We start from the raw sequence: 72,089 nt of genomic DNA, 5'->3' as shown, positions 1-72,089 counted from the left end.
GAAGGAAACTATACATATGATTAAGGTAATTGAAAATCCTATCTTAATACTCTTAATATGTACAAATCATCAGCATTTTCTCATTCAGACAATTTATCAAACACTTAGGCTACGCCTCACCAAATATATAAACTAGGTTAGTTATAACATATATTTTAGCAAATCCTTATACAAAGAGGTCAGCATGCATATGACAACAATGAATCCTAGATTAGTAGGCATAGTAAATGCAAATCATGTTTACATGTTCATTCAAACATTTCAACAAACACATGGGATGCATCTTTTATTTAACATAGTTCATACATGTATAATACATCGAAATCGATGTATCTAAGATGATATGGTAACAATCAAGTCAGATATAAATCATTAGCTGCATTGAAAGCATTGAAAACTATAACCTAAATGTTTATAGTCCACACCTTTCGTCAGAATACTCATTTCGGACTCGGTTCGAATCCTACGTTTCCAAAAATGGGATGATGGGTACCTAAATCACGAAATCCGTTAACTAGGTTGACAAACGACTATTCTAGATCTTAACTACGGCGTTAGGGTTTGGATTTCTTACACAAATCGTAGTTAAAATGGATCGTGTAGTGAAGTGGGTAGGCGAATCAGTGCGTGGAGTTGTGGGAGAGAATCCCAACGAAGATCTCCAAGAATCCTTCTTCCTTCCTCTTTTCTCCCCTTTTCTTTCTCTCTCCCTTAGGGTTTTTAGAAAATTCGTATGGAATGGGAATGGGGTGGTTTAAGGGCTTTATATAGGCCTAGAACTGATGCAAATGGCCCCAGGGCCATGGTATACTTAAGTTATAACCAAAGGGTGCCTGTTTCGGGCAAACGGGGCTCATCTGGAGGTCCACTACTCACTTACGTTGTGGGGTAAGTTTCTCGACAATGGATTTATGCCAGGATGTGATTTTAGGGCGATTGGATAGGTCGATCGACCGTGAAGGACCTGCGTCAGATCAACGGTCATACTTACTCGATTGGGGCCACAGTTATACGAATATGTGCAATGAAATTTTCTTTTATCATGGGTGAAGTTTGGTCAAAAATTGACCGTTCGAAATTCTCAATTTCATGCATGAGCGAATGGCCCAATTCACTTAAGTTTCAATACATTTTATGTAAGACTCGTATCTTAGTCTATACTGTTCCGTCGACTCCCGCGATCCTTCCCGTTGAATTCTGATAACCTGCGACCTATAATTGACATTTACGCGTGACCCTAAGTTGTATTCCGTAGATTTGAGTTGGCTTAATCCGAGACTTGTACCATTGCGATCGCACCATTGCCGGGGTTCCAACATCGCATCTTGCATACTGATCCGATACCCTGGCCAGGAGATGTGGGCCCCATTCCGTTCGATAAAACACCGCGCGTTTGCATTCCCAAGAGAATCTCTACAACATGTCCCATCAATTAATCAATCAATCACCTCATGTCAAGTACAAGAGCAACCCATACATTCTTTCTTCACAAGTCAAGCAACCTACCAAGTCAACCCTCACCTCACATCCATCACTCACCTCACATACATCTCCCATCACTCTCTCTCCTTACAACCCTTCTCTCTCTTTCTCAACACATTTTCCAAGCAAGGAAAAGTGGTGGACGTCCAAGCTTTCCCAAGAGAGAAAAATGTTCTGTGTGGCCTACTTCCTCTCCTTAGATCCATCATCCTAGCCCTTCATTTCTCATCTCCTTCTATCAAAGAGGGACACAAGGAGATCGGCGTTCCATTAGACCAAGAAGATCGAACGGTGGGTGCCTCTATAGGCTTAGATTCCATTCTTTTGATGATGGGCCAAGTGGGGCCTACCAATTAATGGTATGTGTAAGCCCCGTATCCTAGACCGTACCGTTCCATAGGCTTCCGCGGTCTTTCCGGTCGAATTTCGGCAACCTTCGACCCTTAACCGGTATTTGCGCGCGACCTGAATTCTCGTGCCGTCAACCCGAGTCGACTCAACCCAGGGCTTGTACCTTAGCGACCGCGTCGTCGCCGCGGTTCCGATGCCGCGACTCGCGCACTGATGCGATGCTCCGGTTGGGAGTTGTGGGCCAGCGTTCGGTGCGAGGAAAACAAGCGCGTGCGAATCCCGAGAGAATCTCTACGAGGTGTCACATCAATCAATCAATCCCATCAATCCCATCATGTCAAGTACACATCACCTTTCACCCTTTCCCAAGCAAGCCCCAAAAGTCAAAAAGTTTCTTACAACCCATAACTCCTCTTACACCTTTTGCCAAAAAAGTCCAAAAAGCCTCTTACACACCCATCCCTCTCTCCCATCCATCACTCCATCACCCATCACTCCCCCTCTCTCTCCCTTACAAGTCTCTCTCTCATTTTCAACTTTTCCAAGCAACAAAAATCCCCTACGTATGAACCTCTCCAAGCCCTCCCATGGTGAGAAAAATGCTCATGTGTGGCCCACCTTTCCATCCCTAGATCTCTCATCTCAACCATCCATTTCTCATCTTCCTCCATCAAAAGGAAGCACAAGGAGCTAAGGAAGCCAAGGGAGCAAGAAGATCAAGTGGTGAGTGCCTTGATAGGGTAGATTTTGATATTTTTAAGATAGGCCAAGTGAGGCCAACCGATCAATGGTTTGGATCTCACTTTGGACCCTAAGATGTGGCCGATGGCCCACTTGGATTATCATGCTCATTCCATGATGGGGCCATTCTCCATGGACCCCATCATGATGTTTATTTTCTTGCATACTTAGGGTCATCTAGACCGTCTAATTTAGTGGAGAAGGGATCTCCACCGTTGGATTTAATTTTGATGGGCCCACATGTAATGGGACTCACTTGATGTATGATTTAGTGCAAGGGAGGGCCCATAGTGCCGGGGTCCCTCCATCACACGGCCTCACTCTCTATCTCTCTCCCTTTTTATTTTATTTTATTTTATTTATTTTATTTTATTTTATTTTATTTTGTTGTTATGATGATGAGGTTGTGTGGCCCACTTGAATGGACCCCACCACAGGGTATGTATTCCACCCAAATCACCTACAAGTGGGGCCCACTTTGTGTGTAGTATCCACACCATTTTCCATGAGGTGGCCCACCTAAGCAGGGCCCACCTCTAATGTATTTACAAGGGTCCAGCGTCTTTGTTGGAAAATGCAAATATTAACTTAGTTTCAAGTGAAAGGGGGTGGTCCACTTGTGTAGGCTCCATCTTGATGCATGTCTTCAATCCACGCCGCCCATTCCGTTCCCATCCTTCTTTTAGGCGTTGAACCAAAAGATGGTGTCAACCCGAGGTCTTGGCGGGCCATACCATACCAAATGGCAGTTTTCACCATTGAAACCTCCTCTGATTTCCTATACGCCAAAATATGTCCGATATTGGACTTATTTTGCTCGTGTTGGGCCATGGGATGCCACTGGACGGTGTGGATTGTCAAAATATGGACCCCACCTGTAAAATCCTCAAAAAAACAGAAATCAAAAAAATAAAAAATAAAAGATAACACAGCACGCAACAGGCAGCGCCTGCGCACGGCGTCCGGACGGACCGGCTGTAGCCGTGGGCCCCACCTTGATGTTTATATGTCATCTAACCTGTTCATCGGGTGGGCCACTCTCTGAAGTGGGCCCACCCCAAAAATCAGCATGATCTAAAGCTCAGGTGGCCCACACCGTATGAAACAGTGGGATTGAACATTTACCTTTGAAACCCTTTTTGGGTCCACAGAAGTCTTGGATCAACGTGAAATTTGTTTTCACCCTTCATCTAGGTCTGCTTGACCTTATCAACGGTTTGGATGAAGCATAAATATTATGGTGGGCCCCACATGGAGCCCACAGTGATGTAAGTATTTTATATCCACCGTCCGCCTGGACGGTGGAGCCCACTGTGATGTGTGTGCATGTGTGGGTGGGTGCGTGCGTGTGTGTGTGCATGCGTGCGTGTGTGGTGTGTGCGTGTATGTATATATATATATATAATATTATATTATATATAGTATCATATGTATTATATATATATTATATGTATTATATCATGTTTAATATAATATTGGTGGGAGGCCCACCTCAGTTTGCTTGTGGCTTATGATTGAGGCCCACCTTGATATAGATGTAAGGCCCATGGGTCGAGGCCCATAGATGTATTAGGGGCACATGGGTTATGGCCCATTAAAAATGTTTTGGGGCCTATGGGTTTAGGCCCATTTGATGTACATATGGGGCCCAATTGGCGAGGCCCATTTGATACACATACGGCCCATAAGATTAGGCCCATTTGATGTATTCTAAGGCCCACAGTTTATAGCCCATTGCGATGTACATAAGGCCCATTGGTGCGGCCCATTGATGTGGCCCACTTAATGAATATAAGGCCCATGTGATTTGACCCATTTGATGTATTTACGGCCCAATGGGATGTACCTAAGGTCCATTGCAATGTGTGATCCCAACATTGGTTATGTAATGATATTTACGTCGGGCTATGCCTTGAGAGCAATGGTGGTTTGACGTCCACATTGCAAGTATAGTGTTGGTTAAATGTCCTCATTATGACTCACCCTAAGGCTCATTATAGGCCGTACGTGTTATGTGTAGGACGTCTAGGCTCATCTTCATTATGAATATCACATATCCCATATAACATGTTTAATTCCATGATTCATGATCATATGCATCATACGTATGCTTGATATGAGAAATGACTGATCATAGCATATGCCTTCGGGCAGATGGTTTAAGGGCTCCCGTACAGGGGGTGTTGCCCTATATGAGCGCACGATACGCGCAGGATTGCTGCATGACTGGATAGTGTGATTCATGCATTCGCATTGTATGATATGGTTACTGTACGCCCTAGCGACATCAGGGCCGTAGCCTCCACAGACGTATCGTGGTTGGCAGGATTGGATACCGAAAATACTGTTCTATATGGGGTGCGATAGATATCCCTAGGTGAAAGTCCCTAAACCCTTATGGTACCAGGAGGTTGCTCCAACGTCTAGACCGAGTGGGTGCATGAGCGCCAAGTGCCGATTACCAGACGGTTGCCCTTTCCACTGTATCGTGGTCGGTTGGGAGGGGGTACGGCCTTACCCGCCCGAGAGTAGGGGGCAATGCTAGGCTAAGTCTGACCAGCTCTAGGAATGGGTCCGCTATTGACGAGCCGAGCCCGATATTGGCAGGCGGATAGTGAGGTCTTTTTCACTCACCTTATTGCGCGCGATGGGGCGGCAATCTGGCTTGGAGTGTACTAGACCCCGGTGATATTCCAGATTTTGAGTTGTATTGACATGTGGACTTAAATGAGGATTTGTATGCTTGAGTTGCATTTCGTATTGCATGACCTTGGTATGGCCGACATCATTCTTTGCACCGCATGGCCTTGGTACGGCTAATGGGATTCTTGACATTCATCAGCATGTTCCGCATTACTCTGATACTGCATAATTATATTACCACCTTGAGCATACACTTTCACCACCCTCTAAGCTTTCTATAAGCTTATGTACGACCGTTGCGTGCAGGTGACGTTGGATCGCAGCAACGCTGAGGCTTAGGCGCGTAGCTGATCTTTTGTGGAGCTTTTGGTCAATCATCATTGTATTTCCCTTATACTCATTGTACTCGTAAAGTTTTTTATTATAGTGGAAATGTGATGAAGTTTTTGGTTGTTGTTTGTAGGTTATGCCTTTGGTTATGCTTATTACGAATTAAACTGATGTTGAAAATCCTCCTTGTAGCATCCCAGGATCGGAACCTGGCGAATGGGCGTTGGGAGCCGAGAATGGGGTTCTATGGAGGCTGTCGGCGTCGGATTCGGCGATCGGGAATTTTGTGAGCCCAGTTTCTGAGTTTGGGGCGTGACAGTATGCATCTCACTTTGGACCCTAAACGTGGCCGATGGCTTACCTTGATTCTCATGATCATTCCATGATGGGGCCATTCTCCATGGACCCCATCATGATGTTTACTTTCTAGTTTGAAAAGAGAGCATCTAGACCTTCAATTTTAATGGAGAAGGAATCTCCACCATTGATGTTGATTGGTGGGCCCACATGTAATGGGACCCACTTGATGTATGTCGTAAACCATGCAAAGGAGGGCTCATAGTGCCAGGGTCCCTCCATCACACGTATGTCTCTCTCTCTCCTTCTCTCTTTCTTTTTTTCCTATTGTATGTGATGATGTGGCCATGTGGCCCACCCGGATGGACCCCACCATGAAGCATGTATTTTATCCAAGCCATCTGAAGGTGGGGCCCACTTTCTATATGTGTTGTATCCACACCATCCATCATTTGGTGGCCCACCTGAGCAGGGCCCACCTTATATGCGTGGTAAGCTCAAACTGTCCAGCGTCCAGGGACGCTGGACGTCAACTGAAAACCCAAATATTAGCTTTGGTTCAAGCTTTTGGGAAGGGCCACTCATGCAGGCCCTACCTTAATGTATGTATTCAATCCAAGCCGTCTATTCCATTCCTCAGCCCATTTTAAGCGTTGAGCCAAAAAATGAAGTCAATCTAGTTTTCTAGCGGACCATAGCATAGAAAACCGTATTGTTACCATTGAAAACCCACCTTGATGTTTTACTCACCTAAACATGCTGCATATTGGGCTCATTTAGATGGTCTTGAGCTATGAAATCCAATGGGTGGAGTGGATCCACCTGATGTGGGCCCCACCTGGGAAAAACCGTAAGAAATTAGTTTTTTTTAAAAAAATAATAAAATAAAAATCATGCAGTAGCTGCTGCTGCAACGTTAGCAGCGCAGGACACTACTGCTGGCGTCACCGTGGATGGGCGGGTAGGACAGGGGTCCCATATGTGGGCCCCATCGTGATGTGTGTTGAGCATCCACGCCGTGCATTGGTGAGCCCCTTAGGGCAGTGGGCCCCCTTCCCAAAAATCAGCCATATACATAGCTTAGGTGGCCCACATCATAGGAAACAGTGGTGATTGAACGACTACCATTGAACCCTTTTTAGGTATTATAGAAGTTTTGGGTTAATATGAAATTTATTTTTCCTCTACCTCCAGGTCTGCATGACCTTAGCAGCAGATTAGATGGAAAATTTACGTTATGGTGGGCCCCACGTGCGACCCACCAATGATGTATGTGTTTTATTCACACCGTCCACACCATTGGATGGTGGGACCCACCACGGTGTATGTGTTTTACCACACCGTCCACTCCATTGGCTAGATGGTTAGTGGACCCCACCATGATGCATGTGTTGCATCCAAACCATCTAACCATTTTGAAAGCTCATTTTATGGCATGAGCTAGAGAATGAGACAGATCTAGGATCAAGTGGACCACCCGGCAAAAAGGCAGTGGGGATTGAGCTTCTGCCATTGAAACTCTTTAGTTGTCACAAAAGTTTGGATCATTAGGAAATTTGTTTTCCTCTTAATCTAGGTCTGTGTGACCTTATGACTAGATTGGATAGAAAATAAATGTTATGGTGGGCCTTGAGAATTTAATGGTGGAAATCATTATCACCACTATTACTTGGTGTGCGGTCCGAATAATCTTTTAATATGTTTTATTTTTTTTGTTTTGTGAAATACTTTTAAATGATCTTTAACATATAGTTGAATAGCGTAGATGGTGAGGCCCAAGCAGTGCGGCCCACTTGTTGTATACGAGCCCACATATGAGGCCCATAGGTGATGCATTTAAGGCCCATGTGATTAGGCCCACCTTGATGTATTTGTGGCCCGTTGTTGAGGCCCACCTTGGTATATATATGAGGCCCATGTGATTAGGCCCATCTTGATGTATTTGTGGCCCGTTGTTGAGGCCCACCTGATATATATAAGGCCCATGTTATGTGGCCCATTTGATGTATCTAAGGCCCATGGGTCGAGGCCCAATGGGATGTACATAAGGCCCATTTCAATGTGTGATTCCATCATGGTTTATGTAATGATGTTTATAGCAGGCTATGCCTTGGGAGCAATGATGGTTTGACGCCCACATTATAAGTATAACGTTGGTTAAATGTCCGCATTTTAACTCTCCTTAGGGCCCATTGATAGGCCCATACTTATTGTGTGTAGGTTGTTTAAGCCCATCTGCGTTATAAGGATAGTTTATTACTTTATAACATGCTTAGTATAATTCTATGACTCATATCATACGCATAATATGTATGCTTGATATGAGCAGTAATTGATCATAGCATATGTCATTGGGCAGATTACTTATGGGACTCACTAATAGGAGTTACTCACATGAGCGCGTGGTATGTGCAGGATTGTTACATGACTGGACAGTGTGACTCATGCATCTCACATATGTGTGACATGATCATTGTACGCCCTAGTGACATCAGAGCCGTGGCCTTCACAGACACATCGTGGATGGCTAGATGGGACACCGAAAATGCTTGGTTTTAGTACTGTGGGCACGTTGGATGTCCTTTGGTGAAAGTCTCAAAACCTCCTTGGTACTAAGAGATGCTCTAACGTTTAGACCGAGTGGAATATGAGCGTCGGTGCCTATACCATGAGGCCATGTCTCCCACTGTGTCATGGTCGGTTGGAAGGGAGTGTGGCCTTATCCGCCCGAGTGAGGGGGCTATAAGCTAGGCTGAGTTTGACCAGTTCACAAATGGTCCACTATCGACAAGCCGGGTAGGTATTGGCAGACTACCGGTCAGGCAGATAGTGTGGTATCTTTCACTCGCTGGGTTGTGTGGCTAGGGAGGCGCCAGTCAGTGTGGAGTGTAATAGACCTCGATGATATCCCAAAGAGAAACTGTACTGATATGTAGACTTGATATGAGGACTGACATGATATTATGACACCCTGTCACTATTGCACATGTGGGCGGGCACACGTGGGCGGACGCTGATGTGGGCGGGTGTGATGTGGGCGGGACTGAGGCTTGGGCAAGCTACCACACTGGGCGAGCTACCAGTGGTTGACAGGCTACTGTGCTAGTAGGCTACTATGCAGGAGTTGCGTACTCAGCACTTGACTTATTTAGTCATTCATCCACTATCCACTCGAGCTGGTGGTGCGCAACTATTTGTTACGTATACCTTTGCAATGGCCAGGATTTCGGTTGGGGCACGTGACTAACCTGAGATAAGGAATTTACCACATTGTGTTTGACTATCCAAATTTAGGTATAGGACTGGTTTGGATAGAATTCTCTTGTGATGGACCTCGTAGCCTGTGATACTACGTACTATCATCCCAACTTCACTCCAGCTTGGTCATTGCATTTGTATCGCATATTGCATTTCATCCACGGCATATGATATTTTGGATTACTACGTTCCTGCACTTATATGGCTTAGACAAACTTGGCAGAATCTGCATATTGCATTGCATCCGCAGTATATGATATTTGACTTATTATGATCTGCATTGCGTACTCTGATATTATATGACCCATGGACTTACTAGCATATTTCCGCTTACTCTGATATCGTATGATTCATGATCTTGTCAATATTTCCACTTATTCTGATGATGTATGATTTATGAGCTTTATTGTATACTTAGTACTTACCTTACACACACTTGCACCACCCTCTAAGCTTTCTAGAAGCTTATGCACGATAGATGCGTGCAGGTGGCATTAGGTTGCAGCAACGTTGAACATGGAGCATGCAGCGGTCTTCTGGAGCTTTGATTTTCGATATATATATTTCCCTTTCAACATTGTATTCAAATGGTTATATTAGTGGATATGTGATGATGACGTTGCCTTTGTGATTTGGGTAAACTTGTGGTTATGCTAATTATGAGACAAAAGTATATTGGAAAATCCTCCTTGTAGGATCCCAAGGTTGCAATCTGGCGTATAGACGTTGGGAGCCGAGAATGGGGTACTACAGAGGCTGTCAGCACTGGATTCGGCGATCGGAAATTTTGTGAGCCCGGTTTTCGAGTTTAGGGCGTGACATTTTCTAAAGATATTCGCGTTTCTCACACACTTCACTTAGGGCTCAAGTTGTGCGTTTTTTTATATTACCTAAGCTCGATTCCTGAGATGGTTGTCAAGCCCAGTAGGATGGACATAATCCTATAGTTTCGCAGTCATCAGACTTTCGGTGTGCGGTCCAGGTCCGATATGGAGTTTCAATGTGCTCTCGAGAGCAACAAGCTTTTGGAATTTTTCCTAGGTTTTTAAGTAGTGTTGAGTTAGCGATTTTGAAGGGTTTGGGTCTTGCCATTTGTGTAAATGGTGGTTCGAGCTAAATCCACTGATTAATTTACTTTAGTACTTAATTAATTTCGCCTAAATTTCTGCGGGATACGATCCTTACGTATTTCTGCCTGAGGTGGTACTCGGGCCTTTATACGGATTTTTTTCGAGGCGTTACATAAAGTGTTTTAGAGAACGCACAAATATAAGTCCTTGTGGATTCGATCTCGATCTCACCGAGTTAAAACTACATCGTAGCCCTATACTTGTGGTTGTCGTCCTTTTAGATCAATCAAGTTTTTGACGTGTTTGACGAGGACTTTGGTTGCATTTTTTTGAAATACCTCAGGGTTAGAATTTGTGTAAGATTGGGATTAGTTTTCCTCGCGTTTATATATTAGGGTTTTCTTTGAATTTCATCTACTAACATTGTCTGTTTGTTTTGAAGAATCTAACCTAGAATCGTCAATCGGTTTATATCCTTTCAACCCTCTTGCTTTAGTTTATTTTAGATTATTATTTCATTGTAGAAGTCTTTTATTTAGAAGTAGGTTAATGTTTGGAATTATGTTTTGAGTTGTTCATGCCCAAGTGGGTTCATGACAAAACTCTTCGTCTCTTAAGTCAAAGAGGACTAGTTGAAAGATTGCTTATCCATCATCGTGTTAGATAATACCTAAGATCCTCTAAATTGGCAGAGAGTATGACTAAGAATCAACCCCATCGGCATGTTGAAGAACAACAAGATGAGAATGATGTGCATAATGGCCCTGCAGCTAAAACCCTACGTGATTATCTACAAGCAGTTAGGATGAGCACCCCTTCTTGCATGATTTTTTTAGATAATGTAAGAAACGTGAACTTTTAAACCGAGAGTGATCCAACTACTTTCAAAATTCCATGGACTAGATTCTAACAATCCATATCCACATCTCAAGGAGTTTGATGAGATTGTAGCCACCTTACAGTTTAACAATATGTCGGATGACACCCATGCATCAATTTGTAGAGATGATGTGCAATCGAGAACTCATGAACAAGGATCCCGATGACACCTGGGACTACTTTAACATGTTAGTTAAAAATGCACAATCCTAAGATACTTTAGCTAAGTCGACCCATCCCAAGTCGACTCAGTCCTAAGAAAATGGGGAAATTTATGTCTTAAGGGAAGAAGATGGTGTCAATGCTAGGGTAGCGAGCATCGCAAGAAAATTCAAGGACTTAGAATTGAAGAAGGTGAAAACGGTCAAACTTGAGGAGATCCTTGAAATTGTTTGCAATATTTGCGATATTTGCGCAAGTAACATATACTTGACGCAGGATTGTCTTACAATTCTTGCATTCCAAGAGTTGTTACATGAGAAATCCAATGTAATAAACAATTATTAAAGGCCTTTTAGTGCTCCAATTTCAAACACGTATAATTCCGGTTGGCAAAACCACTCGAATCTCGGTTGGAGAAATGGTCAAATAGCTAATACTGATAAAAATCCTCAAGAGTCTCTTCCTTCAATTCTTATTCCGTTATTAATGTAGAAATGGACCTAAGAGGATCCAAACCGAAGGTGAAAAGATTAAGAGCAATTCTATTAGAATGTTATGCAAGTATTCTAGGATATTAAAACATCCTTAGAAATGTTTGCATCGTCCATTAAAATATTAGAGTCACAACTATCTGTTAGGGAGAAGGGGACTCTTCCAACCCAACCTTTACCAAACTCGAAGCATCTTCCTCTTCTCGATCTCTCTCACACCTCCCTTTCTCTATCCCCGCCTCTCTCTTTCTTGTGGCCAAGAACAACGGTCTAGCCAAACGAACACCGTGATCAAGTGAGGTGCTATTGCGTGGGCAGGTTAAAACCCTCTTGTGAAAAGTTGAGGAAGAGGTAGAGCTTTTGATACTCTCTTTTGATTTGTGCCATTTTCCTCATTTTCAAGGACCTAGCTAGAGAAAATCCACGCCCCTTCCCACCAAAGCCATTGTTCCATTTCTGGTACACAAAACACTTCTCCTTCTTCCAATTTCCCTTTTCTTTTTCCTATTTTTCCCTTGGAAATTTTCGGTAATTAAAAAAATCCTAATTGCTTGTATCCTTATTTCTTCATTTGAATATTCACATTTCCCTCTTTTTTCATTTTTTTTCAAGCTCCTCTTTTCAGAAATTTCATCTTTTTTGTTTTGTCGGGATTTTATGATCTGTGCACAATCTTAATCTATGTCTGTAGAAGGTCTGTTGTTGATGAGATTTATAGTGTCATCTAAATAGTATAGTTGGTGGGGGTATGGACCATCAAAGGGGATGGGCCGTCAAACAGGCGGTCTGAATGGATGATTATGCTAGCGAGGCAATGCACGAGGTGGGAGGAGTGCTCGCTCTATGACCTAGATATGGAGGCATTGATGGATTTTGGGAATGATGCGGATGAACGAGTAAAGTATGCTGGAGTTCGTGCTCTTGAGGTAGAGGAGAAGTCGAGGAGGCTTGCAGAAGAGAAAGTACTGCAAACATGAATGGGAGATGCTCATGGTAATTTTCTTTACATATTTCTTTTCTTTTCTATAATTTAGTTGTTGTGGTTTTGTGTGATCTAATGTCTTTGTTCTATTTGATAATAGATCCATGAAGTGAGGGTGACAGAGGAGTTAGTTACATTTAGGCAGCAAGTTGATGAACTTAAACTAGAAAGGTATGATTGGCACCAAATTCAATTGCAATGTATTTTTTCAAGATGGAATATGTGGGAGGTTTAGAGTGCCACTGACGCCTCACTTGGCGATGTGTGAGATCCAGGCTATCATTAGGTGGACCCCTTCATGTGTGTGTTGTGGCATGTGTAGAAAGTAACAGTCCATTAGATGGTTCATATATATATATGTGTGTGTGTGCGCGCGCGCGCGCGCGCGTGTGTCTATATATATATATATATATATATATATATATAGAGAGAGAGAGAGAGAGAGAGAGAGAGAGAGAGAGAGATACTCACCTACACATGTGCGCACCTTTGCACACATGTCAAAGAATGATATTAATACAGTATTTTCCTTCCTATCTACATTATGAATCATGAAGATAGGAATCTCGCCATTTTGTATTTCCATCTTATTTAAATACAATATCTTCACACATTATGTGCATCTTTAGCTTTTCTTTAGTATTTTAGTGGAAACCATATTAAACCTGAACTTTTTCTCCTATTTTTTAGCATTTCCATTTCTTTGACCAAAGTTTTGACTCTCTTTAATGATTGAAACTGAATTAATTGTAAAGATTTCTATGCTTTATTTTGTCGAATGACATTTTGCCCTATGATTATAAAGATGGGAAGCATAATCGTGATAAAAATGATGAGCTATGCACTTTAGTCTCTCAAATTTCAAGCTAATAAGGACGTTTAGATTCCATAACAGGTTGGAGTTTTGGTCTAATTGGGATTTCTTCTCTTAAGGAAAGGTGCTCCTCATGAGTGTGTTAAATGACAGATACCATATGCCCCGAAGCTTTGGACTTATGGGAGTTTGTACTTTTTGTATGCTGAAAGGAATTTGTCATGAGTGTGTTCCTTGCCTTGGATGGATGATGCTACACAAATCACTTGTCGGATGATCCTAGCTGCCAGATTGCTCTTCTACAAATGGATGCTTAATGATTGAAGGTAATGTGTAGCCAAAGGTCCATTAGTGATTGGATGGCTGGATTTTTGGAGGGGATCTCAGCGTGGTTTTAATTATTGTTTGATAAAACTCAATATTGTCCAAGTTGTATTTATTTTGGCCTGCAATGAAATAAGTCACCTAACTAGTACAAGATTGAAATTGACCATGCAGGATTGCAATGGAAGAGTCAGGGCTACTAGTACTGGTTATGGTTTGCAAGTGAGTTTCACTCCCAGCTCCATTCAAAGTACGGATTATGAGATGAATAGGGCTCATGACGTAAATGGTCTAGATCTAAAAGTTGGGGCTCGCCTATTTGTAACACTGCCTAAATGAAAAGCCCATTAATTTGCACCTAGCACTGTGTACATAGTCTTTAAACTTGAAAACTTGACCTTATAAGAAAGTTTGTTGAGTGGAGTAACTTAAGGTTTTTTGCATTTTGCATTCTATTGCTCTCAGTAATATTTAATATTTAAAAATGACAAGTAATGTATATTTTGGAGAGTCAAATTGAGTTTTGGCAACCTTACTTCTTAATTTTTTTTCTGAGTTTTGTCCAGCTTTTGCGAGTTCTTTTCTTTCTTTTTTCTGAGTTTTGTTTAGTCAACTAAGGCTTGACCAATTCGAGTTTTTTCCAAGTCGAGTTTATTTTTCTTCTTTAGACCAATTTGAGTTTTTCCCGAGTTGAGTTTTTTTTTTTTCCTTCAGTTTTCAAATAGAGATATGCAACCACTACTAAGGTCCTCATCACCATATCTAACATCCAAGAGGATTAATAAGGTCCTCATCAGGAAACACATGGCTTGTCGACATGCATGATTCCATACATTTGGGACCATGGTTTGTGAAACAAACCTTTGATTCAATGGACCATACTTTGGATTAAGCATCTCAAATTTTCAAGATTGGAAAATCTAACCCTTCAATCAATTGTCTATTGGCAGATGATTATGGAGAAAGTTAAGCAATTATTAACATTCAACAGAGAATATGTTAGGACCTTATCTAGGATATTTTAGATGCCCCAGTTTGATTATTGCTTGAATGTGTGCACTCTCGGATTTGAATCTCTTTTGGAAGCTTTGGGTCACTATACTCTTCCATCCTTGAGTCCAATATACTTTTTTCCTCCTTTTATTCCTGTGTAGGTGGACCCCTTCCAGAACCACCAAGTATATCATTTGCAAGAAACAAGTCCACCAAGATGCTCAATATTATCATACTCGTGCTTACACAAAAGGGTAGGCGGTGAAGACACTACGACAAAAAAGGCCTCTAACGGCATCAAAAGTGTCGGCAAAGGCCAAAAAAAGCACCGGTAATACCTTTGCCGGCACTCAGCAATCGCCGACAAAGGAGTGCGTTGGTAAATGCTTTATCGGCTCTAATCACCCTTTCCTTGTGCTTTTTGGTCGCCGTAATTCAATAGCTTTTTACCGGTACCAATCCTGCATTTTACCGGCGCATTCTGCTGGCCACCGTTAATAACTGGAAAAGTGCGGTAAAAGTCTGTCCAAGCGCTGGTAAAAGTATTTCAAAACATGGTTTTTAGCGACATTTAATCATGGAAAAACACCGATTAAAATCTATGCAAGCATTGAAAAAAGTCTTCGGAGGGGCTACAAAGATTTGACAAGCATAGGTTCAAAGACGTGCAATCTGCAATGTAGGCCAGTAAATTTTTTATTATTATTCAATTGAAACCTGTATTTTAAAAAAAAATATATTTGAAACCTAAAAATGTTGCAATAAAATTAAAACTAAATATTGAACAAAAAATATATTACTTCACAATTATATATATATATATATATATATATATTTACAACAATTAGTTAAAATGGTCTTAAATACATTTAAAAAAATCCTCCATGTGGTCCACTCCTAGCTAACGTCAAAATATTTCTATGCTTGTGGGCCTGAATTTAGGCGCAATTGATCAAATCCTACACACATAAGGAGAGAAGGTCAAAAAGTAGCATTACATGAAGATAGAATAAATGAATTTAAAAAATAAGTCATTAATTGCAAGGTTGAAACAATACCATGTGTGAGGCAGTGGGAGAGACAAAATGGGTGAACAAGATAATGCCCTCTTAAGTAAAAGAAATGAAGATGATGAAGACATGCTGCCTTGGAAGAAATAGATGAAAACCACCCATGTCTACTCATAGATGAGAGAGGCCTTGCCTTCGTTGAGTTTAGGACCCATCACCCTTGGCTCAACCATGATGGGACCACATGCCTACATGGCCCACATAGTGGGTCCTGCTACTGCAGATGGGCAATGTTGACTATCCTAGACACTAGATTTCCCTATTAAACATATGACCATCCACCATTTCCATTTTTAACCTTATATTTGGAGGCCAACCAATCGAATAATTCCAATCGATGTGATATTTTGTACCACTGCCCATCTATTGTAGGTCCCACTATTTGGATGGTGTTTCATGAACCCATTTGCTCATAGCCCAACATCTCATTTCCATATCCAGTTCAACATTTCCTTCCCTTGACAGATCTTACAAGACAACTCTTAATCACATGACCAACACTGATTGTCCATGTTTATGACATTTTGCCGTATCCACTGTAACTGATTTAGCAAAAATGAATTTAAGAGGTTAAGACAATGATCACATACCCGTTGGTTTTGCATGTTTGATAGACATGGTGTATATGGATCTTACAGTTCTGGTCAGGACAAAACATCATACATTCCACCTGAACAAAGTATAACTTCTCCAAGAAAGAGAATATGAGTTAGCAAAGGTATAATCCAAAAGAGGCAGCAGTTGTATGTAAAGGAAAAAAGAAAAAGCCATTGAAACAAAGGGAAATGTCTCTAATTTCACTAACTTATTTTATTTGGACTGATGATCAAACCCTCCATGGTATATAAAACCACAAACCCACGAAAGGACGATTCACTTACAAAATGCACTCATTTGTATAAGAAATTATATGTGCCATCAACCATAAATCAAGCTGACTTGTTTTTTCACAATTGGAATACGACTTGAGGCGGATTAGACATGACATATAGCAATGTCAGCATACTTAGCTACTCAAGTTAGGATATGCACACTATACGCAGGTTTTCAATTCGGACAAGCGGCACCATGGTTCAGCAGTCTAGGCCATTGGTCCTTGCATGCCGCCGTGGATGGACCACTCCTTGAATATGACCGATGACCGACACAGAAAAATCCTTAGTTTTCAAACTGTTGCTTGGAAATAAATGGCTGATAAGAGAAATGCAGCAATGATCCACATTCAACTGAAAAAGGGTCAAAGATTGGTTATTATAGTTCTAATAAACGGTGGCATAAATAACACCAAAATTTTGCATTAATCTCTGAAAAGGCTGAGCTATATGTCCTAGAGGGGGGGGGGGTGAATAGGACTATTACAAATAAAAATTAATAAACAGAATATAGACAACAAATAGCCAAAAAGAATGCAAATAACTGTAACACCTCGAAAATCGGGGGTCGAGCAAAGCTCAACTCCCAAGTTCCAACGCATCACTTATGCAACATAGATAATGATGTTTAAATGTTGTCCATATAAGTGCATTAAACATTGGGATTATACTAAATCAGCATATCATACTTCAGAGTTAATATAATTAAGCAAGCGGAAGACTGAGATAGATATATAAAGTACACACGTGTTTCTCAACCTCCAGAGTATGAATGTGTTATCAGGTTGAACATATACCTAATTTGTTTCAAAATTTATAAAATGACAAAATGTGAATGTATGACTAATCCATATAATCCCTGAAATCCTGGCAACGCAGCTCTAGGTCTACATAGACCCGCTTGAAAATTGCACGTAGGAGAACTCCTCCTTCTCGTCTAAGAAATCCAACTCTGTCGCATAAGCCACATCGTCATCTGCAACTAAAATAGGGTCTGGTTGGTGTTTTAAAACACCATCCCAGAGTGGGAGTGAGTGATCAACTCAATGGTATTATAAGGCAAAGGTTAACATGTTATCAATTCAGTCAAGCAGTAATGATAAAGCAGTACATCAATAACTTCTTAATTACTTCTTGTTAATGCAGGAATGATATGCATTAATGATGCATGCCTTCGCCTGCACTCCCTCAGTGACTTCATCTCATGATCGTGCATGGCAAACTCCCTAAACATGCGCTTCCTCGCCAAAGCACATGCAATGCGGTGCATGGTCGAGTTAGCTAAGTATTTAATTAGGCTTATTCATGCAACAGATTTGGGAAGCTAAGGTAACTCCCTTTATATCATTAACCCAAACGGAAGATCCATCTAGGGTCGTCAATCCTAGTAAATCACATACGATAGGCAAGTTATAGGGCATCACTCCTAATAAAAAATAGTGGATATGCAAGTTCAAGAGTTTACACTAGAGTTCACTGTGGAGAAGTTTGTCATCTCAGCGTAAGCCTAGTTTATACTCGAGGTCACTATGGAAAGGCTCGTCACCTCAGCGTAGGCCGACAGCTCGAATGCAGTGTCCCATACCACCGTATTCGGTTCACGAGTTTGGGTTGCTCACTGGTCACTATGGGGAGGCTCGTCACCCCAACTTAGGATGACAACTCAACCACACTATCCCATACCACCATGCCCGGCTCATGAGTCTTAGCAGATCGTGGTACCATAGTTGGAATGGATTTTACTTTGGTAAGTGGTACCTTAGATTTAAATAGTAGTGTCCATACATGGTAAACACACAATATATGCCAATCGGGTTATTTGACTAGTTCGATTGGTACGAGCACACACTGAATTAATCAACATGGAGCATGTAAGCACTCTAGTGGCCTAACCACTGTCGATAATCACCGTACAGCTCGAATTCATCGAATATATCCAATGTGGCGAAACTAGTTCGACCACTCAATCGGGAACCATTACCGATTGCCTGGACTACGTAGTAGTCCCAATCATACTCAGATGCAATAGGTAGTCACATATGTTAATCATAACAGCATTTAACCAAAAATTCAAACATCATTCTCATTTGAGCATTTTATTAAACACATTGAACATGTTGTGATACATACGCATTTCATCCATAAATTACATGGTAGCAATTTACATTACATGAAGGAAACTATAAATATAGATAAGGTAGTTGAGAATCCTATCTCAGCACCCTTATTAAAATCGATTCATTAAGCAATTTCTCATTCAGACATTTTATCAACCACTTAGACTACGCACTACTAAAGATGTGAACTAAAGTTGTTATAGCATATATTATGGCAAATCCTTTCACAAAGGAGTTGTCATACGTAGGTAAGCATAAATCATAATTTCAATTTCATTTAAACATAAGGAATGCATTATATATTCACATAGTTCACACACATGTATAATTTATCAAATACATCATAACTAAGATCATATGGTAGTAATCAAGTTAAACATAAATCATTACTGACATTGAAAGCCTTGAAAACCATAACCTAAACGTTTATAGTCTGCACCTTTCGCCAGTTAACTCGTTTCGAACTCGGTTCGAATCCTGTGCACGCGGATACAGAACAACAGTACCTAAACATCAAAATAGGTTAGCTATTTCGCTAATTCCTCTATTTAAATTCCTAAAACAAGATTAGGGTTAGGATTCCTTACCCAAATCGTAGCTAGAATCGATGGTGTATGGTGGGGAGGCGAAGCGGTGTGTGGAGTCGTGGGAAAGGATCTCAGCAATGATCTCCCTATCTCACTCTCTTCTCCTCACTCCTTTCTCCTCTTCTCTCTTCTCTCTCCTAGGGTTAGAGAAATTCATATGTAATGAGAGAGGGGTGGTTTAAGGTCCTTATATAGGCTCAAAACTGATGTCAATGGCCTCAGGGCCATTGTATACTTAGGTTATAGCCAAAGGGTGCCTGTCTTTGACTAACAGGGCCCTTAGGAAGGTTCATTTCTCACCTAAGTCATGGAGCAAGTCCCCTGACAATGGATCTATACCAGGACTGTGTTTATGGTGTGATCTGACAACCGGATCGGCTGTGAAGGACCTGTATCAGATCAACGGTCGTCAATCCTCGATCAGGGCCCCAAGTATGCCAATTGGTGCAGGAAAATTTTCTTGATCCATGGGTGTATTTGGGTTAGAATCTGATGGTCTGAAGTCTTCAATTTTGCCCGCAAGCGAACGGTCCAATTCACTTAAGTTTGGGTTTATTTTCTAAAGATATCGCGTTTCTCACACACTTCGCTCAGAGCTCAAGTTATACGTTTCTGGATACTATTTAGGCTTGATTCCCGCGATGGTTATCAAGCCCAGTAAGACGGTCGTAACCCTATAGTTTCACAGTCATCAGACTTTCGACGGGCAGTCCAGGTTCGATACGGAGTTTCAATGTGCTCTCGAGAGCAACTGGGTTTTGGAATTTTTTCGAGGTTTTCAAGTAATGTTGAGCAAACAATTTTAATGATTTTGGGTCTTGCAGTTTGTATAGATAGTGGTTCAAGCTAATCCACTAATTAATTCAGTTTAATACTTAATTAATTTTTATTTAATTTCCAAAGTATACGGTCCTTAGGGATTTCTGCCTGAGGTGGTACTCGAGTCTTTGTATAGATTTTTCTGAGACGTTACAATCTACCCCTCTTAAAGAAAAATTTTATCCCCGAAATTAGTACCTTTTTGTACTCCTCGAGGATCTAAGGGTAGTTCTTATGGACTTCGGCTTCTATTTCCCAATTAGCCTCTTCCTCAGTGTGGTGAGTCCACAATACTTTCACAAGTGGAATAACTTTGCTGCGTAGCACTTGTTCCTTCTTATCCAGAATACATGTTGGTCGCAGGATATAGGTAGCATCTTCACTAGTTGCACCTGCTCCCACTTAATAATATAGGAAGGGTTAGGAACGTATTTATTCAGAATTGATATGTGAAATACGTTGTGCACGCCTGCGAATGGTGTGGGCGAAGTGAGATGGTACGCTACCATACCCACTCGGTCTGGAATCTGGAATGGACCAATAAATCGAGGTGTGAGTTTCCCTTTCTTGCCAAATCAAAGGACTCCCTTCATGGGGAAAACCTTAAGAAATACATGGTCTCCCACTTCAAATTTCAACTGTCACCATCGTGTTTCGGTGTAAGCCTTCTTTCTGCTCTGGGCTGCGAGAATCGACGCCTGATAATATCAATCTTTTCTGAGGTCGCATGAACTAAATCTGGGCTAATCAGGCTCTTCTCACTAACTTCTGCCCAACAATGGGGTGCTCGACATGGGCGCTCATACAATGCTTCGTAGGGAGCCATGCCAATGCTCGCTTGGAAGCTGTTGTTATAAGCGAACTCAGCATAGGGAAGATAGTCATCCCAACTATCCTCGAAATCAAGCACACAAGCTCGTAACATATCTTCTAATATCTGATTTACCTGTTCCGTTTGCCCATCAGTCTACAGGTGGAACGCGGTACTAAACTTCAGTTTCACTCCCATTGCTTCCTGGATTTGAGTCCAGAAAATGGACATGAATCGCGTATCTCGATCTGACACAATCTCTATAGGAACTCTATGCAGACGTACGATCTCTTTGATGTACAGCTTGGCCAAATCATCTACCAAGTTTGAAACTCTAATCGGGAGGAAATGAGCTAATTTCATCAATCAGTCCACAATCACCCAAATGGAGTCATGCCCCTTTCTCGTCTTCGGTAATCTAGAAATGAAATCCATATATATGAAATCTCATTTCCATTCAGCTATGTGCATGGGCCGAAGTAAACCAGGAGGTCGGCGATGCTCAGCCTTGACCTACTGGCACGTGAGACAACGTGGTATATAGTTTGTTATGTGGACCTTCATGTTGTTCCAAAAGTATGAACACTTCATGTCTCTGTACATCTTCGTACTGCTCGGATGCATTGCGATCCTTGAATTGTGAGCAGCGTCCAGGACTTCCTTTCTTAAATCATGGAGATTCGGGACGCATAGGCGGCCGCGATATCTCAAACCTCCATCTAAGCCAAACCTCCATTCGAGGTCTTCACTATCACTCGCGCGTTCTCTTATCTTCGCCAACAGTTCATCTTTCTTCTGAGCCATAATCATTCGGTCATCAATAAGTGGCTGTATGTGGATGGGTACGATGCTCTCGAATGGCTCCTCTACTATAAGCTTATGTTCAAAGTCTCGCATAAACTCCACCATATTCCATTCTTCTATCATTAGCGAAGCTGCAAATTCTATTGTCTTCTTACGACTCAACGCATCGGCCACAAGGTTAGCCTTACCAGGATGGTAGGAAACCTTAAACTTGAAGTCTTTCAAGGTTTTCATCCAACGTCGTTGCCTCATATTCAGGTCTCTCTGCATGAATATGTACTTGAGGCTCTTATGGTCACGAAAGAGCTTGAACTCTCCGTAGAGTTAATGTCTCCATAGCTTTAATGTGAAGATAGTTGCTGTCAATTCCAGGTCTTGCATGGGGTAGTTTTCTTCGTGTTTCCTCAATTGTTGCGAGGCATAGGCAATCACTCTATCCTTCTGCATAAGAACACATCTCAAACCAACACGAGACGTATTAGTGTATATATTATATCTGACCCCCTGTTCTAGCAATACTAGCATGGGTGCGGACGTCAGCTTGTCCTTTAATTCCTGAAAGGCTGCTTCTGCCTTCTCGTTCCAAGCAAACTTAGGATCCTTTCGAGTGAGTTGCGATAACGGTCTGGCTATCTTGAAAAAAATCCTTAATGAAGTGGATATAGTAGCCTACAAGTTCGAGGAAACTCCTCACTTCTATAATAGAACCGGGCTGCTCCCAGTTCTGAACTGCGGTCACCTTGGCAAAATACCTTCCTTGGACACCACGTGCCCTAAGAACTTGACTTTTTCCTTCCAGAAGTCGCATTTTCGGTACTGATCAAATAACTAATTCTCCCTGAGAGCATCGAAGACTGCTCGCAGGTGCTCTTCATGATCGTTTCGGCTCTTGGAGTATATCAAAATGTCATCTATAAATACGATGACAAACCAGTATAGATACGGTCGAAACACCCAGTTCACGAGGTCCATGAACACGGCTGGTGCATTCATGAGTCCGAACGACATCACAAGGAATTCATAGTACCCAAAACTAGTTCTGAATGATGTTTTCTGCACGTCTTCATCCCTGACGCGCAACTGATGATACCCAGACTGAAAGTTGATCTTTGAGAAATATTGTGCCTCTTTCAGTTGGTCAAACAAATCATCTATCCTGGGCAAAGGATACTTGTTCTTCACTGTCACTTGGTTCAACCTACGATAATCAATACACAATCGTAGCGATTCGTCTTTCTTCTTTACAAACAATACAGGGGCTCCCCAAGGAGATACGCTAGGCCGTATGAAACCTGAGTCCAACAGATCATCAATCTATCTCCTCAATTCCTCCATTTCACATGGAGGCATGCAATACGTCCGTAAAGAAATGGGTGTCGCACCAGGCACAAGGTCGATAGTAAAGTTGATCTCGCGTCGAGGAGGTAGTCCAGGTATCATCCTGAATACGTCTGTGAAATCTTGGACTACAGCGGTGTCCCCAAGTGTTGGACCATCAACATTCTCCAACAAGGAAGCATAACAACTAATGTGATAGGGCCAATTGACCTACACTGGGAAAGTAAAGGCCGTGCCCTCAGGTCCATGGGCTGTCACCAATCTGGTATCGTAGTCGATCTCTGCCTTCATCTTGGTGAGTTAGTCCATACCGAGGATGACATCATAATGACATAGTGGGGCAACAATCAGGTCAACGAGCACTATTCTGCTTCCTAAGTCTATCGAGCAATCCTTACAAATCTTGGTAGTGTCTGAGAAGGTCCCTCTGGCGGTAAAGAGTCTCACCCCAATCATAGGAGTAGTTTCCAACACTATCGCTTGACTGCTGTGCATGATACTATTGAAATGGTGGACCCGATATCCACCAACAGAAATACAGGTGTACCTTGGATGTTGGCAGTGACTTCAAAAGCCAATGGTATTGCGATTGCTGACTCGGATGCTTCAACTGCAAGCGCATGTACACATGTTTATTGTGAACGATTCGGTTGCACTACCATAGGTCGTTGAGGCGGCCTACTTCGAGGTATAGGTGGTTGGTAGAATGGTTGTGCTAGCGGTGCCGATTATAGAGGTGGATCTAATATAGCTTGTAGTAACTGATGATTGATCTTCTGAGGTGGCGTAAAGCCATTGTCCCTCATCTTAGTAAAGTAGTAGATGTTTGTATGGCTCATTCTCTTACAGTAGGTACACCATAAATTTGATCACCTCGGCTAGGTCGGTGGAGCCGTAAGCCTGGGAGGCAAATTGGCACGTGGTCTCTTGCCGAGAAATGGTTGATTCGAAAAATCAGGTCGAGGCCTCAAGCCCATGGGCATATGTGTACGGGATAGTCTATCTCCATCCTGCTTAGCTCGCAGGGACATGTTTACTAGCTCAGCATAGTTGGGAATGCTAGCGCAACACATCTTTGTGCAGATATCAGGCCGCAGACCCTCAGAAAATCATCGCATCCTCATCGGCTCATTTGCTAAGATCAGAGGAGCATATCTGGCTAGCTCTGTAAACCTATTTTTATACTCTGACACGGTCATTCCTCCCTTTCGAAGGTGAAAAAACTCATCCTCCTTTTCATTACGATAAGTGAGGGGGAAGTACTTCCCATGAAAGTGGGTCTCAAATGCATCCCACGTCCACACGTATCTAGCGGGAACGGTTCGTAGGATGTTGTCCCACTATAGACTAGCTTCCTTCTTGAACATATATGTAACCATCTCTACCTACTCTACCTCAGTACAGTGTAATGGTTTCAACATCTTAGATATACGATCCAACCAGTATTCAGCCTCCTCGAGTCTGTGAGTACCCACAAAAGTGGAAGGACGGAAACGTTAAAAGCGCTCAAAAAGACCACTGGTATTCATATTCCCAGTAGGCTGCACAGGTGGTGTGGGGGGGGACCGATTCATGTTCTGGGCAATGGCCCCTGCAATGGTCGCCAAAAACTGCTGCTGCTGCTGCATCAAAAACATCATCTGCTCCAACCTATCAAGAGGAAGAGCCGACTGAGGTACATGTGGCGTAGATGTAGACGCACGGTTTTGTCCTAGAACCGATGCTGCATTCTGTGTTGGCCCATTGGTGGAGCCAGTGGCCGGCTGTGAATTCGGCATGATGTCACTATCCGGGCCTAAGCTAGGGTTCGTATGGTATCGCTTAGGGGAGGTGCCCCGTCAATCGATTCGCCAAGTGCAAGATGTGTCATATTCCGAGTGGTCTTCAGAGGCATTCCCTATATACAACATAAGGTGCAACACATGTAAGATTTAGAATAACATTACTCAATTTCTCAAACATTCTACACATTCTAATTCAAAATAGCTTCATGCATTTCATTTAACCAAAAATTGTCACAATACATGGGATGTAGTATTACATAAATCACGACAGAAGATGCCTGTGAGCTAATCTAGTAGAAGTTTCACACCGACTAATCCAACATATAACTAAGACTACTAAGGCTATCACATAGAAAGCAAGAAACAAAGCAAACCAAAAGACGACTGCAGCATATGTCTAATCCTCTGACTCTAGCGAAGGTGGAGGTGCACCCTTATCTTGCATACAGCACAGGAAAGTCTTCAAGGTGTGAGACATCTTCTTAAATTTTTGATTCAGATAAGCCTGATTCTCTTCAAGCTTTTACTTCAATTCGGCCTGGGTCTCCTCGATTTCCTGACTCAGGACGGCCTGATTCTCTTCAATCTGAGCCATGCGAGCTTCTAAGGCAGCCCGATCACGGTGGTCTTCATGTGTAGCAAGAGGAGGCTGCCTATTGGCATCTTGGGCCACCTCTTCTTCCTCTTCCTGCTCTTCCTCATCACTTCCCTCTTCATCACTTCCTACTCCCACTCTTCCTTCCTCCTCACTTCCTTCCCCTATTTCATTTTCCTCCTCATCTTCACTACTTTCTTCCTCTTCACTTTCCTCTTCTATCTCATCCCCATACTCATCGAGACGGGCTTGGCGTTGTCTAGGGCCAATGCCCATATTGTTGAGCGTGGTTTCACTGATGATATGGATCGGGGCATGGTTCTCCATATGGAGTCGGAAGCTGAAATTTCGGGTGATCTTACAAATAAGTTGACAGAAGGGAAGTGAGGCATCTCCCCGTGTAGACTGTGCAGTACCCATAATCTGAGACAATACGAATGTAAGCAGGCATAGCTTGTCTCCCTACCAACTCTGTATAGGAAATCCACCATGAGCTGAGTACACTCTGGACGGTTACTCCACCTAAGGTACATGTTATACGTGAATATGTGGTAGAGTAGGCGGAAATCGTTTGTCTTTTTAGTTGATGCAAGGCTATTCCCTCGCCTCCACCAGTCAAGCTGGCTGCAAAGGAAACGTGTGCGGCAATTTCTTTCTCGTTCACTAGTAAGGTTTGTCTCGCTAGCATGTACCAGACCATGTTCCATACCCATGATATGAGTTATCATGTCTACATTGACTATGGCCTCCTCTCTTCCTAAAGGGACAGTAAACTGCAGCGGCTCCAGTAGCGAGTCCTGCATATGAGCATAAAAGGCACGCACTACCCCTTCACTCGCATGGGTATTTCCCTCAAATATGGGACCGCATCCACTTTCCAGGAGCATGTCCATCACTAGGTACAACCCAAAAAGCCTTTCATCCACATGAGTCTTGAATACAACTTTTCGGTTACGGAACCTACTAAATTCGACGCCCACCGATAGTAATCTTTCAATGGGGATCCGCGGGTCAAGATCCCACTTTAATCTTCTCTCTCGCTTGGTGCTCATGCTTGCTTTGGCACCCGTCTTCTTCCTTGAACGGGTTGGGCGGCTAGGCCCGGCTTCATCCGCAGACGCCCTCTTCTTTCCCATAAGGGAAAGTAGTATAGAGAGGGAGAAGATAGTAGCAACTAGCTCAAAAAGAGTCATGGGGTTGGAAATGCTTGAAAGGTGAGATGGGTTTATGGATTTGGAGGGCTATGAGACACAAAAGAGAGCTTTTGTACTCAAATAGGTAGGAAATGGGAAGATGGAGAGTTGTATGAGAGGGATTTTGAGGAAATGGTGGTGGTGGGTGCAAGATATGGAAGAAGATGAAGCTTGGTGTGTATGGAAGGGAGATTTGAGAGGGAAAAAAGGGATTTTAGAGGGGTTTTGAGAGTTAGGAGGGGGTGAAATGGACAAAGGGGAGCAAAGGGGACCCAAATAGCGTGCTCCCACATGAAAACGAGGCCCCACACATGTAGGTGAGGGTGGTGGGCCGCCGGAACCCCGGGCCCGTCGCCGCTTGCTGGAGGTGGGCGCGATGCACCGCTGACCGAGTGGTGCTGCCGCCTGGGGGCGGTGGCCTCCCCCTCCCAGGGTGCCAGAAAGATATGGGGGACCTCCTGGGTCCCACCAGATTTTATGGTATGGGCTCCCATGCCCGTGAAATGCATTTCCTCGACCCATTTCACACGTATTCACACCTTTTGGCGTGTTTTAAGTTTGGTATTCGCTGACTAATAGTTTAAACTCATCGATTGACGGCCTAAGAAGGAATCGAGATCATTTCACATGATCTCGAACGCGTACGGGTCACATTTCAATGGCTAATTTCCCCCGTTGGCACAACCTTGGGATCCTACGATCATTTCTACATTTTTCGCCCCCCATCCTAAGTCAAAGTGTGTCATAGTGCTTCATATTACCATAACCCAGGAGCATTTAATCCAAATCATGCTCTAATACCAACTTGTAACACCCCAAAAATTAGGAGTCGAGCAAAGCACAACTCCCAAGTTCCAACACATCACTTATATAACATAGATAATGATGTTTAAATGTTGTCCATATAAGTGCGTTAAACATGAGCGGGATTATACTAAATCAGCATATCATACTCTAGAGTTAATATACTTAAGTAAGTGGAAGACTGAGATAGATATATAAAGTACACACGTGTTTCTCAACCTCCAGAGTATGAATGTGTTACCAAGCTGAACATATACATAATTTGTTCCAAAATGTGAATGTACGACTAATCCATATAATCCCTGAAATCCCCGCAATGTAGCTCTAGGTCTACATAGACCCACCTGAAAGCTACACGTAGGAGAACTCCTCCTCATCTAAGAAATTTGGCTCCATTGCGTAAGCCACATCATCATCTACAACTAAAACAAGGTCTGGTTGGTGTTTTAAAACACCGTCCCAGAGTGGGAGTGAGTCATCAACTCAGTGGTATTATAAGGCAAAGGTTAACATGTTATCAATTCAATCAAGCAGTAATGATAAAGCAGTACAGCAATCACTTCCTAATTACTTCTTGTTAATGTAGGAATGATATGCATTAATGATGCATGCCCTCACCTGTACTCCTTTAGTGACTTCATCTCACGATCGCACATAGTAAACTCCCTAATCGTACACTTCCTTGCCAAAGTACATGTAATACGGTGCATGGTCGTGTTAGCCAAGTATTTAATTAGGCTTATTCATACAGCAGATTCAGAAATCTAAGGTACCTCCCTTTATATCATTAACCCAAATGGAAGATCCATCTAAGGTCGTCAATACTAGTAAATCACATACGATAAGCAAGTTATAGGGCATCACTCCTAATAAAAAATAGTGGATAGGTAAGTTCAAGAGTTTATACTCAAGGTCACTATAGAGAGACTTGTCACTTCAGCGTAGGCCTAGTTTATACTCGAGGTCACTACGGAAAGGCTCGTCACCTCAGCGTAGGCCGACAGCTCGAATATAGTGTCCCATACCACCATATTCGGTTCACGAGTTTGGGTTACTCACTGGTCACTACAGGAAGGCTCGTCACTCCAGCGTAGGTCGACAGCTTGACCATGGTGTCCCATACCACCATGTCCAGCTTATGAGTCTTAGCGGATCGAACACCATGGTTGAAACAGGTTTTACATTGGTAAGTAGTACCTTAGATTCAAACGGCAGCGTCCATACATGGTAAACATACAATAGGCTAATTGGGTTCTTTAACAAGTTCGATGGGTGCGAGCGCATAGTGAATTAATCGACATGGAGTGTGTAAGCACTCCACATGGCTTAACCACTATCGATAATCACCTTACAGCTCGAATTCATCAAACATATCTAATGTGGCGAAACTAGTTCAGCCACTCAATCGGGAGCCGTTACCGATTGCCTGGACTACATAGTAGTCCCAATCATACTCAGATGCAATAGGTAGTCACATATGTTAATCATAACAGCATTTAACCAAAAATTCAAACATCATTCTCATTTGAGCATTTTATCAAACACATTGAACATGTTGTGATACATACGCATTTCATCCATAAATTACATGGTAGCAATTTACATTACATGAAGGAAACTATAAATATGGATAAGGTAGTTGAGAATCCTATCTCAACACCCTTATTAAAATCGATTCATTAAGCAATTTCTCATTCAGACATTTCATCAACCACTTAGACTACGCACTACTAAATATGTGAACTAAAGTTGTTATAGCATATATTGTGGCAAATCCTTTCACAAAGGAGTTGTCATACGTACAAAAATCATGTATTCTATATTAATAGTCATGGCAAGCGCAAATCATAATTTTAATTTCATTCAAACATTTCAACAAACACAAGGAATGCATTATATATTCATATAGTTCACACACACATATAATTTATTGAATACATCGTAATTAAGATCATCTGGCAACAATCAAGTCAAACATAAATCATTGTTGAGATAGAAAGCCTTGAAAACCATAACCTAAACGTTTATAGTCGGCACCTTTCGTCGATTAACTCATTTCTAACTTGGTTCGAATCCTACGCACCCGAATACAGAACAACGGTACTTAAACATCGAAATAGGTTAGCTATTTCGCTGAATCCACTATTTGAATTCCTAAAACAAGATTAGGGTTAGGATTCCTTAACCAAATCGTAGATAGAATTGATGGTGCAGCGATAATGGGGAGGCGAAACGGCGTGTAGTCGTGGGAAAGGATCTCAACAACGATCTCCCTATCTCACTCTCTTCTCCTCACTCCTTTATCCGCTTTTCTCTCTTCTTTCTCTAGGGTTAGAGAAATTCGTATGGAATGAGAGAGGGGTGGTTTAAGGTCCTTATATAGGCTCAAAACTAATGTCAATGGCCCTAGGGCCATGGTATACTTAGGTTATAGTCAAAAAGTGCCTGTTTTTGACTAACAGGGCCCTTAGGAAGGTCCATTTTTCACCTAAGTCATGGAGTAAGTTCCCTGACAATGGATCTACACCAGGACTATATTTATGGTGCGATCTAACAACCGGATTGGCCGTGAAGGACCTGTATCAGATCAACGGTCGTCGATCCTCGATCAGGGCCCCAAGTATACCGATTGGTGCAGGAAAATTTTCCTGATCCATGGGTGTATTTGGGTCAGAATCTGATGGTCTAAAGTCTTCAATTTCACCCGCAAGCGAACAGTCCAATTCACTTAAGTTGGGTTCATTTTCTAAAGATATTCGCATTTCTCACACACTTCGCTCAGGGATTAAGTTGTGCGTTTCTGGATACTATTTGGGCTCGATTCCTGCGATGGTTATCAAGCCTATTAAGATGGTCGTAACCCTATAGTTTCACGGTCATCGGACTTTCGACACGCGGTCCAAGTCCGATACGAAGTTTCAATGTGCTCCCCAGAGCAACTGGGTTTTGGGATTTCCCTGAGATTTTCAAGTAATGTTGAGCAAACAATTTTAATGATTTTGGGTCTTGCGGTTTGTATAGATAGTGGTTCAAGCTAATCCACCGATTAATTCAGTTTAGTTCTTAATTAATTTTCATTTAATTTCCACAGTATACGGTCCTTAGGGATTTCTGCCTGAGGTGGTACTCGGGTCTTTGTACGGATTTTTCCGAGACGTTACAATAACAAAAGGAAATAACAACCTCAAAAATCAAGTATTGAGAGGTTGATACAAACTTGGTTCTAAGGACAACCTAACACCAAAAACCAATGGTTTATGGCAGGACAACCTTACTAGAACGTGGGTGAGTATTAAAAACTCAAACTCAAGAGGATATGAAAGAAATAGAAACTAATCTATTACAACATTCACCACACAACACTGAAATATAAAGATTACAACTTTCACATCCACCAATACATCCCATAATCATGAACCATAAAAGATAAAGAAAGAAATCACACATCCACCAAACACGGAGAATTATAGTGGTTCGCTTGTGTGTACACCAACTATAAATAAACAGCCACACAACTACTCCACTCCTAATATCCTCTCCCTCGGGATATTAGCATTCACTAATCAAAATAGATTTTTCAAGGTTCACCTAAAACCTTCACAATTGTGTCTTTAGATGGGCTTACACAATTCAAAAAAACCCCTAGCTCTGAGATTTTCTAGATCACCTCATACAAAACCAAAATAGAGATTTGCTGGAACAATCTCTGTAACGTCCCAAATTTCTAGGGTCGGGCAAAGGCTCAACTCTCAAGATAAGTCACATCACTTATGCAACATAGATAATGATGATTAAATGTTGTCCGTATTAGTGCATTAAACATGAATGGGATTTCACCAAATCAGCATATCATACTCCAAAGAGAGATAAATTAAGCAAGCAGAAGACTGTAATAGATATATAAAGTATGTGCATGTTTCATAACCTCCAGAGTATGAGTGTGTTACTGGGTTGAATATATATATATATATATATATATATATATATATATATATATATATATATATACATATATATATATATTATTTCAAAATATACAAAATAACAAAATGTGAATGTCCGACTAAATCATATAGTTCTTGTAATCCCGTCAATCAGTACATGGTCTGCATAGACCCGCTTGATAGTTGGATATGGGAGAACTCCTCATCGTCATAAAAGTCTGGCTCCACCTCGTAAGCCGCATCATCATCTGTAGCTAAAACAGAGTCTGGTCGTGTTTTAAAACACCGTCCTAGAGTGGGAATGAGTGATCAACTTAGTGGTACTATAAGGCAAAGATTAACATGTTATCAATTCAGTCAAGCAGTAATGATAAAGCAATACAACAATCAGGTCCTAAGTACTCTCGTTAATGCAGGAATGGTATGCTGTAATGATGCATGTCTTCTCCTGCACTCCCTCAGTGACTTCATCTCACGATTGTGCATGCAACTCCCACTGTGCACTTCCTCGCCAAAGCACATGCAGTGCGGTGCATGGTCGTGTTAACCAAGTATTTAATTAGGCTTATTCATACAGCAAATTCGAGAAGCTAAGGTACATCCCTTTATATCATTTACTCAAACAATAATCCATCTAGGGTCGTCAATCCTAGTTAATCACATATGATAAGCAAGTTATAGGACAACATCACTCATAATTTGAGAGCGGTGGATAGGCAAGTTCACGAGTTTATACTCGAGGTCACTACGGGAGGCTCGTCACCATCCGTGTAGGCTTATTTTATACTCGAGATCACTACGAGAGGCTCGTCACCTGATTGTAGGCCAACAGCTCGAAATACAGTGTCCCATACCACTGTATCTGGCTCACGAGTTTAAGTTACTCACTAGTCACTACGGGGAGGCTCGTCACCCCAGCGTAAGCCAACAGCTCGACCATGATGTCCCATACTACCATGCCCGGCTCATGAGTCTTAGCGGATTGTGGTACCAAGGTTAAACGGGCTTTACATTGGTAAGTGATACCTTAGATTCAAGCAGTAGCGTCCATACATGGTAAACACACATTAGGCCAATCGGGTTACTTGACAAGTTCGATTGGTACGAGCACATGCTAAAATTAATCGACATGGAGTGTATACGCACTCCTCGTGGCCTAACCACTACCGATTATCACTGTACAACTCAGATTTATCGAACATATCCGTTGTGGCGAGACTAGTTCGGCCACTTGATAGGAAACCGTTACCGATTGCCTGGACTACATATTAGTCCCAATCATACTCAAATATAATAGGCATTCATATTTGATAGTCAAAACAGCATTTAAAAACCAATTCAAATATAAATCTCATTTAAGCATTTTAGCAAACACATAGTCAACATATTATCATACATATGTATTTTGTACATAAATCACGTAGTTGAATTTAAATTACATGAAGGAATCCATTCATGTAGCTAAGGTAGTTGAGAATCTTATCTCAACACCCTTAATAAATGGATTTCATCAATAATTACTCATTCAGACATTTTATCAAGCACTTAGACTACACATTTCAACATACATGAATTAAATTAGTTATAACATATACTAGGGCAAATCCTTTCACAAAGGAATTGTCATACATATAACAGTCATGTATTCTAGATTAATAGTCATGGCAAAAACAAGTCATGATTTTACTTTCGTTCAAACATTTCAACAAACACATGAATGCATTATATTTCAACATAGCTCATATATATGTGTAATACATGGAAAACATCATATCTAAGTACATATGGCAGCAATCAAGTTAGTCATAAATCATTAATTGACATTGAAAGCCTTGAAAACCATAACCTAAACGTTTATAGTCCGCACCTTTCGTCGGTACGCCTGTTACGAACTCGGTTCGTACACAACATCCCCGTGTACAGCACAACGGCTACCTAAACATTTAAATAGGTTAGCTATTTCACCAATTTCTTTGTTTGGATTCCTAATATAGATTAGGGTTAGGATTTCTTACCCAAAATGAAGTTGGAATCGACGATGTAGCGATACGGGAGAGATGATTTGGTATGTGGAGTGGTGGGAGTGAGTCCCAACAACGATCTCCTCATCTCTCACTCTTCTCCTCACTCTTTTCTCCTCTTTTCTCTCTTCTCTCTCCTAGGGTTAGAGAAATTCGTATGGAATGAGAGAGGGGTGGGTTAAGGGCATTATATAGGCCCAGAAGTGACGTCAATGGCCCCAGGGCCATTGTATACTTAAGGTATAACCAAAGGGTGGCTGTTTAATTCCAACGGAGCTCATCTGGAGGTCTATTGCTTGCATACGATCTGGAGAAAGTTCCCTGACAATGGATCTATGTCAGGTTAAGATTTCAGTCTGATGGGATTAGTGGATCGATTGTGGAGGGCCCGTTTCAGTTCAACGGTCATCGTTACTCGATTAAGGCCATAAGTATACTGACATGTGTAGAAAAATTTTCCTGATTCACGGATAAAGTTTGGTCAGAAACTGACGGTCTGAAACCTTAAATTTCACCAGCAAGCGAACAGTCCAATTCACTTAAGTTTGGGTTCATTTTCTAAAGATATTCGCGTTTCTAACACACTTCACTCCAGGCTCAAGTTGTGTAGTTTTGGATACCATTTGGACTCGATTCCCACGATGGTTGTCAAGCCCGGTAAGGTGGTTATAACCTTATAGTTTCGCAGTCATCAGACTTTCGATGTGCGGTCCAGGTCTGATACGGAGTTTCAATATGTTCCCGAGAACAATTGGGTTTGGAGACTGATCCTAGGTTTTTAGGAAATGTTTTGGGTCTTACAGTTCGTATAGAAAGTGGTTCGAGCTAATTCATCGATTAATTCAGTTTAGTACTTAATTTATTTTCGTTTAATTTCTACAGAATTCGATCCTTAGTGATTTATGCCTAAGGTGATACTAGGGTCTTTGTACGGATTTTTTCAAGGCATTACAATCTCACAAACTAGAAATAAATTGAATTACAGAAAAAGTAAAAACTTATCTGTATGACGATTCTGAAGCAATCTGGTAAAACCAACTTGATGACGACGTAGATGTTCAACGTTTAGTCTCACAAGTGTATAGGGTTATAAGTCTAGATGATTTTTAATTAAATCAGCAAGGGCTTTGTATTGATTTTGATCTCAAGGAAGGGTAAATTAAATATCCCTTTTCAAAAATGAGAATGGAATAAAGAATCAAAATAAAAAACAAGAGCTACTTTAAAGAATCTTAAATATGCATAAAATGGCTTAGAATGTACTCAAAATTATCTTAGAATGATTGCTTAAGAATGATAAAAATTGAATAGAAAACTCTGAAATTCAAGCACTATTTATAGGTGAAAAATCGGTTCGCACGACTTGCCTTTGGTTAGCTATGACTGGCCTTATCTAAACAAAATTTTAAAAATTCTAGCACGATAAAAATTTTTCAGCTGCACGACTGGCCTTGTGGGTCCCATGACTGGTCGAGTGGCCTGGTCAACTGGTTGTGAGCACCACACAACTGGTCGTGTGAGTCCAGATTACTCACTGGAAAATAAGTCGAGCATTGGTCGAGCACTATTCACATGACTGGTCGAGCAGTTTTCAAGACTGGTCATAGACCAACAAAAAAATTCTGAAAATTCATAACAAATCCTGAACTAATTAAGGAAATACTAGGACTAGTCGAGCCAGTGTTAGAGCTAGTCGAAAGAACAGAATTTTACACTTATAAAATGACTAAAATGACCAACCGAAAGTATGAAATGATCTAGGCATGATTTAAGGTCAATCATACCTTACTTGTGAGATAGAACATATGAATACTTAATCTATCGATCACTTTAGTAACTTTAATTCTTACGATCTTCGAAGCTTGAACTCAACATACCAAACATAATCTTCAACTAGGTCTTGAGTTCTTGGACTTTTTTGGTTCCGGACCTTGAACTGCAATATTCTTGAAAACTTTGTCTTCACTCAATATATGAAAGTCTTCACTTTCTTCTAGTTTGAAGATCTCGGTAAGTTCGTCGCAGATATCGCCAAGATAGATTTAGCACGAACAAAACGAACGTCGAAGATTCAATGTGAACAGATGCACAAGCTTCATACAAATCAAGATACAAACTTGAATTGGTTTGTCACATCAAAATTTGACAATACTTAGGGTTTATCAACATGGCATTTTCAATCTCCCCCTTTGTCAAATTTGTGACAAAACCAAAATTACAATATGCAATAGATATTCAAACAACACATTGCACAAACATGTTGCACTAACATACATATAATGTATGATATGATTCACAATAAATATCATGCACAATAATCAACTCTCCCCCTTAATCCACTACTCTCTGCAAAAAATATTAGCTACATTTCATCATATCATATCCACATATCATTCAATATTACAATGTCTCCCCTTTTTTGTCACAACATGACAAAGGAAGCGAATAAGGATTAATGAAGAGAATAAGAGAGCAGGTAGAATTAATAACTACTCATCCAAATCAAATAAACAGAGTATCTGAATTAAATAGATAAGAATTTAAACAAAATTATCCAATTAGTCATAAGGAAAAGAGTTAGAATAAAGTTATTAATGATACTATCAAATCAAAACAAAACTAATCATATCCTGAAGAGGGAGCAGGAATAGATGGATCAATTTGATGTAAACCCTTATTAATGCGCCTCATATGTTTGCGCATATAAGAAAATTGAGAATCCTGGGTTACACGAATCTGAGCCACCTATTCCTCAAGATTACACAACCTCTCATCGAAATCAGAAGGTTGATAATTAGGGTCAACCTTAGAATCTGATCAAGTTCATCAAATAAATCATCCATATTAACGTCTTCCTGAGGTAAAGCATCAGCTTCTTCATCTCCTCCAGCATTCCCATCAACTTGACCAGGTGCCAAGTTCAGGTTCATCTTGTTGATATTAGAATTGTTAAATAGATGGAGATTAATAGAACCTTCTCCAACAGGCATAGCTATCAAAGCATGATTAGCTAAGTCAGTCATAAGATAAGTGAATGGAATATTGCTATGACCAAGATGGAGACGAAACTGAATAATATGATGACAGATAAGGGAAGGAAGACAGATATGGATTCCATATCCAACTGAATGCATAATGCAGGCCATAAAAGTGGTCAGCTCAGCCTTATTACCTGAGCGAGGATTGACATTCGAAATAAAGATCTGATGTAAGACCCTGTATCTGGGAAACATATATTTGGAACTGAACGCAATACCGCCTTTCCATTCCGCATTCATGTTACAGAGAACTCTCATAATAAATTGTTTAGCATTTTCAGAAGGTCTAGATTGTAAAGTGGATATGGGTATGTCGTCATCAACAACAAGTATATTCATGATTGCTAAAATTAAATGATGGTCTACCTCAATTGGACCTTCTCTAGTTGACATAGTAAATGTCAAATCTTTGAGAGAGAACTCATTAATGCAAGCGTACATGGCCTGCGCAATGGATCGGTATGCATGACTGTCCTAAGATAGTATTTTTTCCAACCTACAGCTTGAAGGAGAGGGACAATGTTGAAGCACTTAAGATTATCAACAAGGACAACACGCTCAACAATAACATTTCTATGATGGAAATCCCGCACATTCTCGGGATCCTCTTCGGTAGGCCGAAGGTGACGCACGGTAATGGGTGCAGAACGGGATGAAGAGGGACTATGAGTGGTTCTCTTCCTATTTCTTCTTTCCATTGTAACAAAGAAATGAAGGATTACAAAAAGAAATGAAAAGATTCCAAGCAAATCAGATTTTTAAAAAAAAATCTTTTCAAACCACCATAAATCTTAAAACAAAAAGCAAAATCAAGATTAAGGATGATCAAAGAACTTAAATCCACAATGAAATAAAAAATGAAGCACTAACCGGAGAGTAATCGAGAGATGGGTTTGACCGGTCATGGTTGAGCTTGATGGAGAAGAAGAAAGAAATGAAAAAAAATGACATTTTCCCCAAATAAAAATCCATTTCATGAGTTTCATGACTAGTCGTGTACATACTCGACTGGTTGTGTCACGACTGGTCGAGTGTATACTCGACTGGTTGTGTAACACTGAAAATATACAATTTTGCATATATTTAAATAAAAAATGTAAAATAATATATACATAAATTATGATATAAATGAGAACAAATTATCAGTTCATATTGAACATACCAAGATCAAATTTTAATTTTGCAAATCGATTTTTGTCAAGTGGTTTTGTGAATATGTCAGCTAGTTGATTCTCAGTCTGAATATATTCCAATGAAATTATCTTTTTTTCCACCAATTCATGAATATAATGATACCTAATGTCAATGTGCTTGGTTCGTGAATGCTGAATAGGATTTTTGAAAATATTAATTGCACTTGAGTTATCACAATATAACATCACAGATTCTTGCACAATTCCGTAATCACTTAGCATTCTCTTCATCCATACTAGCTGAGTGCATGCATTACCTGTAGCAATATATTTAGCCTCAGTAGTGGAGAGCAATACGGAACTTTGTTTTTTTACTTAGCCAGGAAACTAAACAGTTCCCGACATAGAAACAACCACTGCTGGTCGATTTACGATCATCAATGTTACCAGCCCAATCAGCATCCGTGTAACCAACAATTGCACACTAGTATCATATAGATACCAGAGACCAAGATTAGCTGAACTAGTGACATATCACAAAATTCGCTTAGCAGCAATCAAGTGAGACTCTTTAGGGTCTGATTGATATTTGGCACAAATTCCAATGCTAAAAGCAATATTAGGTTGACTTGCAGTTAAATAAAGTAAACTTCCTATCATACTACGATACAACTTAGGATCTACACTTACCTGTTGAATCCTTAGAGAGTTTCAGAGTGGTACTATTAGAGTATCAAAATTTTTTCCACTCTCAAATCCAAACCTTTTAACTAAGTTCAGAGCATATTTAGTTTGAGAGATGAAGAATCTATCAGGAAACTATTTTGACTTAAAATCTTAAGAAATAATTTAGTTCTCCAACCATGCTCATTTCGAATTTGGACTTCATAAGATCTGCAAACTCAACAGTCATGTTAGCATAGGTAGATCCATAAATAAGTCATCAACATAGATTTGCACTATTAAAATATGATCATTATGTTTCTTAACAAATAATATTTTATCTACACTCCCCATAACAAACTCATGACTTAACAAGAATTTAGTTAATTCCATGTACCATGCCCTGGGAGCCTGTTTCAAACCATAAAGTGTCTTTTTTAGGCGATAAACATGATTAGCATGCTTAGGGTCTTCAAAACCCTTTGGTTGTTCAACATATACTTCTTCATGCAAATCACCATTTTAAAATGCACTTTTAACATCTATTTGATATATTTTAAATTTTTTAAAACACGCAATGGATATAAACAGTCTAATTGATTTAAGACGAGTTACTGGGGCAAAGGTTTTATCATAATCAATACCTTAAATTTGGGTGTATCTTTGTACAACAACCTATCCTTATTTCTAATTATGTTACTAAATTCATCAAACTTATTCTTGAAAATCTATTTTGTTCCGATAATATGTTTATCAGTTGATCTTGGAACTAAATACCAAACATTATTTCTCACAAATTGATTGAGCTCTTCTTTCATAGCTACAATCCAGTTTTCATTAGTAAGGGCTTCTTTTACGTTAGCCGATTCCATCTAAGATGTAAAGCACACATAGTTACACATATCTTCTAATTGTTTACGAGTGCATACACCAGTGAGGGGATTTTCAAGGATTTGATCAGTAGGATGATCTTTAATTTGTTCGTAGTTCAGTGTTATTTTGATTAGATGAAGAGTTTGGTTTATCAATTAGAAGAACCTCATCATCTTCTGAACTTGAGACAGGTGTATTCAAATGATTATCAATGACCACATTAATAGATTCTTGTATTACACTGGTCCTCTTGTTAAGTACCCGATATGCTCTACTATTCAAAGCATACCTTAAAAATATCCCTTCATCACTTTTGATGTCAAATTTATCCAGATGTTTTCGGTCACGCAAGATATAGCATTTACTGTCGAAAACTCGAAAGTATTTGACAGAAGGCTTCTTATCAAACCACATCTCATAAGCCGTTTTATTATTATATTTTCTAATATAAACACGGTTAATTAAATAACAAGCAGTATTTACGGCTTCAGCCCAGAGATTTTTAAGAAGCTTCATACTATTTAACATTACATTTGTCATTTCTTGAAGCACCCTATTTTTCCTTTCCACTACCCCATTTTTTTATGGTGTTTTGGGAGCAGAATATTCATGTGATATTCCTTAGTCACTACAAAATTTCTCAAAACTACTATTTTCAAACTCAGAACCATGATCACTATGGATCTTAGTGACCTGTAACTCTTTTTCATTTTGGATACGTTTAAGTGCCATTTCACTTCATCGAGAGTTTCAGATTTCTCTCTTAAGAAGACTACCCAAATATACCTGGTAAAGTCATCTACAATGACCAGAATATACTTCTTGCCACCTCGACTCTCCGTTCTAGTTGGTCCAATGAGATCCATGTGAAGAAGTTTGAGTGGTTTAGATGTGGCAGTGGAGTTTATCTTTTTGTGAACACTCTTGGTTTTTACTAATCTGGCACTCACCACATATCTTATCCACTTTCTTTATTTTAGGTAGGCCTCTTACCAAATCACTTTTACTCAATCTATACAAGTTGTGATAGTGTACATGTCATAAGCGCTTATGCCATAGTTCGGTCTCATTAGTATGGACCATGTAACATGATAGCTTAGATAAGTTTGAGTTATAAACTATATAGCAGTTCTCAGAAGTTATGTGACCAGTTAATATTACTGAACCATTCTTATTTAAGATTTCACACTTCTGGTTTGAAAATTTTACACTGTGATTATTATCGCAAATTTGAGAAACGGTTAATAAATTATATTTTAAACCTTCTACATATAAAACATTCTCAAATAGAGGGAGGTTAAGGAGCTGAACCGTACCTTGGCCAACAATTTTGCAGTTGCTACCATCACCAAATGTGACTGAACCATCAGTCATGTCTTTAAGACTGGTGAACAGACTTTTGTCACCTGTCATATGTCTGGAGCAACAACTATCCAGGTACCACTTTGAATGGCTCGTGGCTTTGAATGCGGTGTGGGCAATGAAACAAGCAACCTTAGGGACCCATTTCATTACAGTTTTGGGTTTACGAGCATAGTTGGTCTTCTTCTGATTATAATTGTTATACGTCCTAACCACTGAGTTAGATTTTAAGAGCTCCTTAAGTAAGTCTACAATTTTCTCAGCTAAAGGATTACGGTTCTAATTTTTATAGTTGATATGGTTCTTTTTAGGATTTATGGACTGAAAAGTTTTAATCGTTTTAGAAATATTTTGATTCAGACTTTTTCCTTTTGAGTTAGAAGACTCTCCTTTAACAAATTTAGGTGGAGTATTCTTTTATTTGAGGGGAATATTTTTATCGTAGCCCAATCCAGATCGATCACCACGTTTTTTGGATCCAAAAAGGAGTTTTTCTAATTTAGGGTCACCTTGAGCATACCTCCATGTGTCCTTCAAACTCAAAAGTGAAGAGACTTCTAGTTTTAGGTTTTCATTTTCAAATTTTAAGCTCTCAACTTGGGACATTTTGAAATCTAAGTCACACTTAGTTTTTTTCAAAGCAATCTGAAAGGTGTGATTTTTTCAAAACCAGATTATCAAAATTCTCTTTCAATTTTAAAAACTTTTCTTTCTATAGTTTTAATTTAACAACTATTTTACAACTTTCCCTATATAGGGCATCATAAGCATCCTGAAGATCTTCTTCATTCTCATGATCGCTTCCCAGATTTTCTTCATTGGTTGTATCATTATCTGAGAAAGTGAACTTAGCTAGAGTCATTAGAGGTTTAACATCATTACCGGACTCAGTTTCAAAATCTTCTGACTCAGAAGAGGCTTCAGAGTAGGAAGATTCATCCCATGTAGCCAACATACCTTTCTTTTTTAGGTTTGTCCTTTTTAGGACATTTATTCGCTAGATGCCCATATTCATGGCAGTTGTAGCATTGACCGTCTTTTAAAGATTTTTAATTTTTTAATCTTGATCTTTTCTTTTCAGTAGGCTTTTGAACATTAACCCTCTTTTTACTTTTGAAAATCTTGTAAAACTTTTTAGCTAAAAGGGCCATATCATCTTCAGAATTTTCTAAATCAGAATTGTTATTTTCATGAGACATGCTTTAAGAAAACTTAAGGGCAATAGATTTACCTTTCAGAGCTTTAAAGTTTAACTCGTAGGTTTGTAAAGAACCAACCAGTTCTTCAACCTGCATATGGTCTATATCACGAAGTTTCTGAATGGCCGTTACTTTTGAATTGAACCTTTCAAGTAGTAAGCATAGTATCTTTGCACAGACTTTTCTTTCTGGGATGTTATCTCCAAGACCCCACATAGAGTTGACTATGTCATTCAACTTAGTATAGAAGTCCATGAATGTTTCACTTTCTTCCATACGTATTTTCTCAAACCTAGTGTTGAGGATTTGTAGTTTAGATTTCTTGATAGTAGTCGTACCCTCGTGTGTCATTTCTAAGATATCCTAAGCTTGTTTCGCAGTATCACAAGATATAATTCTTTTGAATTCATCTAGTGATAGTGCGTAAGTAATTACATTTAAAGCCTTGGCATTGGCACTACTCTCAGTTCTCTGAAGAGTGGTACAAGTACTATAGGGAGCAACCCTTAGAGATTTAGTTCCATCAAGGCTTAGAACTTCAACAGTAGGTGGAGTCCATTTAGTTACTGTGGCTTGCCACACATTCTCATCAAGAGACCTCAAGAATATTCTCATTCTGGCTTTTCAATAAGCATAAGTAGAGCCATCAAAAGGTTGAGGCCTAGTTAAAGAAATGCTATTAAAATTTGACATTGTAAAAGCTTAGATCGGTTAGCTTAGGAATTAAATCCAAATAAACAAGCTATTAGGCTTTGATACCAATTGAAAAGGCCGAGTTATATGTCCTAGAGCAGGGGGTGAATAGGACTATGACAAAAAAAAATTAATAAGTGGAATATAGACAACAAATAGCCAAAAAGAATGCAAATAACAAAAGGAAATAACAACCTTAAAAATCAAGTATTGAGAGGTTGATACAAACTTGGTTCTAAGGACAACCTAACACCAAAAACCAATGGTTTATGCCAGGACAACCTTACTAGAATGTGGGTGAGTATCAAAAACTCAAACTGAAGAGGATATGAAAGAAATAGAAACTAATCTATTACAACATTCACCACACAACATTGAAATATAAAGATTACAACATTCACATCCACAAATACATCCTGTAAGTGCTATGTTTTCTAGCTCCTATGATTGTCAAATTTTGTAGTGCCAAAACCTCTTGGAATCTGTGTCTTTTGTAGCTCAACTTTGTATCATCCTTTGCCTACACTCAAGTACAAGTTCAAGAAGTTCCAATTCAAGTTCAAGCAATTCAAGTATAAGATCTAGAAGTTCATGATCAAGAACCTCAAGAACTAGATCAAGTTTTCAAGATTCCAATATAACAAGACAATGTGCTTTACTCAATATGAAAGTCAAAGAACTTCAAAGCTCAAGTTCAAACTTCAAAGTACTTCAAGTTCAAGACTCAAAGTAAGTGTTAATATCAAGCTTTGTGTACTTCAAGATCAACTATCAACTGAACCAAATGGTGATTCAATGTTCTTATAAGGTATGAAAGACCCTAAATTGACCATAGGTTAGGTCATATTGTTTGCATACTTAAATTGGGTCACTATATAACTTTTATAGGCTTATTCTCGACTAGTCTTAGCCTATGTTTGACTAGTCCTAGTACTGGCTCGACCAGTCTAAGATTTTCTCAACCAATCTAAAGGTTGTTCTAGATTTTTCAGATTTTCTGTTAAATCCTCGACCAGTCCTAGAGACTGCTTGACTAGTCAAGTGAACAGTGCTCGACCAGTCGAGTAGGCTTGACTCAAAGTCGAGTAACCAAATTGAGTCCCACACGACCAGTCGAATGCAGGGCTCGACCGGTCGTGCAGGCCACACGACCAGTCGAGCGAGCCACTTGACCAGTCGTGGAACGACCTTATCTTTTCGCGCCCTAATTTTCGAATGTTTGTTGGTCCTTTGACCAGTCGAACCGACCTCTGGGCCAGTCGAGCGAATAGTATTTTTACCGATAAATTGAGGACGATTTTCAGAGTATTTGATTCCATTCCAAAATATTCAAGTGACTACTCTGAGAAAACTTGTCCCAACATTTGAGAAGCAATTTGGTTAGTATTTAAAATTATTTTATTACTTTTTGTATTTGATTTTGAGTTCTCTATTCTAATCTTATTTGAAGAACGGATTTAAAATTTTCCCTTTCTTGAGATCAAAATCAAATCAAGCAAGCCCGAGGTGATTTAATCTAAAATTCATTTAGAACTTAGAACCTTTCATAAGTTGAATGTGAACATTGAACATCTACGTTGAACATCTACTTCGAATTGGTTCTACCGGGCTTCGTCAAAGGAGAATATCCAGATAAGTTTATTTACTTTTCTGTAAATTTCTGTTTTGTGGTTTTTAAGATTGTGCCAGGAAAATCTCTGTTTTGGTTTATCTGAGGTGATCCAGAAAACTCAGAGTGTGGGGTTTTTAAATTGTGTAAGCCCACTTGAAAGACACAATTGTGAGGGTTTTAGGTGAACCTTGAAAAACCTATTTCTTAGTGAACGCCAATATCCACTGTGTGAGGATATTGGGAGTGGAGTAGTTGTGTGGCTATTTCTCTAAACAGTTGGTGTATACACAAGTGAACCACTATAATTTCTAGTCTTGTGGTGGATGATTGAATGTGGTTGAATGATTGAATGTTGTAATTTATTTTCAGCATTTGTGGTGAATGATTGTAATTTACTTTTTACAATTGTGGGAATGCTGTAATAGCTTAGTTTATTTTCTTTGCTATTTTTATTTCTTTATTCCTCTGTATCGGTTTGGGATTTTGATACACAAACCGTTCTAGTAATCAGGTTGTCCTACCATAAGCCATTGGTTCTTAGTGTAAGGTTGTCCTTAGAACAACATCTGCATCCACCTCTCAATACTTGTACATTTGAGGTTGCTATTCATTTCTGCTATTTGAATTAATAAGTGCTATCATTGTTTATTTCTTTGTTTCCGCATTTAAATTTTTTAATTTGGCATAGTCCTATTCACCCCCCCCCCCCCCCCCATCTAGGACTCTTAGCTCGGCCTTTTCAAGTGGTTTCAAAGCCTAATAGCTCATTTTTATCTTTATTATTTGGATTAATTTCTTGATCTAATTAATCTGAGTTTTTATAAGATGTTAAATTTTGATAGCCTTTCAGTCACTGGGCTTCCACCTTTTGATGGCTCTAGTTATGCTTATTGGAAAGCCAGAATGAGGATTTTCTTAAAATCCATGGATGAGAGTGTGTGGCAAGCCACAATGACCAATTGGACCCTTCCAACCATTCAAGTGACTGGTACTGATGGATCTAAAACGATGAAAGTCACACCTTACTTTTCTTAGACCACTCTTCGAAAAAGTGAGAATAGTGCCAATGCAAAGGCTTTAAATGCCATAACTTGCGTACTATCACCGGATGAATTCAAGAGAATTATATCCTGTGATACTGCAAAGTAAGCCCGGGATATTTTGGAAATGACATATGAGGGAACAACAATTGTCAAGAAATCTAAAGTCCAAATCCTCACAACCAAATTTGATGAAATACGTATGGTAGAAAGTGAAACCTTCATGGACTTCTGTACTAGATTGAAAGACATTGTCAACTCAATGTGGGGTCTTGGTGATAGAATCCCAGAAGCTAAAGTCTGTGCAAAGATACTGCGCTCATTGCCTGAACGGTTCAATTCAAAGGTGACCGTGATACATGAACTTTGTGATGTGGTTAATATGAGGGTAGAAGAATTGGTTGGTTCTTTACAAACCTACGAGTTAAACTTTAAAGCTCCTGAAGGTAAGTCCATTGCTCTCAAGTCTTCTAAATGTATTTCTCATGATAATAGTAATTCTGATTTGGAAACATCTAAAGATGATATGGCCCTTTTAGCTAAAAAGTTTTATAAGATTTTTAAAAGTAAAAAGAAGATTAATTTGCAAAAACCTAATGAAAAGAAAAGATCTAGTAAACAAATGTCCTAAGGTGGACAAGTCTAAAAAGAAAGGTATGTTGGCTACATGGGTTGAATCTTCTTGCTCTGAAGCTTCTTCTGAGTCAGAAGATTCTAAAATCGAGTCGGCTAATGATGTTAAAGCCCTAATGACTCTAGCCAAGTACACTTTTTCAAATAATGATGATTCAACTAATGAAGAAAATCTAAATAGTGACCATGAAACTGAAAAAGATCTTTAAGATGCTTATGATGCCCTATACAGGGAAAGTTGCAAAATTGTTGTAAAGTTAAAACTTCAGAAAGAAAAGTTTTCAAAGCTATAAGAAAATTTTGATAATCTAGTCTTAGAAAAATCTCACATTTCAGATTGTTTTGGAAAAACTAAGTGCGACTTAGACTTCAAGACTTCCCAAGTAGAAAACTTAAAATTTGAAAATGAAAAGCTTAAGCTTGAAGTCTCTTCCCTTTTAAGTTTAAACGACATATGGAAGTAAGGTAATCCTAAATTGGAAAAACTTTTATCCGGATCTAAAAAATGTGGCGATCGATCTGGATTAAGCTACGACAAAAGTATTCATTCTAAACATAAGAATACTCCACCCAAATTTGTGAAAGGAGAGTCTTCTAACTCAAAAGAGAAAAGTTCGTATCAAAATTATTTTAAAAATACTAAAACTTTTCAGACCTTAAAACCTAAAAATAACCATATCAACTATAAAAATCAGAATCGTAATACTCTAGCTGAGAAAATTGTTGACTTACTTAAGGAGCTCTTAAAATCTAACTCAGTAGGTCTAACTTATAACAACTAAAAACATAAGAAGACCAACTATACTCGTAAACCCAAAACTGTAATGAAATGGGTCTCTAAGGTTATGTGTTTGGTTGCCCACACCGCTTTCAAAGCTTCAAGTTATTCAAAGTGGTACCTAGACAGTGGTTGCTCCAGACATATGATAAGTGACAAAGGTCTGTTTACAAATCTTAAAGACATGACTGATGGTTTAGTCACATTTGGTGATGGTAGCAACTGCAGAATTATTGGCCAAAATATAGTTCAACTCTTTAACCTCCCTCTATTTGAGAATATTTTATATGTAGAAGGGTTAAAACATAATTTATTAAGCATCTCTCAAATATGCGATAATACTCATAGTGTAAAATTTACTAATCAAGGGTGTGAAATTTTAAATAAAAATGGTTGTGTAATATTAACTGGTCGCAGAACTTCTGAAAACTGATACATTGTTTGTGATTCAAGCTCATCCAATTTGTCATGTTACATAGTCCATACTGATGAAACCGAATTATGGCATAAACGCCTCAAACATGTACACTACCGCAACCTGTATAGATTGAGCAAAAAAGAGTTGGTAAGAGGTTTACCCAAAATACAAAAAGTAGACAAAATATGTGGTGAATGTCAGAATGGCAAACAAACTCCACCAAAAAATGAGATAGTGGAAAGAAAAAATAGAGTGCTTTAAGAAATGGCGAATGTAATGCTAAATAGTATGAAGCTTCCTAAAAATCTTTGGGCTGAGGCGGTAAATACTGCTTGTTATATAATTAACCGTGTTTACACTAGAAAATCAAATAATAAAATGGCTTATGAAATGTGATTTGATAAGAAGCCTACAGTCAAATACTTTCGAGTTTTTGGCAGCAAGTGCTACATCTTACGTGACCGAGAAAATCTGGGTAAATTTGACACCAAAAGTGATGATGGGATATTTTTAGGGTATGCTCTAAATAGTCGAGCGTATCGGGTTCTCAACAAGAGGACAGGTGTAATTCAAGAGTCCATTAATGTAGTTATAGATGATCACTTGAATACACCTATCTCAAGTTTAGAAAATAATGAAGTGCTTATAATTGATAAACCGGACTCTTCATCTAGTATAAATAACACTGAACTTAGGATAGTTAAAGACCATCCTTCTAATCAAATCCTTGGAAACCCTCTCACTGGTGTGTACACTCGTAAACAACTTGAAGATATTTGTAATTACGTGTGTTTTACATCTTAGATAGAACCGGCTAAAGTAAAAGAAGCTCTTATTGACAAATACTGGATTGTGTCAATGCAAGAAGAGTTTAATCAATTTGTTTGAAATGATGTTTGGTATTTAGTTCCAAGACCAAAAGATAAACACATTATCAGAACAAAATGGATCTTTAAAAATAAGTCTGATGAACTTGATAATATCATTAGAAACAAGGCTAGGCTGGTTGCACAAGGGTACACTCAAATTGAAGGTATCGATTATGATGAGACCTTTGCCCCAGTAGCTCATCTTGAATCAATCAGACTATTTATATGCATTGCGTGCTTCAGAAAGTTCAAAATATATTAAATGGATATAAGGAGTTCTTGAAAGGCGATCTGCATGAAGAAGTTTATGTTGAACAACCATCGGGTTTTGAAAACCCTAAACATGCTAATCATGTTTATCGCTTAAAAAAAGCACTCTACAGTTTAAAACAAGCTCCCAGGGCATGGTATGAAAAGTTGACTAAGTTTCTACTAAGTCATAACTTTATAATGGGAAGTGTTGATAAGACTTTATTTTTAAAGAAACATAATGATCACATACTGATAGTACAAATCTATGTTGATGATATTATTTATGGATCTACCTGTGCTAACATGACTATTGAGTTTGCAGATCTTATGAAGTCTAAATTTGAAATGAGCATGGTTAGAGAATTAAACTATTTCTTAGGGTTGCAAGTCAAACAGCTACCTGATGGTTTCTTTATTTCTCGAACCAAATATGCTCTGAACTTAGTTAAAAAGTTCAGATTTGAGAGTGGGAAAAATTTTAATACTCCTATGAGTACTACTCTAAAACTCTCTAAGGATTCAACCTGTAAGAGTGTGGATCCTAAATTATATTGCAGTATGATAAGAAGTTTACTTTATTTAACTGCGAGCCGACCTGATATTGCATTTAGCGTAGAAATTTGTGCTAGATATTAATTTGACCCTAAAGAGTCACATCTGATTGTTGTTAAGCGGATTTTGTGATATGTCGCTAGTTCAGCTAATCTTAATCTCTGGTATCCACATGTTACTACTGTGCAATTAGCTGGTTACTCGGATGCTGATTAGGCTGGTTACATTGATGATCGTAAATCAACTAGTGGTGGTTGTTTCTATGTCGGGAATTGTTTGGTTTCTTGACAAAGTAAGAAACAAAGTTCTATATCGATTTCAACAGCTGAGGCTGAATACATTGCTACTAGTAATGCATACACTCAGCTTGTATGGATGAAGCGAATGCTAAGTGATTACAGAATTGCGCAAGAATCTATGGTTCTATATTGTGATAATTCAAGCGCAATTAATATTTCTAAAACTCCAATTCAGCATTCACAAACTAAGCATATTGACATTAGGTATCATTATATTCATGAACTAGTGGAAAATAAGATAATTTCATTAGAATACATTCCTACCGAGACTCAACTTGCAAACATATTCACAAAATCTCTCGACAAAAACAGGTTTGTAAAATTGAAATTTGATCTTGGTATGTGCAATATGAATTGATGATTTATGCCCTACTGTTTAATAATGTATATATTTATTATTTTTAAAAAATTTTAATTCAAATTAATGAAAAATTGCTTATTTTCAGGGGTACACGACCAGTCGAGTATGTACTCAACCAGTCGTGAAACACGGGATTGGCCTTTAATTTGGAGAAAATCACTTTTTTCTTCATTTGATTCTTCTTCTCCAACAAGCCCTACCATGACTGGTCGATCCCATCTTCGATTCCTCCATGGTTAGTGCATTATTTTCAATTTCTTTGTAGATTCAAGTCATTTGCACTCCCTTTGCTTCATTTGTGTAATTTATTTCAAGCTTTGTGAGTGTTTTTGGGGTTTTCTATCCAAAAATCTAATCTACTAGAAACTCATCTTACCTCTTTTGTAATATTGTCATTCCTTGCTTTCTTTATTGCAAATGGAAGGTAGAAACAAGAAGGAAGGATCTCGCGGTCCCTCTTCTTCTCGTTCTACTCCATCACGGTGCACCACCTTCGGTCACCCGAGGAAGATCCCGATAATTTACGGGATATACGATTGCGCAATGTGATAGTGGAACGGACGATTAATACTGATCATTTGACACCTTTTGATGTTGTTCCGCTCCTTCAGTCTGTAGGATCAGATAACATATTACATTAGGGTGGTCCGGCATACCGCTCCATTGTGCAGGCTATGTATGCTTGTATAAGTGAATTCTCTACTGATAATCTGACATTCACTATTATGACTAGAGAAGGTCCAATAGCTGTGGACCGTCATATTATTTCTAGATTAATGGAGATACCTGTCAATGATGAAGGTATTCCAATCCATACTCTTGTAGCAAAACTGTTAGAATCTGAGAAGAGAATGCTTACTAGAGCTTTATGTAATATGGATGCGAAATGGAGTACTGGGAATGCGCTTGCTTCTAAGTATATGTTATCCAGATATAGGGTCCTCCATAGGATTTTCATTTCTAATGTCTATCCTCGATCTGGTAACAAAACTGAGCTTACTACATTTGTGGCTCGTATCCTTCATTCAATTGTTACTGGAGTCTCTGTGTGTCTCCCTTCTCTTATCTGTTATATCATGATTCAGTTCCATCTCCATCTACGTCACAGTGACATACCCTTTGCGTATCTTATGACTGTTTTAGCCACCCATAGTTTAGTGGCTATGCCTGTTAGAGAGGCTCCTATTAATCATCTTCCCTTCAACAATTCAAATATAAACAAGATGAATTTGAAATTAGCTCCAGGCCAAGTTGATGTGGGTGGTGGTGGAGCAGTTGAAGCAAATGTAGAGGAGAGTGCTTTGCCTCCAAATGATGTTAATATGGATGACATCTTTGATGAAATTGAATCTGTCTCTGCAGCAAATCCTGATTTTCAATCGTCCGATTTTGATGAACGTTTACGTTCTCTTCAGGAAAAGGTTGAAGTTATGCATGTGTCTCAAGAAATGCAGTTTAAATATATGCACAAATATCTGAGGTGCATTAACAAGGGACTGCATCAAATTGATCCTTCCATACCTGCACCTTCTTCTAGTTCAGATTAATTTTAACTCTCTGATTTGTAGTAACTTTTATACTTGGATTTCTTTCTATGCTTGGACTTATTGTGGACTTGTTTGAATGATTATCTTTAAGTTCTCTTGACCTTTATCCATCATTACTTCTTATTTTTATTGGTTCTTTCCTTTGTCATATTTTGACAAAAAGGGGGGAGAATTTGTGTTGAATGCCTTGTCTATGAATTCTATGTATGTTATATGTGGAGAATGGTTAACTAGGTAGAAAATTTCTTCTAATTTTCTCCTCTTGAATTCTATGGAGTATTATATTGAGGGGGAGTTTTTAGTTGGCTATTTGGTTCCTATTTAGTTCCTATTACTAGTGGTGCATGATTATTTATTGTGCATATTATGCTTATCTTATTTTAATGAATTGTGTTTTGTCACAAATTTGACAAAGGGGGAGATTATAAGTGCTATGTTTTCTAGCTCCTATGATTGTCAAATTTTGTAGTGCCAAAACCTCTTGGAATCTGTCTCGTGTAGCTCAACTTTGTATCATCCTTTGCCTACACTCAAATACAAGTTCAAGAAGATCCAATTCAAGTTCAAGCATTTCAAGTACAAGATTTAGAAGTTCATGATCAAGAACCTCAAGAACTAGATCAAGTTTTCAAGATTCCAATATAACAAGGCAATGTGCTTTACTCAATATGAAAGTCAAAGAACTTCAAAGCTCAAGTTCAAACTTCAAAGTACTTCAAGTTCAAGACTCAAAGTAAGTGTTAATATCAAGCTTTGTGTACTTCAAGATCAACTATCAACTAAAGCAAATGGTGATTCAATGTTCTTATAAGGTATGAATGACCCTAAATTAACCATAGGTTAGGTCATATTGTTTGCATACTTAAATTGGGTCACTATATAACTTTTATAGGCTTATTCTCGACTAGTCTTAGCCTATGTTCGACTAGTCCTAATATTGGCTCGACCAGTCTAAGATTTCCTCCACCAGTCTAAAGGTTGTTCTGGATTTTTCAGATTTTCTGTTAAATCCTTGACAAGTCCTGGAGACTGCTCGACCAGTTGAGCAGGCTCGACTCAAAGTCCAACAACCAAATTGGGTCTCACACGACCAGTCGAATGCAGGGCTCGACCGGACGTGCAGGCCTACAACCAGTCGAGCGAGCCACTTGACCAGTCGTGGAGCGACCTTATCTTATCGCGCCTGAATTTTCAAATATTTGTTGGTCCTTCAACCAGTCGAACTGACCACTGGGCCAATCGAGTGAACAGTATTTTTGCCTATAAATTGAGGACGATCTTCAGAGTATTTGATTTCATTCCAAGATATTCAAGTGACTACTCTGAGAAAACTTGTCCCCACGTTTGAGAAGCAATTTGGTTAGTATTTAAAATTATTTTATTACTTTTTGTATTTGATTTTGAGTTCTCTATTCCAATCTTATTTGAAGAAGGGATTCAAGTTTTTCCCTTTCTTGAGATCAAAATCAAATCAAGCAAGCCCGAGGTGATTTAATCTAAAATTCATTTACAACTTAGAACCTTTCATAAGTTGAATGTGAATATTGAACATTTACGTTGAACATCTACTTCGAATTGGTTCTACCAGGCTTTGTCAAAGGAGAATATCTAGATAAGTTTATCTACTTTTCTTAAAGTTCTGTTTTGTGGTTTTTGAGATTGTGCCAGGAAAATCTCTATTTTGGTTTGTCTGAGGTGATCCAGAAAACTCAGAGTGTGAGTTTTTTGAATTGTGTAAGCCCACTTAAAAGACACAATTGTGAGGGTTTTAGGTGAACCTTGAAAAACCTATTTCTTAATGAACGCCAATATCCATTGTGTGAGGATATTGGGAGGGGAGTAGTTGTGTGGCTATTTCTCTAAACAGTTGGTGTACACATAAGCGAACCACTATAATTTCTGGTCTTGTGGTGGATGATTGAATGTGGTTGAATGATTGAATGTTGTAATTTATTTTTCAACATTCATGGTGAATGATTGTAATTTACTTTTTGCAATTGTGGGAATGTTGTAATAGCTTAGTTTATTTTCTTTGCTATTTTTATTTCTTTATTCCTCTGTATTGGTTTGGGATTTTGATACACAGACCGTTCTAGTAATCAGGTTGTCCTACCATAAGCCATTAGTTTTTGGTGTAAGTTGTCCTTAAAACAACATCTGTATCAACCTCTCAATACTTATACATTTAAGGTTGTTATTCATTTTGCTATTTAAATTAATAAGTGTTATCATTATTTATTTCTTTGCTTCCGCATTTAAATTTTTTAATTTGTCATAGTCCTATTCACCCTCCCTCTAGGACTCTTAGCTCGGCCTTTTCACATCCCACAATCATAAACCATAAAAGATAAAGAAATAAATCACACATCCACCAAACACAAAGAATTAGAGTGGTTCACTTGTGTGTACACCAACCGTTAATAAACAGCCATACAACTACTCCACTGCTAATATCCACTCCCTCAGGATATTGGCGTTCACTAATCAAAATATGTTTTTCAAGGTTCACATAAATCCTTCACAATTATGTCTTTAGATGGGCTAAAACAATTCAAAAAAACCCCTTGCTCTGAGATTTTCTGGATCACCTCAGATAAAACCAAAATAGAGATTTGCTGGAACAATCTCACAAACCAGAAATGAATTAAATTACAGAAAAAGTAAAAACTTATCTGTATGACGATTCTGAAGCAGCTCGATAGAACCAACTAGATGACAATATAAATGTTCAACCTTCAGTCTCACAAGTGTATAGGGTAGGGTTCTAAGTCTAGATGATTTTTAATTAAATCAGCAAGGGCTTTGTTTTGATTTTGATCTCAAGGAAGGGTAAATCAAATATCCCTTTTCAAAATGAAAATGGAATAGAGAATTAAAATAAAAAAACAAGAGCTACTTTAAAGAATCTTAAATATGCACAAAATAGCTTAGGATGTACTCAAAATTATCTCAGAGTGATTGTTTAAGAATGATAAGAATTGAATAGAAAACTCTGAAATTCGAGCACTATTTATACGAGAAAAATAGGTTCGCACAACTGGCTTTTGGTTAGCTACGACTGGCCTTATCCAAACAGATTTTTAAAAATTCTGGCATGATAAGATTTTTCAGCTGCACGACTGGCCTTGTGGATCCCACGACTGGTCGTGGACACCACACGACTGGTCATGTGAGTCCAGATTACTTGCTGGAAAACTAGTCGAGCACTGCACAACTGGTCGAACACTATTCACACGACTGGTCGAGCAGTTTTCAGGGCTGGTCATAGACCAATAGAAAAATTCTAAAAATTCATAACAAATCCTGGACTAGTCGAGGAAATACTGGGACTGGTCGATCCAGTACTAGGGCAAGTTGAAAGAACAGAATTTTACACTTATAAAATGACCAAAATGACCGACCGAAAGTATGAAATGATCTAATTATGATCTAAAGTCAATCTAGGTCAATCATACCTTACTTGTAAGATAGAACATATGAACACTTAATCTATCAATCACTTCAGTAGCTTTAATTCTTACGATCTTCGAAGCTTGAACTCGACATACCAAACATATTCTTCAACTAGGTCTTGAGTTCGTGGACTTTTCTAATTCTAGATCTTGAACAGCAATTTTCTTGAAAACTCTATCTTCACTTAATATATGAAAGTTTTTACTTTCTTCTAATTTGAAGATCTCGGTAAGTTCATCGTAGATATCGGCAAGATAGATTCAGCATAAACAAAACGAACGTCGAAGATTCAATGTGAACAGTTACACAAGCTTGATACACATCAAGATACAAACTTGAATTGGTTTGTCACACCAAAATTTGACAATCCTTAGGGTTTATCAACATAGTACTTTTAATCTCCCCATCTAGCAAGATATTACTTGCCTTGAGATCTCGATGAATAATCTTAAGCCAAGAATCTTCGTGAAGATAAAGCAGCCCACGTGCAATCCCTCCTATGATTTTGTAGCGCCTTTCCCAATCCAAACATGCACGCTTAGTTGGATCTATGAGACAGCCCAATTATGAAAGATAAAATTAGTACGAAAATGGGTTTATAAAGCAGTTCATCAAACTAATCCTAAATTGTACAACAACATCTTTTATTAAGGGAGCTATGTTAATTCCTATTTCAGATATTGGAGTGTAGTAGGTGGACTCATCGATTGTAGTTCATGAATGCCCCAAACAATGAACTCGAAGTGAATGCCTGGATAAGCTATTCTATAATTGGACAACGTAAAAATCCTAACGGCACTTAGCTTCCGTTTGGCTCCTTGTATTGGTCAAGCAATGGTGCATTTGAAACTGGATTGGCGTAAAAAATTAGTTTGAAATGCATTGATTTTTCCAATTCTGGATTGAGTAATATGTGGAATCCAAATGCACCCTTAGAGAAAAATCTCCCCTCTAAGAAGCCATCCAATGAAAATGGACAAACTACAACTACCAGACAATCCTTATCATCTGAGAAAGCAATCTTGATTGTTATCTCACATCCTACCATGAAACCCACCTTACAAACAATCCAGGAAACCGGGAAGGTGGGCCCCACATGTACAATTTGTTGGGCCGAACAAAAGTTCCACCTATCAAGGCTTTCATTGGGCACGTATTCAAAAATGAGAATCTGTTCGTCTCCATCTAAGCAACAACCCAAGAGCCTAACAAGATTCAGGTGTTGAAGCTTAGCTACTAATACTACTTCATTACTGAACTCTTCTAATCCTTCTTTAGTACTCCTAAACAGCCTTTTCACTGCTATTTCTTGGCCGTCCAACGTACCCTGAAATTTAAAGAAGAGATTATGGGACCTTTAATCTTGTCTAAAATGACTGAAAACCTCACCCTCTTAATTTTGGATGTTCATTTTGCGTGCACATCTCCTGCTGTTCGACAATGGTGGGAGGGAGTTGTAATGGGCTATTCAGATTGGAGTTTTGAAAATTCACGTTTTGAAATGTTTGCTGGATTCCCACCATCTCTGAACTGTGTGAGATTTGTGTGCACCGAACTCTCAGCATACACCATGCACATTGATGATCAGACGCATATATCATGATAGTGAAGGGCCATTTAGACCTTTGTGCTTACTGATCTGGATCACGTGTCTGATGAAGATTTTAATGGCCTGCACATGGTAGATGATATGTATAGCCAAACATTATCTAATTACATATTAGTATTACCTTGTAAATGGCACTAAATCCACTTTCTCCAAGCTTATTTGCATCTGAGAAGTTATTAGTGGCAGCTCTGATTGTACCCAAATCAAGTTGCAATGAGTCCACTTCTCCAATATCAGGCCCATCTGTGTAGAGTAGCAAACCAACAGAAATTCTGAATGAGGATCCATAATAGCATTTCTAACAAGAGCAATGCCCTTTATAATAAAAATAAAAATAATCAATTGTTGATTTTTCCTGCTACTGAAATTATAGAACGAAAAACCACCTTCAAAGCTTTTTTGAACTTCAAAATAAAAATAAAAATTTGTAAGATGTGGAACTACCTGAAACTGTAGTCCAGGGCTATCAATGGGTTGGGGTTAGGTCCTATTGTATCCATATCCAGCCTAACTGGGTTCGGGTCTTTTCAAGTCCAATTCTAGATCTTGGAGATGTAGAAGAGCATCACACAAGAAAAAGCTATGAAGTGTAAAACAAAGATTCTCTTTAGCTCTGTTTACTAACTAGTCACCCCTTATTTCCTAAAGTTATTAACATTACAACTCAGTAACACAAATTCCTAGGTTTTCAATTCTCACGAGTGGGATCCATGGCTCAGTAACACAAATTTGGTGTAGATAGACCACTCCCCAAAATCTGCATCATCCAAAGACCAAATAAACATCCAGCAATTCATGGTAGCAATAACTGCAACAAATGGCTCGAGTTCTGGCCAACATGATTAGTTGATTAGGCCAATTTCAAGATAACCCAACGAGGTTTAGAAAACCCTAAAAGGCAAACGAATTGCTCATTTTCAACCACAACGTGAACTTAAAAAGTCATTGAATTTATATTAGGTGGACATGAATCCAACAGTTAAGAAGAAACATACACCAACTGTTTAAAATATCTGTTAACTACTTTGATATGCAGTAAGGTATTCATTGGTACTCAGGGAAGTTTAGTCATTTTTCTTAGCATCCATGTCTCAACAATAATAGTGTCCAATTGTCAAGATGCAAGAGGGTAATAAATATGCATTTGCAAGCAATAAAATATTATGCATGAAGTTTAATCAAAGAACAACAGAATTTTGGCAGGTTTCTTCACCAAAAAAACTCATGAACCTTGATCATGCATTAAACTATTACGTTGGTATTGAAGTTTTGTAGGATAGGCTTACCCTTCAATGCTTCATGGTGGATCTGGCTTCCATAGATTATATTATAATTCACTAAAATACTCTAAAACTACTGCAAAATCATCATCATCATAAACGCGCACACACACACTCTCTCTAATATTACATATCACTGATAAATTCATGATGACACAACAAATTGAAATGAGGTTTTTTTTTTCAATGACCTAAACTGTTTATGTGATAAGGCTCTCCTTGGATGGTCCGTTCTTGTAAAACTCTCAGATTAAATATCTAACCCTTTAATTATAGAAAAGTTGTGGTAATTGTCAATTATCAAAGGGTTGGAATAATCCATTTGAGATCTTTGGTTTGAATCCTAGATGCTCATATTCAAATGCTAAGTCTTGCCGTATCTTTTTTTTTTTTTCTTTTTTTTCATTTCCTCCCAAACCACAAACTCACACACACACCTTCCACATGGGCGCTTAGATCTAATGATCTCAATGTTGAAACAAAGTTTGTCCACCTACCATTGAGTCATGGAGCTGAGTATTCTTTGGTTCCGTGAGGACCTGAGGTAGGAAAAATACCTCGGTTGTATGCACTATCTAATCAGTGTTTATCTATATTGCCTCTAATGTCAAAAGGATAAATGGCTTACCTTCAAGAGGAACGATGAACAGTAATACGCTACCTTTGGGTACATATCATCTAGAATTGGCTTAATTTCATCTATATACAAAGAGAATCTCTATACACAAAACAAAACTAAATGACTTTTCTTTTTTCTTTTATCTTCTTTTTTTTTCCAATTGTTTCAATTGTCTCAACTTTCCCAGCAGTAGCCTTGGTATCACGTAGTTGATCTTCAACGCATTTATCCTCATCCCCACTGCTCTTACTGATCACACCAGCAAGAGTATAAAGAGATAGAGAGAGAGGGGCAAAAGAAACATCAATTGTCTATATACAAAGAGAATCTCTATACACAAAACAAAACTAAATGACTTTTCTTTTTTCTTTTATCTTCTTTTTTTTTCCAATTGTTTCAATTGTCTCAACTTTCCCAGCAGTAGCCTTGGTATCACGTAGTTGATCTTCAACGCATTTATCCTCATCCCCACTGCTCTTACTGATCACACCAGCAAGAGTACTGCAATGAATAAACTCATTAGGGGAACAAAATCCCATTGTGCATGTAAGTTGGGACATGGATTCTTCACTATGAAGAGATTTCTGCATATAAGGTAAAGTTCAGGTTCGGTCGGGTTGAAGATTTTCAACTTACACTAATTCCACCCCATTCATAAGTTTTGCCAGCTCATTTTAGGACATGTGACCAAAAATGAGGCGTATCCAACATTCAAGTGGGCCATGCGAGAGGAAAAAGTGGGCATTTAGTGAGCACCGTTGAAGCATTCTTATGGCCAAAAAAGTTCTGTGTTAGGCTATCTTTTGGGTATTTTCACTTTATCACATTTGTAAAGACCTTATGAACGGTTTGGATAGCATATAAATAGTAAAGACCTTATGAACGGTTTAGATATCATACAAAATAACTTGGTCTTTTTAGTTTTTTCCTGATTTTTTCCCTTTTAAAATGCCGGTTATTGTCAATTTTATGTTCTTTATACTTGTATTGTACTTAATGCTCTTAACTTTGGAATTTTTATTTTGAAGAATGTGACATTTATATATTTTACTTTTTTTCTTACTATTTAATATTTATCATATATATATGATTAAAAAAATAGAAGTATTGTGTAGCTTACGCTACACGCTACGCTATTTCGCTACACGCTACCGCTATTTAAAACACTGGTTTGGATACCACAAAATAAGTTACTTTTTCTACTTACAACAGTAGATAAGTCTTCAGATAAGTAAGTTTGGTTTATGATTAGTTATATAAATAACTTTTTTACTTAAAACTACTTAATCACTTCTGTTAAATTTTTTTTGGCTTTTCTACTTTTCATAAGTTGCTGAAGAGAGACATTAGGAGAGATGAAAGAGAGGAGAAGCTGGTAAATATATTGTTTGCCAAACATGCTTATCTACTTAATAAGTAGAAACTAAGATAAGCTACTTGTGGAATAAGTAGCTTATCTTAAGCAACTTACAATTTAAACAGGCACTAAGAGTTGAAGAAAAAGACAAAAAACTGGAGTTGGTGCATTACCTGAGACATTCATAATAGAAACTAGAGATCAAAAGAGTTTTGTTGAACTAATAACATGGCTTCTTGACTGAGTACGGGCCAGCTTGGATGGGTCACATTCGACTTTGACAAGTTGGCAATCCATGACTAATGCACTATTAGGGGAAGGTTGCCAATGCGATGAAACACAACTTTGAATACAAAATCCTTAGGCCCTGTTTGGTTGCCACTTGAAATGAGCTCGTCATTTTTTTTTAACAGCAATCATGTATTAGAGATTGAAATGATTAAAATCTTTGATAACCCATAACTAAAATAAGATGAACGTATCTTTACGTTGCTAAAAATGGCCTAAATTGGTGGCCATAAATTAGACTTTAAGATCAATTTCAAGCCATGCTACATCAAGTGGCTTGTGATTCTAGATGGTTTGGATCTTGCATGGGTAGGCCTGTCTAAGGGGAACTAACAAGGAGAGAACGACTATGCCAATGGAGAAAACAGGAACATAATGACAATAAAGATGCCCAAGAGGAGTTGGCAGCAGTGACAAAATCTAGAAGGGCTCCATGAATATGGATGCTTGAAATGTCTAAGAATGATATGCACATGTAAGGAATCACAGTCAAGTTGGATAACCCATAAAAGATGATTTCATTATCTAGAATATCTTTGATCATAAATTAAACAAGGATCAGGTAAAATCAAAGAAAAGATGACATCTTGGTGACAATCTTGGTTATGAGAGTTTCCTTTAATTAATGAAATTCACTACTGCGTTAAAAACTAACTCCAATTATCAACATTCTTTAAGGACGCTTCTAGACACTCACCATGGAACCTGTGGCTTTGATTGTAGACAGCAAATCTCCTTCTGGTTGGGACTCATCACTCAATGATGACAATATTGAAGTCGTCGATGTGACCCCACCTATTGTAGGAAAAAGTATAGTACAGTATCAACAAATAAGCAAGTGGTAAAATCTCTGACATGAGTGGTGAAAACAATTGAAAACTTCATATATTTAAGAGGACCACCAAGATAATAATTTAAAAAATGGTAAGAGTTACATGGCATCTGTGATTTATAGATGCAATTTCCAGCTTAGTCTCATTTGTATTTTCCTTGGCCAAGAAAATTTGTCAATGAAAGGAAAAATAAGCTTGTAGAATAATCAACTTGATATTGTGAATGTTCTGAAGACGTCCAATCTCTGTATAAAAGAACTTGCAATGATGAGGAGGCAACAATTACAAGCATAATAATAGATTATGTTGTTAAATAATGTTCTTGTTGTAATATTCATGGAACATCAAAAAATGAACTCCCATTACTAACATTTAACGGAAGATCTCAACAATGCAAGCTATAAGATTAAGAACTGCCATTGCAATAAAGTGTTTGCATTTGCTTTTCCTCATGAGTAAGAGTACAACATTTTTCTTTTCTTTTTCTTTTTCTTTTTTCTTTTCATTTTTTGCTCTTTTTAAAAAGTTACATAAAAGGGAAAAGAACATTTTTACTCTTTTTAAAAAGTTACATAAAAGGGAAAAGAACCTACTTACCTTAATTCGCAGAACTACAATCCAAATGGTTGAAATGCAAAGGAAAAACATTTTCCATTACTTTTTCTCAAGAAACAAATACATACTAAGGGTTTATTTTCTCTAGCATTGTTGTAAGTTTATCTTCTTTTTCTTATATGCATCTAGTTCACCATCAATCCAAACAAGCTTTTAGAGACAACATACAACTCATGAGAAGTCATTTGTCCCAAATTTACTAAAGCTAGATTTCACACGCTTTTAAAAACAAGAAAGAGAGGAGTTCCAATTAAGAAAGGTTCTACACAAAGGAGTTCAAATTTCATGCACGATAAGCCGTTTCCCCCGCTTGAGAGAGTAACCCTGGTGGGTACCTGAGCAAGCTACGCAAGTATTTTCCTACTCTAAATGTAAAATGTTGGCACATCTCCAACACTTTGATCCTTGTCATATAGAAATTATGCAGAAGCATGCATGCTCAAGAAACATTCTCAAGTTGAGAATAACAAATACCTTGGAGAATTCCTCATCTAGAACTTGCAACTACTTCTGGATACAGACTTTAACCTCGGCTAAAGTCTCACCTCCATGGATGATCAAGAAAAAGGGCTCCCAAAATTCTAAACCTGCTGTTGAAACCAAACAGATTGAAAAAGTTGAAGCAGGGTTAGTCGGCAACAAGATGGCCTTAACCAGTCCAGAAATATCTGTTGCACCTGAAAATAATAAACATGTATAATAAATGTCTGACCCATGCCATCTGATTTTAGGATGCATCTTTTGCAAAGTGATAGACATGAATCAAGTGATCTTGAGGACCAAGGTTTTTCTCTTCTTCTGGAACCTGTGGCAATGGACAAGTGATGCAGGACCGATGCATGAACTAAGTAACATGTGAGATCAAATAACCGAATTAAGATATTTAACAAAAAAAATAGAAACATCGTTATATTCATAACAAATATCATAAAAATCAAAAGAAAATCATGCATAATCCCGACCTAATCTACCAACATTGTAACACAAGATCATTAAATAAAAAGAAACTAGGATCTAATGAAAGTAAGGACATCCAATTAGCATATGGTATAGTCCATTTCGAAATAGGAAACCTAATACAACCTAGGGTGAAAATTAGGGTTTGGTTAATTTGGGAAAGTAGGAAAATTGGGAATTTTAGGTTTAAGGTTAGGGTTTGGATTGCGAATGGGTATGGAAAATTAGGTTTGGGATAAGACGAAGATTTGGCATGAGAGAAATAAGAATTTGAAGGAAATACCTAGATGGTGAAGAAAAAAGAAGACGGTGTGGGAATAGATGGAAACCTCACACCCCCATTAATGAAGATTAGCGTCGCACCAATCTTCCTTCCAAATCACACGGAAGTATTTCAAATCGCATAAAGATGGGAGAAGAAGGCAAGAGATTTTCTCTTCTTTTTTTAATCACAAAATTCAATGAGGGAGAGGTCATACGCCCTCCTCTTTTATAGATCCAAGAAGTTTCAAAAATTACAAAAATCTCCTGTCTTGTGAATTATAACGAAAATAGCCCTAGTCTAAATAAAATCAACTAAAACACTCATAATGTGTCCAAATATAAAATAATCAAAAACTAAATCCTAAAATATGCTAAAGTCTAAAATCGATGTGGATGATCAACGATCAATGTCGCAATCATGTGATCCATGTGATCCAATGGCCCGTTGTCGTGCCCCTCTGATCCAACGGTCTAGATCACTCCATAAAGGAACCCATATGCATCTTCCCAGTGTGAGGTCTTCCAGTTGCTCGCACATGCACATGGGGTCTTCAGCACGATCACGGGTACTCACCTAGCCATAGGGAAATCGGCGCGGCCCGCTTCCTCCTCTGATACATAGTAAGGGTGTACATGACGTGATGTCCTCATCAACAAGGCACGTTGTAAGCCTCGTATCCTAGACCGTACCATTTCTTAGACTTATACGGTCTTCCTGATCGAATTTCGGCAACCTTCGACCCTTAATCGGTATTTGCGTGCGACCTTGATTCTCATGCCGTTAACCCGAGTCGACTCAACCCAGGACTTGTACCTTAGCGACCGCGTCGTCGCCGCGGTTCCAATGCCGAGACTCGTGCGCCGATGCTCTGGCCAGGAGATGTAGGCCAGCGTTCAGTGCTAGAAAAACGCCGTGCGTGTGAATTTCGAGAGAATCTCTTCAAGATGTCACATCAATCAATCAACCCATCAATCCCATCATGTCAAGTACACATCACCTTTCACCCTTTCCCAAGCAAGCCCCCAAAGTCAAAAAGATCTTACAAGCCCATACCTTCTCTTACACCATTAGCCACAAAAGTCAAAAAGTCTCTTAGACACCCAGCCCTCTCTCTCCCATCCATCACTCTATCGCACATTACCCATCTCTCTTTACAACTCTCTCTCTCATTTCTCAAAGTCATTCCTAAGCAACCCAAGAACTCCTCACGTCCAAGCCATTCCATGGAGAGAAAAATGCATATGTGAAGCCCACCTTTCCATCCCTAGATCTCCCATCCTAGCCATCCATTTCTCATCTTCCTCCATCAAAGAGAAGCACAAGGAGCTAAGGAAGCCAAGGGAGCAAGAAGATCAAGCGGTGGGTGCTTTGATAGGGTAGTTTTTAATGTTTTTAAGATGGGCCAAGTGAGACCAACCGATCAATGGTTTGGATCTCACTTTGGACCCTAAGATGTCGCCGATGGCCCACTTGGATCATCATGATCATTCCATGATGGGGCCATTATCCATGGACCCCATCATAATGTTTATTTTCCTTGCATACCTAGGGTCATCTAGACCATCTATTTTAGTGGAGAATGGATCTCCACCGTTGGATTTCTATTTAATGGGCCCACATGTAATGGCCCACTTGATTCATGTTGTAGATCATTGAAGGGAGGGCCCATAGTGCCGGGGTCCCTCCATCACGCGTGTCCAACTCTCTATCTCTCTTCCTCTCTTTTTCATTTCTTTTTTTTTTTAGATCATGATATAATTGTGTGGCCCACTTGAATGGACCCCACCATGAAGTATGTATTTTGTCTAAGCCGTCTATAAGTGGGACCCACTTCATGTGTGTAGTACCCACACCATCCATCATTGGTGGCCCACCTGAGCAGGCCCACCTTGCACGGCCAGACCATCCAGCGTCCCTAGACGTTGGACGTTTGTTGGAAAACACAAATATTAGCTTGGTTCCAAGCCTTTGGGTGGCCCACTCATGTAGGCCCCACCTTGATGTATGTATTAAATCCACGCCATCCATTCCTTTCCCAAGCTCGTATTAGGCGTTGAGCCGAAAGATGGGACCAATCAGACTTTCAGGCGGGCCATAACATTGCAAACAACGGGTGTACCGTTGAAATATTTCCTGTTGTTTCTATACACCGAAACAGGCCCAATATTGGACTTGTTTTGCTTGTCTTGAGCCATGGAGGACCATTGGACGGAGTGGATTCTCAGACGTTAGCCCCACCTGTGAAAAACCACAGGAATCAGAAAAAAAAAAAAAAAAAAAATGTTAGCAGCAGCGCTGCTGTGTCAGAGCAGGCACGCCTGCTGCTGCCTGCGCACCAGCGGACGGACAGACTGGCGTACGCCTAGTAACCCACGACTGTAGCCGTGGGCCCCACCTTGATGTTTATTTGTCATCCAATCCGTTCATATGGTGGGCCCTAAGGTTAGTGGACCACCCTCAAAATTTCAAGTCCATCTAAGACTCAGGTGGCCCACATCATAGGAAACAGTGGGATTGAACCTCTACCTTTGAAACCCTTTTTGGGTCCACAGAAGTTTTGGATCAAGGTGAAATTTGTTTTCACCCTTCACCTAGGTCTACGTGACCTTATCAACGGGTTGGATGGCATATCAACATTATGGTGGGCCCCACATGGAGCCCACAGTGATTTATGTGTTTTATTGCCACCGTCCAGGCGGACGGTGGAGCCCGCTGTGATGGGAATCGGATTGTGTATTGAGTTACTCAATAGGCTCTTATCGTACTGAGTAAACTCAGTTGGGCCCACCGCGAATGCGTGTGGTTTATCCACGCCGTCCATTCATTTTTCCAGATCATTTTATGGGTTCAACCTAAAATTGATACATATACAAAGTTCAAGTGGACCATACCACTGGAAAAAGTGGAAGTATTGATTTCAACCGTTGAAAACTTTCTAAGGCTCCCAGTGATGTTTATTTTTCGTCCAACCTGTTCATAAGATATGAAAGACATGGATGAAGGGAAAACACAAATATCAGCTTGATCTAAAACTTCTGTTGTCCCCAGGAATTTTCCAACGGTAGATGTTCAATTCACACTGTTTCCAGTGGTGTGGTCCATTTGAGGTTTGTATATACTCCATTTTTTCAATAAAGCCCTAAAATTATGTGTTAAAAGAGATGGACGGAGTGGATATAATGTATGAATGACACTGGGGCCCACGGAGTTTACTCAGTACGCTTACCGTACTGAGTTACTCAGTACACAATCTGCTTCCACTGTGATGTTTGTGTTATATCTCCACCGTCCAGGGACGGTGGGCGTGTTGTGTGCGTGTGCGTGTGTGTGTGGGCGTGTGTGTATATATATATTTATATAATATTATATTATATATAATATTGTATGAAGTATATATAAATTATATATTATATTATATATAATATACTGGTGGTGGGAGGCCCATCTCAGTTTACTTGTGGCCCATGGTTGAGGCCCACTTTGATATGTATGTAAGGCCCATGGGTCGAGGCCCATTGATGTATTAGGGGTCCATGGGTTAAGGCCCATTAAAAATGTATTGGGGCCTATGGGTTGAGGCCCATTTGATGTACATTTGGGCCCCCATTGGTGTGGCCCATTTGTTACACATAAGACCCATGAGATTAGGCCCATTTGATGTATTCAAGACCCAAGGGGTTATGGCCCATTACAATGTACAAAGGGCCCAATGATGTGGCCCACTTGATGAATATAAGGCCCATATGATATGGCCCATTTGATGTATTTAAGGCCCAATGGGATGCACCTAAGGTCCATTGCAATGTGTGATCCCAACATAATTTATGTAATAATATTTATGACAGTCGTGCCTTGGGAGCAATGTTAGTTTGACGTCCACATTGCAAGTATAGTGTTGGTTAAATGTCCACATTATGCCTTTTCCTAGGGCCCATTGTTAGGCTCGTACGTCTAATGTGTAAGCCGTCTAGGCCCATCTTTGTTATGAACATCATCCATCCCATATAACATGTTTAGTTCCATGATTCATGATCATATGCATCATACGTATGCTTGATATGAGAAATGACTGATCATAGCATATGCATTCGGACAGATTGTTTAGGGGCTCCCGGATAGGGGGTGTTGCCCTACATGAGCGCACGGTACGCGCAGGACTGCTGCATGATTGGATAGTGTGATTCATGCATTCGCATTGTGTGATATGGTACTGTACGCCCTAGCGACATCGGGGCCGTAGCCTCCACAGGCGTATCGTGGGTGGCAGGATTGGATACCGAAAATCTTGTTCTACATGGGATACTATAGATATCCCTGGGTGAAAGTCCTTAAACCCTTATGGTACCAAGAGGTTACTCCAACGTCTAGACCGAGTGGGTGCATGAGTGCCTAGTGCCGATTACCAGACGGTTGCACTTTCCACTGTGTCGTGGTCGGTTGGAAGGGGGTGCGGCCTTACCCGCCCGAGAGTAGGGGGCAATGCTAGGCTGAGTCTGACCAGCTCGAGGAATGGGTCCGCTATTGACGAGCCGAGCCCGATATTGACAGGCGGATAATGAGGTATTTTCCACTCACCTTATTGCGCGCGATGGGACGGCAATCTGGCTTGGAGTGTACTAGACCCCAGTGATATTTCAAATTTTTAGCTGTATTGATATGTGGACTTAAATGAGAATTTGTATGCTTGAGTTGCATTTCACATTACATGGTCTTGGTATGGCCGACATCATTCATGCTTTGCACCGCATGGCCTTGGTACGGCTAATGGTATTCTTGGCATTCATCAGCATGTTCCACATTACTCTGGTACTGTATAACTGTATTACCACCTTGAGCATACACTTTCACCACCCTCTAAGCTTTCTATAAGCTTATGCACGACTGTTGCGTGCAGGTGACGTTGGATCGCAGCAGCGCTGAGGCTTGGGCGCGTGGGAGATCATTTTGGAGTTTTTGTTCATCTTCATTGTATTTCCCTTTATGCTCATTGTACTTGTAAAGTTTTTTATCATAGTGAAAATGTGATGGAGTTTTTGGTTGTTGTTTGTGGGTTATGCCTTTGGTTATACTTATTACAAATCAAACTGATGTTAAAAAAAAAAAAATCCTCCTCGTAACATCCCAGGATCGGAACCTGGCGAATGGGTGCTGGGAGCCGAGAATGGGGTTCTATGGAGGCTGTCGGCGCCGGGTTCGGCGATCGGGAATTTTGTGAGCCCGGTTTCCGAGTTTGGGGCATGACACACGTGAACCTCTTCAAATACTCAGAAAGATCTTATCCCTATTAAAGATATTATCCTTTTTTCATATCATCGTGATCCGGTCATAGGGTTCGGTATTACACATCCCACAGAAAAACAAGTCAAGATTCAACTAGAATCATATCTGACAAAAGGACTAAATGAAACATGTGATTCATTTGCAAAAGAATAGCCACATTTAATGATTATTAGTTTCATTGTGCAGATAAAGGGTGATGAGATGGAATTTCAAGTAATGAGGGATTGGGTGCCCAATTGTGATTCAAATAATTTCAAGTTGGACTTAGGACTTGAAACGTGGGAAATTGCAATTTGGGCTTTCATTTTAAAATGCCACTGAGCATACAAACATGCTCTTAAGAGTATTGGCTTTGGAAAGAGACTTGAAACAAAAAGACATACTTCCATTGAACGCAATTAACTGTATTTATTCCCTTTTTCCTTTTTTCTTTTTTTTTTCCTTTACTTTTTCTTTTTATTTTCATTACAGGACAATTTGGTTACTCATCTATCTACGGTGAGCTCCCAGAGTTTGAGGTGAAGAAAGACCATGTACCACCCACGTTTTTTGTGCCATTAGATAAAACATGGGAGACTATTTTCAGTGGATCATCACATGTTCTTCCACCCCTAACCAAATAATCCTCTACCTTTTTGGCATCCTATCTAGAGAAGAAGCCTAGAATCCAACAATAATATCTCCACTTGTCAGCATTCAACAATGTGAACTGTCACAAGGAACTTCATATTGACCCATTTGGCAACTTGGGGTCACAGGGTGGTCGGCGCATTCAACACGTGGCTATGGACAAGAAAGTAAAATCAATGATGTGGAAGGTGTTTTTATAGCGTTGAAATGCAACAACTTAATCAAGAGTCGAGAGTATGAGGAATGAAATGTAGGGTTATTTTTTGTTGTGTGGAGTGTGGCATGAAACATGGATGCATGGAATTGGATTTCTAGCAATACTTAGAGAAAAACCATATTATAAATCAAACCAAGAGAGAAACAGGTTCCAAAATTTAGGAAATCCCTTTCTTTTTTAAAGATACACACATTTTCATATTAGTTTGTCGGATTCCCAATTTCCCAGAAATAATCTATCGTTACTAATTTCTTGATTGTTTACTCTTTACCTTTTGTCTTAAATCAGTTCAATACCTTATATCGTAACATGTTTTTGTAGGTTGAAGAGGCTCGGACCAAGGTTTTTGAGAAGTCAAAGAATATGTATGATAGTGTGCTGGATGCCCATGACAAGGTTAAGCAATTGGAGGAGTTTAAATCTTTGACCAAAGATATTCAAGGTTTGAACAAAGAGAAAGAGGCAATGGAGAATTGAAAGGATGAAAGTGCATGCACGAATTGAACTTGATGTCAAAGATTTGGAAGAGAAAATTTCTGGTGATATCTGAGTAAAGGTATGACTAAGGTTACCTCCTCACTTCTCAAATGAAAATCCATGTGTTCATGCAATTGTAGCAGTTGACTATGTTGAAAATGCAAAGGTACTCAACTTCTCTTTTACTTATGATGCATGAAAGTTCACCCTGAATAATTCATGATAATTAGCATTGATTTTTTTTTTACTTTATATCAGATTTGGAAAGTCCATCGAGAGTCTGAACAATCATGAGCAGCAGCTAAACCTTGGCTCAAGTAATGTGATGATGCAACATAGGCTAGGCTTCATGACTTGGGTTAACATTCCCTTCGTTTTCTTCTCTCTCTCTCTCTCTCTCTCTCTCTCTCTCTCTCTCTCTTGATAACTCAAGAATTTGGAGAATTCTCTTTGAGTTTTTTCTGTATTGTTTCAACCCAAAGTTGGGTTTAAATAGCCACTCTACAAGTCTATATAAGGAAGCCTATTTAGAGCTTCTCTGTACATAGTATATTACAACTAATGATAACTTGTGACAACTCATATACACAATATTCTCACACCCCCCCTCCCCCCCCCTCAAATTGATGTGGGATAATAAACCAACATCAGTTTGTCATGAAGAAACCTATGACGGGATGAGGTCATAGTTTTGGTAAATAAATCAACAAGTTGTAGCTCTGATGTCACATGAGGAAGAGAAATGATTCCAGCTATGTATTTTTCTCTCACAAAGTGGCAGTCAACTTCAATGTGCTTAGCACGCTCGTAAAATACTAGATTGGAAGCCAACTGAATAGCACTGAGGTTGTCAGCATATAATGGAGTTGGCAAAGACAAATGAATCCCAAGATTTTTCAACAATCCCTTGAACCAAGTAATTTCACTACATGCCTCTGCCATTGCACGGTATTTAACTTCTGTGCTGGATCTAGATATTGTGGTTTACTTCTTATACTTCCAGCTAACCAATGATTATCCCAAGAAAACACAATAGCTAGTAGTGGACCGTCGTGAAATGGAACAACATGCCCAGTCTGCATCAGAGTAAGCAGATAATTGTAGATCATGCGATGATGGAAAGAGAAGTGCCTGATTGAGGGTACCATGAAGGTATTGAATAATGTGATGAACCGCCATCATATGCAATGTGCAAGGTGCCTCAACAAACTAGATAACAACATGAACTGCATATGAGATATCAGGATGAGACATAGTGAGATAGACTAAGCTCCCCACCAGCTGCCTATAGTGTGTAACATCTAAGAGAAGGTCTCTATCCTCTTTCTCATACTTGACATTTAATTCTAGAGGAGTCCCATGTGTCTTGTTATATGTAAAGTTTGCTTGCTTGATCAAATCACAGGTATACTTCCATTGACTCGTGAGATAACCTCAAATATTATGAGTTATTTCAAGACCCAAAAAATATTTTAATGGCCCCATATCCTTCATATGAAATGAGGATTGAAGTAATGATTTGAGATCGACAATAGTTTGAACATCACTGTCTGTGATGAGAATAACATCAACATAGACCAATAAAGCAAAAGGACCTGAATCAAACTTGAGAATAAATAGTGATGAGTCATATTGGCTTTGAGAATAGCCTGTTGTGGATAACACTTATGGAGTTTTGTAAACCATGCTCTTGGTGCTTGTTTGAGCCCATATAAAGCTTTAAATAGCTTGTAAACTAAGCGTGAATCCCTGGACTTATAACCGGGAGGTTGCTTTAAGTAAACTTCTTCTTTGAGATTCTCATGGAGGAAAGCATTCTTGACATCGAGTTGATTGAGTTTCCAAACTTTAGAAGAACTTATAGCAATCAAGGAACGGACCATTTTCATTTTTCCCACTGGAGCAAATGTCTCATCATAATCAACTCCATACTCCTGTTTATAGCCTTAGGCCACTAGCCGAGCTTTGTATCGATTTAAGCTCCCATGAGATTTTAATTTCACAGTATATATCCATTTGCTGCCTATCACTTGCTTCCCCTCAGGTAATGGAACCAACATCCAAGTAGCATTCTCCTCAAATGCCTGATTCTCATCATCCATGGCCTTTACCCAACGCGGTTGTGTATATGCCTGAGAATAAGTAGGGACAACCAAAGAATCCAATCCAGAAAACAAGGCATGATGAGAGGCAAAAAGATTTAATCGACAGAGAGGAACAAATGGATGACGGAACGATGTAATTGGATCTCAGTGGAAGGCGGGACAATTACCTGCGCTATAGGAGAAGAGGACACCCGATCGAAAGTAGGAGCAGCTGTGGGAGGGGATCCAAGAGAGATAAACTTCCCACGGCATTGGTAGACCTACAAAGGAGGAGAGGAAGAAGGAAGCATAGAATGATTTTCTTCAAAAGAAGACATATGAGAAATAGAAGATGGAACAACGGTAACTGATGGAGAGGCATGGACAATTTTATAGTATAGTAAATTTTCAAAGAATGTGACATGTCTAGACACATGAACACGACGAGTACATGGATCATAACAATGATACCCTTTCTGATGCCCCCCATATCTAAGAAATACACATTTAGTTGATCTGAGGCCAAGTTTACCTCGTTCTCGTTATGGAATATGAACCTATTTAAAAAATCTCGATTGCCTAACTTAAAAAAATCTTTAGTTAAAAGTTATTAAGGCAATATAACTCTAAAGGCTTCCGAGCCAATAGAGGTTCCAATCATATAGGCTACTCAAGATATGTAAAGTAAGAGATTAGCCTATAGCATAGTGAACATGTGTGTGTGGAATGTGTTTACCTATCAATCTTAGGTATTCATTTAATCATGCATATATAATTTAAACATTCAAATCATATACATAATTTAAAAAAATGCGCAAATGACAATTCCAAACACAAGCATGGATAGTGGTTTGGCTACTTGCCTACTCCACTCCCGACAACTGCACTTTCTCCTATAGTGTGCTGGATTTCACTATGAATGGTTTTAAATCAGGTTCAACATAAACTTTTACATCTCTACACAAAGGACTCAACAATTTATGCTCTTCACACGAGCAAAGGTCCTACACTAAGAACCTATGTTTAGCCCCACGGCCAAGGTCCCACATTAGACACCTACGTTTAGCCCCACTGGCTAAGGTCCCACACTAGTCACCTATGTTTAGTCCCACCAGCCAAGGTCACACACATGGCACCTACGTTTAGGCCCGCCGGCCAAGGTCCCACACAAGGCACCTACATGAGTTTGTTGATAGCAAACTCTTAGCCTCAATCCTACACGAGGAT

The 72,089-nt window shown here is 39.2% G+C and overlaps 1 protein-coding gene across 3 annotated transcripts; it reads right to left on the bottom strand.

Moving 5' to 3' along the window:
- Positions 1 to 15,663: 15,663 nt before the first annotated feature.
- LOC131241530 (cysteine-rich receptor-like protein kinase 6) lies at positions 15,664 to 57,924 on the bottom strand. Of its 3 annotated transcripts, none has more exons than XM_058240295.1 (4): positions 56,660 to 56,827; positions 56,082 to 56,203; positions 16,478 to 16,572; positions 15,664 to 15,776 (listed from the first exon to the last, which is right to left on the bottom strand). In XM_058240295.1, exons 1-4 carry the CDS (start codon positions 56,670 to 56,672, stop codon positions 15,770 to 15,772), a joined length of 237 nt encoding a protein of 78 aa, XP_058096278.1. In that variant the 5' UTR covers positions 56,673 to 56,827; the 3' UTR covers positions 15,664 to 15,769. The 3 variants fall into 3 exon arrangements, 2 of the variants coding, with proteins under 2 accessions (XP_058096278.1, XP_058096277.1); XR_009169097.1 differs by lacking the exon at positions 15,664 to 15,776 and adding an exon at positions 57,869 to 57,924 and having other exon boundaries at positions 16,348 to 16,572; positions 56,660 to 56,717; XM_058240294.1 differs by lacking the exon at positions 15,664 to 15,776 and having other exon boundaries at positions 16,348 to 16,572; positions 56,660 to 56,830.
- Between the last annotated feature and the right edge of the window lie 14,165 nt (positions 57,925 to 72,089).

This window comes from Magnolia sinica, chromosome 3 (genome assembly GCF_029962835.1).
Source record: "Magnolia sinica isolate HGM2019 chromosome 3, MsV1, whole genome shotgun sequence".
NCBI lineage: Eukaryota > Viridiplantae > Streptophyta > Magnoliopsida > Magnoliales > Magnoliaceae > Magnolia > Magnolia sinica.
This window is presented reverse-complemented; position numbering and strand designations above follow the sequence as displayed.

What these genes read in the sequence shown, in the direction of transcription:
- LOC131241530 (XM_058240294.1), bottom strand. An exon ending in GATTTAGTGCCATTTACAAG is followed by an intron (nt 16,573 to 56,081) that starts GTAATACTAATA and finishes TTCTTGGAGAAG; the next exon opens with TTATACTTTGTTCAGGTGGA.